Below are 55,635 nucleotides of genomic sequence, written 5' to 3' on the forward strand. Positions count from 1 at the left end.
ATAGCCAATTCACTAAAATATTCATGGGCTATCACACATAAAAAAAAAGACAAAAGTCGCCTAATTCTGCTTGTGCGGCCTCTAAATATTACGAATGCACTGTATATCATATCGATGCCTCACGTACTATTCCCCCGGGTACCTATGGAGGGTCATATAACGGTTTTGAAGAAAAATTAACTGAAAGCCAATTCACCAAAATATTAATGGGCTAACACACACGAAAAAATGACAAAATAGCCTAATTTCATTTGTGAGACCTCTAAATGCTATGAATGTGCTGTGGATCATGCTGATGCACCACGTAACAAACCTCGAGTACCTACGGAGGGTCCTATAATGGTTTCGAAGCAAAATTGACCTGAAGCCAGTTCACCAAAATATTAATGGGCTAACACACACGTAAAGATAACAAAAGAATCGTCTAATTTCACTTGTGTGACCCCTAAATGCTATGAATGTATCATAGATTATATCGATGCCGTCTGTACCGAACCCCTGAGTACCTTTTGAGGTTCACATAGTGATAACCGAAAGCCAGTTCACCAAAATATTAATGGGTTAACACACGCGAAAATATTTTGGTGAACTGGCTTTCGATTGATTTTTCTCCAAAACCATTATGGAATCCTCCGTAGGTACCAGAGAGATCAGTGCGTGCGGCGTCGGCATGATCTATGACGCATTCATAGCATTTTGGAGCCGCATATGCAGAATTAAGTAATTTTGTTATTTTTTACTGTGTGTTAGCCCATGAATACTTTGGTAAACTGACTCTTGGTATATTTTTCTCCAAAACCATTATGGGACCCTCCGTAGGTACCCGGGGATCAGTACGTGCGGCTTCGGTATGATTCACGATGCATTCATAGCATTTAGGTACCACACAAATGGAATTAGGCAATTTTGTTATTTTTTCGTATGTGTTAGTTAGCATATGAATATTTTGGTGAGATGACTTTCAGTCGATTTGGCTTCAAAACCATTATGGGACCCTCCGTAGTTACCCGATGGATCAATATGTTCGGCGTCGGCATGATCCATAACGCGTTCATAACATTTAGGGGCCGCAAAAGTGGAATTAGGCAATTTTTTTAATTTTTTTAGTCCATAAATATTTTAGTGAACTGGCTTCCGATCAATTTTTCTTTGAAGCCATTATGATACCCTCTATAGGTACCCAAGAAATCAGTACATGTTGCATCGGTATGATTCACGATGCATTCACAGCATTTAGGGGTCGCACAAGCGCAATTAGATAATTGTCATTTTTTTCTTGTGTTTTAGCCGATGAATATTTTGGTGAACCGGATTCGGATCCATTTACTTCAAACTGTTATGGACCCTCTATAAGTACCCAAGAAATCAGTACGTGCGGTCTCGACACAATATACGATGCATTTATAGAATTTAGGGCCGCATAAATAGAATTAGGTGATTTTATCATTTTTTTCGTGTGTTAGCCCATGAATTTTTTGTTGAATTGACTTTCGGTTAATTTTTGTATGAAACTTTTATGGGATCCTCCAAAAGTACCCCGAGGTATTAGTACATGCGGCCTCGATACGATCCATAGCGCATTCATAATATTTAGGAACCGCACAAGCTTGTAAGGTAAAATAGATGTAAATACAAACTTATTATATACACACTATACATAAAGAGTGTGCTTGGAATGAAGAAAAAAAAATCATGTCAAGAAAATTTATATGTAATCTAGCAAAATAATGCGAATTTTCATAGATATAGAGCCCGTTTGGATGGATTTAAAAAAAAATAACTTTTATGTATGAAGTGCTTTTAGAACTTTGAAGTGCTGAAAGTTATTTTTATAAATAAGCAGTTGAGTGTTTGGATAAAAGTGCTTAAATGAGAAAAATGATGTGAATTTTAGGCTTAAAAGAATAAAAAGGATAGTTTGAAAATTTAGTTAAAATATAAGGAATATAAAAGTAATTTCTATTGTCAAAGAAAATGACTTTAAGCACTTAGAAAAAAAAAGTTAGGAATCCTAACTTTTCATTTTTGACTGACTTTAAGTACTTTATGACTTAAAGTTAACATTAGGCAAACACGTTCAAAAGCTAAAAAAGGGCTTTAAGTTGGTTTTGACCAACTTAAAGCCCATCCAAACGGGCTCATAATCTTATATAGTACTATATACTAAGATACATATCATAATATTATGTTGGACTGTATATTTTAGAAAACAACAAAATTTGTTCATAAATCGCATTTACTGAATGCGATTTGTTCCTTATCATACATATCTTTATTTTTTCTTCCCTTTTTTGATATTTGAGTCGAGGTTAAAGTAGAGTTTCGAATATTGGATCAAAAGTCTTCACGACTAAGCTAAAAAAAAAACTTCGTAAGCATTTAGGGGGCCGCACAAGAGGAATTTGACAATTTTGTCATTTTTTCGTGTGTCTTAGATCATGAATTTTTGGTGAACTGACTTTCGGTTGATTTTTTTCTTTGAAGCCATTATGGTACCTTTTGTAGTTACCGAGGGGATCAGTACATCTGGATAGGCACGATCCACAGTGCTTTCATAGTATTTATAGGCCGTACAATCAAAATTAGGCGATTTTGTCATTTTTTTGTGTGTATTAGGCCATTAATATTTTGGTGAACTGACTTTTAGTTGATTTAGCTTCAAAACCAATATGATACCCTCCGTAGGTAGACGAGGGATTAGTTGGTGTGGCGTCATCAAGATCCATGATGTATTAATAGCATTTATGAGCCACATAAGCAGAATTAAACGATTTTGTCATTTTTCGTGTATGTTAGCCAGTGAATATTTTGGTGAATTGGCTTCTGGTCAATTTTTCTTTAAAACCTTTATTGGACCCTTTTAGGTACCTGGAAGATCAGTACGTCCGGCGTCTTCATGATCCACGGTGCATTCATAGCATTTAGGGGTCGTACAATCGAAAGTAGGTCATTTTATTATTTTTTTTCGTGTGTGTTAGTCCATTAATATTTTGGTGAGCTGGATTTTGATTGATTTTTCTTTGAAACTATTATGGGACCCCTCGTAGTTATCCAAGGAATCAATACGCATGACGTCAGCATGATCCACGATGTATTCAAAGTATTTAGAGGCTGTACTAACGGAATTATGCGATTTTATCATTTTTACGTGTGTTAGCTCATTAATATTTTAGTGAATTGGTTTCGATCGATTTAGCTTTGAAACCATTATATGACCCTCAGTCGGTAGATGGGGGATCAGTACGTGCAGCGTCAGCATGATTTACGACGCGTTCATACCATTTTGGACTGCAATAGCTGAATTAGGTGATTTTGTCATTTTTTCGTGTGTGTTATCCATGAATAATTTGGTGAACTGACTTCCGATTAATTTTTGTTTAAAACTATTACGAGACCCTCTGTATATACCCATGGGATCAGTATGTGCGGCATCATCATGATCCATGACACATTCATAGCATTTAGATGTCGCACAATCAAAATTAGGAGATTTTATCATTTTTTTCGTGTGTGTTAGCCCATCAATATTTTGGTGAACTAGCATCCAGTTGATTTAGCTTTGAAACTGATATGGGACCCTTCGCAGGTAAACGGGGAATTAGTACGTGTGACATCAGCATGATCCACGGTGCATTCATAGCATTTATGGTTTGCACTATCTGAATTAGGAAATTTTATCATTTTTCGTATTTGTTATCCCATAAATATTTTCGTGTACTGACTTTCGATTGATTTTTCTTAAAAATCTTTATGGGAACCTTACGTAGGTAACCGAGGGATCAGTAAGTGCGGAGTTGTCATAATCCACGGCGTGTTCATATTATTTTGGGTCCGCACATGCAGAATTAGGCATTTTTGTCAAAAAATTTTTGTGTGCATTAGCCCATGATTATTTTGGTGAACTGACTTTCGATCGATTTTTTTCGAAGACATTATGGATCCTTTGTAGGTACCCGAGGTATCATTACATTCGGCATCAACACGATCCATGGCGTGGCCCCTAATAGGAATTAGACAATTTCATTATTTTTTTCGTTTGTGTTAGACCATAAATATTGTGGTGAGCAGGCCTTCGATCGATTTTTATTTGAAAAATTTATGATATCCTTTATAGGTACCTGAGGAATTAGTATGTGCGGCGTCGGCATGATCCAAGGTGTGTTCATATAATTTAGGTCCTGCACAAGCGAAATTAGGTGGTTTTGTTATTTTTTTCGTGTGTGTTAGCCCATGAATATCTTGGTGAACTTACTCACGATCAATTTTTATCCCAAACCGTTATAGGACCCTTCATAGGTACCCGGGAGATAAGTACATACGGAGTCGGCACGATCAACAGTGAATTCATAGCATTTAGAGGTCGCACTATCAAAATTAGGCAATTTTATCATTTTTTGTATGTGTTAGCCCATGAATATTTTAATGAACTGAATTTCAGTCTATTTAGCTTCGAAACCAATATAAGACCCTCCTTAGGTTGATGGGGGATTAGTACATGCGGCTTCGTCAATATCCACGAAGTATTCATAGCATTTATGGGCCGCACAAGCAGAATTAGGCAATTTTATCATTTTTCATATGTGTTAACCCATGAATATTTTGATGAACTGTCGCACAAGTCGAATTAAGTAATTTTGTCTTTTTTTTCGTGTATGATAGTCAATGAATATTTTAGTGAACTGGATTCTGGTCGATTTTTGTCTGAAACCATTATGAGACCCTCAATAGGTAACTGAGGGATTCGTACATGCGACATTGGTATGATTCACAATGTATTCAGGGTCACGCACAAGACGAATTAGGCGATTTTCTCATTTTTTTCGTTTGTGTTAGCCCATGAATATTTTGTGAACTGGCTTCCTATCGAGTTTAGTCCAAAACTTTTATGTGACCATCTGTAGTTACCCAGGGTATCAGTACATGCATCATGGACACGAGCTACGGTGCATTCATAAAATTTAGAGGCTGCATAAACGAAATTAGGCAATTTTGTCATTTTTTCGTGTGTGTTAACCCATGAATATTTTTGTGAACTGGATTTCAGTCGATTTTGTCCAAAACTATTATGGGACCCTCCATAGATTCCTAGGGTATCAGTATGTACGATGTCGGCACGATACACGATGCATTTATAGCATTTAGATGCCACACAATCATAATTAGGCGATTTAGTCATTTTTTCATGTGTGTTAGCACATGAATATTTTAATGAACTGCTCTTATTCAATTTAGCTTCGAACCTGATATGGGTCCCTCCGTAGGTAAATGGGGGATTAGTAAGTGTGGCGTCGACATGATCCACTGTGCATTCATATAACTTATGGTCCGCACAAGCGGAATTAGGCGATTTTATCTTTTTCGTGTGTAACGACCATGAGTATTTTGGTAAACTGGCTTCTGGTCGATTTTTCTTTGAAAACTTTATGAGAACCTCCATAGGTACCTGGGATCAGTACGTGCGTCGTCGTCATGATCTATGGCGTGTTCATAACATTTCGGGGCCACACAAGCGAAATTAGACGATTTTGTCATTTCTTTCATGTGTGTTAGCTCATGAATATTTTGGTGAATTGACTTTTGGTCGATTTTTGTCTCAAACCATTACGAGACCCTTCGTAGGTAATCGAGGGATCAGTACGTGCGGCATCGGTATGATCCACAATGCATTCATAGCATTTGGGGTCCCGCTTAAGTAGAAAAGGCGATTTTCTCATATTTTATCATGTGTGTTAGACCATGAATATTTTGTGAACTGGCTTCCGATTAATTTTGTTCAAAACCATTATGGTATCGTTCGTAGGTACCCGAGGGATCACTACTTGCGGACTTGGGATGATATACGGTATATTCATAGCATTTAGGGGTCGCACAAGTGAAATTAGGTGATTTTGTTATATTTTCGTGTGTGTTAGCCCATGAATATTTTGGTGAATTGGATTTTGGTCGATATTTCTCAAAACGGTAATGGGACCCTTCGTAGGTACCTGAGGGAAAGTACGTGCGGCGTCTTCTCGATCCTCGATGTATTATTAACATTTGGAGTCGCACAATCGAAATTGGGCAATTTTGTAATTTTTCATGTGTTTTAGCCTATTAATATATTGGTGAACTGGATTTTGATCGATTTAGCATCGAAACCATTATGGGAACCTTAGTAGGTATTTGGGGGATCAGTACGTGCGGCGTCGGCATGATCCATGACGCGTGCATAGCATTAAGCCGCCGCACAAATGGAATTAGGCGATTTTCTCATTTTATCTTGTGTATTAGCTTATGAATATTTTGGTGAACTGGCTTTCCAATCGATTTTTGTCCAAAACCAATATGGAAACCTTCGTAGATACCCGAGGGATCAGTACGTGCGGCATTGGTACAATCCACAGTATAATCATAGCATTTAGGAGTCGCATAATCGAAATGACACGATTTTATCATTTTCTTTCGTTTGTGTTAGCCATAAATATTTTAGTAAACTGGCTTTTGGTCATTTTAGCTTCGAAACTGATATGGGACCCTATGTAGGTAGATGGGGAATTAGTACGTGTGGCATTGGCATGATCCATGGAGCATTCATAGCATATATGGGCCACATAAGCGAAATTAGGAGATTTTGTCATTTTTTTGTGTGTGATAGCCCATGAATATTTCGATGAATTAGATTTCGATCGATTTTTGTCCAAAACAATTATGGGACTCTCTGTAGGTACCTGGGGGATTGGATCGTGCGGTGTTGGCATGATTCAAGGCTCATTCATAGAATTTGGCGATTTTATCATTATTTTGTGTGTGTTAGGCCTTGAATATTTTGGTAAAATTGACTTTTGATTGATTTTTCTTCAAAACCAATTTGGGAACTTCCGTAGGTAATCGAGGGATCAGCATGTGTTGCGGCATCGTTATGATCCACAACACATTCCTAGCATTTAGGAGCTCCACAAGCGAAATTAGACGATTTTTCCTTTTTCTTGTGTATTAGCACATGAATTTTGGTGAACTGACAACCAATCGATTTTTCTTCAAAACCATTATTTGACCATCTGTAGGTACCCAGGTAATCAACACGTGCGGCATCGGTATGAACAACGATACATTTATTGTATTTAGGGCCGCACATTTTGTCATTTTTAGTGTGTATTAGCCAATGAATATTTTGGTGAACAGACTTTTGGTTGATTTTTCTTCAAAACCATTATGGGACCTTCCGTAGCTACTCGAGGGATTTATACGTGCGGCGTCATAATGATCATAGCGTGTTTGATAGAATTTAGGGGACACACAAGCAGAATTAGGCAATTTTATTATTTTTTCGTGTGTGTTAGCGCATAAATATTTTTGTGAATTGACATTTGGTCGATTATTGTTCAAAACCATTATGTGACCCTCTGTAGGTGCCGGAGGGATCAGAACATCAGCGGCAGCACGATTCACGATGCATTCATAGCATTTAGGGGCCGCACAATCGGAATTAATTGATTTTATCATTTTTTTTCGTGTACTAACCCATAAAAAATTTGGTGATCTAGATTTCGATCGATTTTTTTTAAAACCGATATGGGACCTTCCGTAGGTACTCATGGGATCAGTACGTGCAACATCAACATGCTCCATGGCGCATTCATATCATTTAGAGGCCGCACACGCGGAATTAGGCGATTTTGTCATTTTTGTGTATGTTAGTCCATGGATATTTTGATGAACTGAATTCCGATCGATTTTGCTTCGAAATTTATATGGGACCATCTGTAAGTACTCACGGGATGAGTACGTGTGGCGTCGGTATGATCAATGGTGCATTCATAGCATTTAGAGGCCGCACAAGTAAAATTATGTGATATTTTTATTTTTCGTGTGTGTTAGCCCATAAATTTTGGTGAACTGGCTTCCAATTGATTTTTCTTTGAAACCATTATAAAATCCACCGTTGGTATGCAGGGGATGAGTACGTGCAGAGTCGGTATGATCCACGATGCATTCATAGCATTTAGGTGCCGCACAAGCGAAATTCGAAGATTTTGTCATTGTTAGTGTGTGTTAGCCCATGAATATTTTGGTGAACGGACCCGATCAATTTTACTTCAAAACGATTATGGAACCCTCAATAGATACCCAGGTATCAGTACGTATGGTGTCGTCATGATCCACAGATGTTCATAGTATTTAGGGATCGCACAAGCAAAATTAGGCGATTTTGTCATTTTTTCGCGTGTGTTAGCCCATTAATATTTTGGTAAACTGGCTTCCAATCGATTTTTATTCAAAAAAATTATGGGATCCTCTGTAGTTATCCGAGGGATTAGTATATGCGTCGTTGTCACGATACACGGCACATTCATATCATTTAGGGGCTGCACAATAGGAATTAGGTGCTTTTGTCATTTTTTCATGTGTGCTAGCCTATGAATATTTTGGTGAACTGACTTCCGATAATTTTTTCTTCAAAATCAGTATGGAACCTTTTATAGGTACTCAGGGGATCATTATGTGCAGTGTCAGCATGATCCATTTAGGAGTCGCACAAGCGAAATTAGGTGATTTTGTCAGTTTTCGTGTGTGTTAGCCAATGAATATTTTGGTGAAATAACTTTTGGTCGATTTTTCTTTGAAACCATTATGGGACCCTCCATAGGTGCCCAAGGGATCAGTAAGTGTGGTGTCGGCATGATCCACGATGCGTTCATAGCATTTAGGGGTCGCATAAGCGGAATTATGCATATTTGTCATTTTTTCATGTGTATTAGCCCATGAATATTTTGGTGAGCTAGATTCTGCTCGATTTTTTCTTTGAAACCATTATAGGACCCTCCATAGGTACCCGAGAGATCAGTAGGTGTGGCATCGGTATGATCCACGATGCATTCATAGCATTTAGGAGTCACACTATTTGAATTAGGCAATTTTGTCATTTTTCGTGTATGTTAGCCCATTAATATTTTGGTGAACTAGCTTGCGGTCTATTTTTGTTAGAAATCATTATGGGGCCCTCCATAGCTACCCGAGGGATCAGTATATTCGGCGTCAACACGATCCATGGTGCATTTGTAGCATTTAGTAGCCGCACAATCATAATTAGGCAATTTTGTCATTTTGTATGTATATTAGCCTATGAATATTTTGGTGAACCAACTTTCGATGATTTTCTTTTGAAACCATTATGGGATCCCCGGTAGGTACCCGAGAGATCAGTAGGTATAAGTAGAATTTTCTTTGATTTTTCTTTAGTAGCGTCCGTAAAGATCTGGGGAACGACTCCAGTAGTCCCGGCGGGGATTCTACGACGTTTAGGAGCATTTTTTGGTAACGCAACAGCAATTAGGCGATTTTGTCAGTTTTTCGTATGTGTACCCACAGATATTTTAGGTGTCAGGGCTCTGAGTCGAATTTTCTTGGATTATTCTTTAGTAGCATCCGTAACGACCTGGTAAACGACTCCAGTAGCCCCAACGGGGCTTCTACAGGATTTTGAAGCATTTAAGGGGCGACATAAGTAGAATTAGGTGATTTACCCACATTTTCGTATGTGTTTATTTGACCACGATTTTTTTAGGTGTCGGGGGTTTGGGTCGAATTTTCATGAATTCTTTTTTGGTAGCATCTGTAATGACCAGGAAAACGACTCCAGTAGCCCCGACAGGGTTTCTATAGTGTTTAGGAGTATTTAGGGGACACACAAGCTTAATTAGGCGATTTTGTTATTTTTTTCGTATGTGTTAGCCCACGAATTTTTTGGTGATATGACTTTTGGTCAATTTTTTTCTAAAAGCTTGATTGGACTCTTAGTAAGCACCCGGGGGAGCAGTACATGTAACCTTGGCACGAACCATGACATAATTATTGCATTTAGGGGCCGCACAAGTGAAATTAGACGATTTTCTCATTTTTTATGTGTATTAGCCCATTAATATTTTTGTGATATGTCTTTCGGTCAATATTTTCAAAATCTTTATGGGACCCTCCGTAAGTACATGGGGGAGTAGTACGTGTAGGCTCGGCATGATCCACGACATATTCACAGCATTTAGGGGTCGCACAAGTGAAATTAAACGATTTTTTATATTTCGTGTGTGTTAGCCAATGAATATTTTGGTGATATGACTTTCGGTCAATTTTTTTCCGAAACCTTTATGAGACCCTCTGTAAGTACCCGAAGGAGCAGTACATGTAGCCTCGGCACGATCTTATTCATAGCATTTAGGGACCGCACAAATGAAATTAGGAGAATTTTTCATTTTTCATGTGTTGCCATGAATATTTTGGTGATATAACTTTCGGTCAATTTTTTTCCGTTTCGTGACCCATAAACGCTAAAACAAAAGGTGGCGTGAAACCTATATTAGCTATGAATATCATTCGCTAGGTAATTACAGATGATACTACAAAATTTAGAGTCAAAAAGTTTCAAACAGACATATTTACAAAATATTCATAGGTTAGCTCACGAAAAGCTGGAAAAAAAAAATACTAAATTCATGTGTTTTGTGATCCTTAAAATGTTTTTTTTTTAAAAAAAGTGACGTGGATCCTATATTAGCTATGAATATCATTCACTAGGTAATTACGGATGGTCCTACAAAATTTGAAGTCAAAATGTTTTGGACAAGCATATTTACAAAATATTCATATGCTAATTAATACACACAGAAATCTTCGATAATCATGAATTTGCCTTTTAAGACCTCGAAATTCAAAAAAATAAAAGTGACGTCCATCACGGGGAAGCCCACGGCATTTAGGATGGACTATCCGGATTTCAAGAAATATATAGTTCGATGAAAATTACTTAAAAAATATTAATACGCTAATACACACTGAAATTTCTCATAATCATTAATTCGAGTTCTTTGAAACTTGAAAATAAAAAAGTAGTGTCAGTCATGGCGACGCCCCAACTAATTGGTATGGACCCTTTGGATTTGACAAACAGAATACAGGGACAATTTTTTGAAAAATATGTAAAGCTAATACACATGGAAAACTCTAATAATCATAAATTCACATTCTCGAACCCTGAAATGCAAAGAAAATCGAAGCAATGTCAATCATGGCAAAATTCAAGTCATTTAGGATGGACCCTCCGCATTTCAACACACCGAAATCTCCCCTAATCATATATTCATGCTTTAGGACTCCAATACTCTGAAAAAAATAAAAGGCGTCAGCAATGGTGGAACCTTGACTGCTTAGGATGGACCCTCCAAATTTCTGGACAAACAATACAGGTATTAATACACACCAAAAACTATGATATTTATAATTTTGCAATTTAGGACCCCCCAAATGCAAAAAATAGAAGCAACATCGATCTTTGCTTAGTCTAGGTCGTTACGTTTTGCAACAAATTTTCGAAGAAGTCATGTGCTAATAATACACACCGAAAGCTCCAATAATCATAAATTCGTGTTTTAAGACCCCAAAATGCAAAAAAATAAATAAATAAAAGCAGTGTCTGTCATTCAAAATCCAGGGATAGATCCTCTGGATTTCAAATAGAAGCAACGTTAGTCATTGCAAATTCGTCATGTGCTACTACATATCGAAAACTTCAATAATCTTGAGTATGCATTGTGCATGTCCTCAAAACGAAAATAAACAAATAAAAGCAACAACAATTTTGGCGAATTCCGGGATGTTTGAGGGCAAACAGAATCCGACGACAATTTTTCAAAAAATTTATGTGCTAATACACACGAAAAGCACCAATAATCATTGAATTTCGCATTCGCAAGATAACAAAACACACATAAAAAAAATCTTAACCATAGTTGTCTGCAGTTGCTGTTAATAACTTGATTGTTTATCTTATTCTTACATTACAGTTGCAGTACATTCAAATTAAAACCTAGAAATGAAACTTTTATATATATATATAGCAGTAACTACTTGCTTTGTCAACTGTTATTTTTATAAGAGAACCATTTTACTACCATTCAGCTCTCCAGTGTTCATAAAAATTGGCCAGCCTTTCTGTTTTTATGGATCAGAAATGCTGCAATTGTGTTTACAGTCCAGAATGCATATCTATATCATTCTTCTGCTTGCTTTGTATGAAACAGTCATCTCCAGCTTTCTTTTACAAGAGACTTATGGAAAATTTCCTCTTCTATCGAAAAGGCCAACCTTTAACCCCTTGCCATTACCTTCACCGAGTATTCTTTCAGGAAGAGAGTGTCGATCAAGATTCGAGCAGATTACTGGTCCGGTTTAAAGTGAAAGTAGAATAGGACATTTCACATCCAACAAAGGAATATATATTTATATACTAATTTACACTGGAATTGAAATGTCATATTCCCCGTCAAATTATACAGAAACGACTACAATGTTAGTGGCTGTAAATTAGAAATTTGACCAAACCTTGTGGCACCCAAGTAACTTCTATCATCTTGAAGAACAAGCACTTCAAGTGTGCCTGATTCTCTCAACCAGGCAGCTACTACAGCTCCAGTGGATATGAACCTCCCAATGTTGCACTTTGCTACCTGGAATGGTGCACCTATGCTGGTGAGCAGGCCTTCAATGGCTCGTTTCAAGGCGCCATCACCTGTTATCTTGCTGTGCTTGCCCCAGCCAGTCAAAATGCTGCAGAGGACAGTTGAACATTTCATTCATGTATATCACTCTTATAGTTTGCCCGACTCTGAAAAATATAAGAGCATTATAGGAAATACCTCAACATCTTTGGTAGCTCATGGCCTTCAAACACTATAGACCGTATACTAAGCAACCATGCGTGGACCATTGCACATGCAGCCCCTGAAGACATCAGATGCAGATCCAAGCAAGAAGTGGTCCATGTATTTTCCCACACTTCCGAACGTTTTCCTTCAAGTACAACCAATTGAGCACCTTGTTTCTGGAAAGAAGTTAGATAAGACACCAAATATGAGTCGGTGGTAATTTATGGCAATGCAAAGGCGATATTAGTCAGTTAACAATGATCAGAGCAAAGATTTTGGTTTCCTAGACAGTGTTGAACTATGCAGTAAGGTCAGGTAGGCCAGCTTAAGAGAGTGAGCAAGAAAAGGTGAGGAGATCCCGGACGGAGGAAGATCACAAGTACCACTTTGAAGGTTATGCCTTCACAGCAGTGAACGAGATGGTTCTATACAGTCATGACATGATAGATATGATATCATCTCTGTGTATGCTTGCTATATTATTTCAACTGCTTTTTCTTAAGAAAAATACATCTCCAGATACGGAAAGAACTGATTCACATATAATTAGTTTCTATTAGAATTTCCTTTAGCCCTCAATCATGCTCCTCAAAGCATTCCACGGTTAAATTCAAGAAAAGAGCAGCAGGACACATCAATTCAAATGTTGTTTAGTTAGAAGCATGAAAATTGGAATGGTGATATTGGTATGATGCACTCCTTGTACAACAATACTTTTTTAATAGTCTCAAAACAGTCTGACTGATGAACAGTTGGAGGATGACAGAATTGTTCACAGCCATCTCCCCATTAAACAAGGATGGTTGTGCCTATTGAAGCAAATATCTAGAGCTATACACCACATAAACTGAAAACCTATGTTGCTCGGACTCTTTAAAGATGTCAACGGGTGCGTGTTGGATACTCCAAAAGTAGTCTGTTTTTGGAAAATTCGATACGGGTGAGGCATCGAAAGTGAAGAGTCTGCGCAATTTGAAAACCACTATCTCTTCATCTATGAAAAGAAATTTCATTCTACCAGAACTAAAAAAAAATAGAGAGAAATTTACTCTACGTTTTCTTCTCTTTGATAGTTATGTAACTGCAGTTTTACCTGGTCAAAATGCCACAGCATGTCAGTCAAAGCATTGTAAAAGGCAGATGCAGTTGAAAAGTCCATCTGCTTCACTTCATTGAAAAGAGATAGAGCTTGTGTCCATACACCTTCCCGCTGACCCATGAGAAGTCCATGTGCCACCCCATAAACTTGATTATCAAATAGACGAAGTTCTTCGAGTAAGAGTGAAGCTTCATCAAATGAACTGCATCGGCTGCAATTGTATTTGAATCACACATCATATCTACTCAAATAGTCAAATCCATTCAGTTTTATAATAACATTTGAATCAATCAAGTGCATTGGGATTCCACAAAGATGTTAAATGCCTTAAGTAGCAATTTTTCTGAGTACTCCTTCAAAAGGCTCATTAAGACAAAACAAAAAGCTACTCACCAAAAAATCATATCTTATTTGTCCTCTGTCGCACTCTCATCCACTTCTAGTTCTACTAAGGAAATTTGTGCCGAATTGACAGTATAATTCTTTTGATGCAACATAATTCTTTGTTCATTCTCCACATTCATTCCAAAGGTGTTCCCCACTTTGAAGAAAATATTTGGGGTGTGTTTGGTATGAAGGAAATTATTTTCTGGGAAGAAGAAACTTCTCACTATCCAACAATCTCTAAGATTTAAAAACTATTTCAACCAGTCTATCAAGAAAAACATAAGCAAAGAAAGACATTTTTCCCTTGCAATAGAAAATATGTCCTGGTCTTTGGTGACCAAAGATATGACTTATTTTCTGGAAAAATATTTTTATTCTTACCAAACACACTTGATCCAAAGTAATTTTTGAAGTGGAAGAAAAACTCCTTAGATTGGGTGTGTTTTTTAAATGTGGAAATGGGTCCTCTTTAATGAGAGCTTAAACTACTCCCACGACCTGCTGCTGAAGTCCTCAAAGCACTTCAGGTAATAAAAGAAACTATAGTAAGTAGTTTCCGAGGCCAAAACTCTCTCTCTCTCACCTCTATCTCTCCCCGCCTCTCTTATGAACTTCCTTGCAAGGTCATATAAGATTTGGTCTATGGAGCTCTATACATGTTTGAATAATCCAGCTTAAAATAAAGTTTCATTCATTAGAGTGAGGAGTATTTCTGTCTCAGTGGAAAACACTCAGAAGTTTCTTCTGCTTTATTTATTTTTAAACGACAGTGGTGTCCAACCACCTTGTGCACACCTCGACTATTCCACTGGGAACCTGCTACTTTCCACCAGCGCAAGTACCCGGTAACTTTGTCCACTAAGGCTTAGAGAAAGTTTATTCTGCTTTATTGTTTTCATACATACAACACAATCTTAAAAGTCTGTAATGCATTTCACCTGAAAACAAGAAGCATATTGAATATTGACAGCACACAAATACTAAACAATCAGCATCCAAGATAGAGACAGAAAGTCAGACTAGTGCATGCGCATTTCATATCCTCAAACAGATTCCAGTAGCACTAACTTTCATGTCCAAGATCAAATGCGTCAAGAAATTCCTTACAAAGAAAATGAACATATCGACCACCCAAAGGATATCATAGCCAAACTGCCTTCTAAAAATTGAAATAGATCATACTAAACCTCACATAATGAAAACGTGACGCATTGAATAAAGCACAATTCAATGTAAAGCGTAGAACCGGTAGGAAAGAAAACTATACCTGCAAGCATTCAAGATTGCTGAAAATGTGACTACATTAGGCTTTATTTGTAATTCATGCATCTTATGGAAAACACCTAGAATGCAGAGCAAGTCCTGTCTTTCACCATTAGTTTTCTTCCCACTAGCTGACTTTTGAGTAGCTAATTGCTCAAAAATCTTAACGATATTATCCTCTTCGGTGTATTCCCACTTACTCTGAGAAATAGTGGATACAATCGGTGTGACATTATCTGATCCACATTCATTGCCTGCTGATTCACCAAAAGCATTGATTATAGAGTTATATGTAACAACATTTGGTTGTATCCCTTCCTTCGTCATCTCGTTAAGCAACAACGAAGAATACTCCACAAGGCCTTTTTTACACAAGGCATCAATAAGTTTGCTATAGAAAACAACATCTGCCTTCAGACCTTGCTTCTTGAACTCCTTATAGACCTCTGCCGCATCGTGATATAAACCTCCTTTCAAGTACACACTGATCAATGTGGAGTACGTCAATAAGTTAGGTGAAAGGTTTTCAACTTTCATCTCTGCAAACAACTGCTTAACCGTGGTATACATTCCCTGTTTGCCAAACCCATCCAGAAGAGCATTGTAAGTGACAACATCTTTCTTAATTCCCATACTCTCCATCTCCTTGCTAACATTAAGAGCCTCTTCAAATTTTCCCAGGCTTGCATATATAGCAAGTAAAGTATTGTATGAAACCCTGTCTAATTTTATGCCTGCACACTTCATCTCATTAAATAAACTCAATGCTCTGTCCAATCTCCCTGCTTTTGCACACCCACGAATCACAGTACTGTAGGTGACTTGATTGGGCAAAATATTCTTTGCATGCATCTCAGACATAATATCAAAAGCAACATCTATCTGCCCCCCATTACATGCTGCATCCAAAAATGTATTATACGTGTATATATCCTGATCAATTCCTCTATAAATCATCTCATTAAACAAACCCCTAGCAGTCTCCCACAATCCTGCACCGCTACAAACAGCAAGCAATGAATTGAATGTAATCCTATCCGGTTGTACCCCATTTCTCAGCATTTCATCAAAAATCTCCGACGCCCTCTTAAAATCAGCACCCCCTTTTCCACAAGCATCAATCAACGCATTATAAGTCACTAAATTAGGCTTCAAGCCCGAATCTTTCATGGTCTCAAAGACTCTAATCGCTTCATTACAATACCCACTCTTCGCATAAGCACTAATCAACGCAGAATAAGCATAAACAGTATTACCATATCCATCATTCACCGCATTATCAAACACTTTCTCAGCTAAATCAACCTTCCCTGATCTACCAAGTATACTTATCATTGAACTAGCTAATTTACCTTGCTCATTACGCTTCCTTTCACGACCAACAGCGAATTCAAAACAACGCATAACAGCTACCCATTCCCCTCGATTCCCAAGCTCACGGAACATAAAAGTAAAATCATCAGACCCAGAAAGCTTAGACCCAAAATTCAACAACACTTGATCTAAACCATCGTCGTTCTTACAGCAACGAATAGCTTCTTCAAGAGCCTCCTCAGCAAATGAAGAATGACGTCCGTTACCCGAAATCTTTGTCCGTCCGAAATGCATCTTGGAAACGAATCGGGTCGAACGACGACCCGAGAAATCGGCTGAAAAGTCCGATTTTGATGAAGATAGAGAGAGAAAGTTAGGGGTTTGGGAAGGTGGGGGGTGGGTAGCATTGCGAGGTGGGTTGGGTCGATTCAAGGAGACTTTCTGGGAAGACCAGTAGCGGTGATGATTGTTACGGGGGGTGGGGTGGGGATGGGGGTGAGGGTGGGGATGATAAGGTTTAGAGGTAGTGAGTGCACAGTGGGGTGGGGGAGTGGAGGAGGCCATTGTTGATTGAAAAAAAAAAAGAGAAAGCTTTTAGTAAGGATAGGGTTTTAGGAGAGAGAGAGAGAGAGAGTGTTTTCAGCTGAGGTATTTGACTGTTGCAGATTTTCGGACACTGTAATCTTTACTTTCTTTTGACCAATACGGATTCTGGCCACCTGTCATCCTACGTGGCATTAAGTATAACGACATGTAAATTACACATGTTATTTTAGTTTTTAGTATAAATTCAAGGATGAAATTTTATAATTAAAGTTATTTTGGAAATTTACGTCAAAATATTGGTTGACTCTAAAATATATTAGATGAAAAAAATTCACGAATATTAATAGTTAACCATGATATTTGTTTGTATTTTCAGGATTTATAGTTATTAAGAAAATGGAACATAAGTTTTGTGGCACAAAAAATTAATTAGAAGTAAATAAAAACGTTTTAAAGTCCACATTTTTAAAAAAACGAAAGAAACTTTCCCCCGTCCAAGAATTCTTCATTTTTATTTTGGTATCATTTTTCCTCTTCTTCAACACTCTTACAAGTAACAAAACAAAATACTAAAAGAAAGAGATAAGAAAACTATGAGTTGGTTAGTTACAAAAGCTAAATATGGATGGAATCAAAAATATATAATTACTGAAACCATCCCAAAAATTGGCATAGGAATAAATATTTTGAGGTTAAAATGGTCAAAATTTGAAGCGCTAACAACTAACAAGTGATAACAACCTTGGAAAACTCAGTATCGGTTTCTATCGTAGTTAGAGGTTGTTGTGAGGCGAGGAGATCCTTGTGCCATCGAAGATTTGCTTCAATCGATCGAGAAATAACTATATCTGCTCTTATAGATCATGTCACCTACCTATAAAAATGGTGCAAGTACATCCTCAGTATGTTTTCTTTCTCACTACTGGTCTCTTCACTTCTTTCTTTGCTGACACTGATGAAGACATTCCCATCATGACTTGGTATAAATCCTTCAATCTGAAAGAAAGAAATCGAAACAGACATTTTTCTAACTTCGTTTAACGTCCATTAGAAATGAAACTAGAAAGATAAAAGAAATAGATCAAAGAAAGTTTCCCAGATACCTTGGCATCCCAATGAAAAGCGCAATTACAGAAACTCCAACAAACAGAGGGTACACAGGAGCCGGAGTTAAATCCTGGAATCATGGGAGATGGGAGACAGGACAGACGGGGCGAACAACATCAGTATCATCACCATAAACAATAAATAGAATATTGGCTTCCAATAATTCACCAAAGTGAAGATACATTTGATACACAAAGTAAAGAATTACCTGTTTCTGGTGATTGAAATCGATCTTGTACTTGAGCGGACCCACATGAATTTGAGAATTTTTCTCTAAATCAACCTCAATAACATCTGATTCAAATTTGTGGGTGCTTGAAGGCAGAGATGATCGGAGCTGCACAAGGTGCTTACCCTTAGGCAAGTCCTTCACCTGGAAAAAGTTTGAGAGGGGAAGTGGGAAGTTGTACTCAATCTTCGACGGATCAGCAGCAGATCTGATCTCCACATGGACATGTGAGTTAAACTCTTTGATTCTATGCCCTTCAACATGGCCACTTAAAATTGTCCTCTCTGGCTGTTCAAATACTATGAAATCCAATCCCCTAGAGTCCTCAGCTCTAACCTGCAAATTATATGAAGTTAGCACAAGCAAAAAAAATAAGTCAAACAACTGTACCTTCAAAGGGAGAGATTAGATAAAATTTGCTATCTCGTATTTATAACTACTCCCTCCGTCCCATTTTATGTTGTACCCTTTCCTTTTTAGTCAGTCAGGAAACAATTTAATTTTAAAATTCCTCTTTTACCCTTAATGAAATGATTTACAGTCACACAAATATTCGAGGATTGTTTCTTCCTTTTTCTCTTAAACTCCATGCCAAGTCAAACGGTGCCACATAAAATGGGATGGAGGGAGTATAACTAAACAAAATAAATACGGGATGAACTTTGTTATCTCACATATAATATCTAGACAGACATAGATGTGATGCAGAAGTCCACAAAACTAGAATCTTGGCAAGAGCATGAAATAAAAGTTGCAATGTACATATTCTTAAAAAAGGGCAGCCCGGTGCACTAAAGCTCCCGCTATGCGCAGGGTTCGGGGAACCCGTTGTCGGTGGAGTGTTTCCCCACAGTTCAAGCCTTTGGACTATGTACCAATTTCATCAATTGATTCAATATCTTTGGCAAGTAGCAAGTATCATGGGACCTCATATTGGTCAGTTCATCTATAAGTAGACTAAAGAAGTACAAGCAATACTGGGCGGATTAAAAAAAAAGCTATTCCTGGTGTAAACCAACAATTATAAGATACTCCATATTTACCCCACTGTTCTTACACTTCTAACTGATTCCTCTTGCATATCCTTTACGGAATGAATATATTTAATTTAAATTCCTTTCAGTTCAAGATCAACATATAAGAACAATCTAAAAAGGATAACCAAGTTTATGATTTCCTATTCACTCATGAAGAATGAAGATGAAAGGAAAAATGGCAATATGAAGTGTACCAACCTGAACGGTCAGAGACTCGGGAGATGCACGCTCAATCGTAGCTCCACCAGATGCAACTTTCCTTGCTACTTTAATCACATAAGTAGTATCAGGTAGGAGTCCTCTCAATCGGTAAAATCCTGTTGAATCTGTTACTGTCTCCTCATACAAGCCTTTTGACTTGGATCGAGCTTCTACTGAAACACCTTCTTTTGGCTGACCAGACAAGAGTGTAACAACTCCCATGGCACTGTAAAGAAGTTAAACCATCTGAGTCCAACAAAAAATGGTAAAGATACTGCAAATGACACGTCATAATTGACAAATCTCAGGTAATCCACCTAAGAGAGAACTGCTATTAAATGTGAACTCATGGTAGATATCAGCAAGAACTCAAATTTCTCTTCTTGCTTGTAGAGACTCCAGAAGAGTTCTCATGGGTCTTGAGCTTTCCAGATGTGTACTTAAATCTTACATTCTATGTCTTATATTTCAATTTAATCGGAAACGATATAAAGGCAATAGTCAAAATTTTATTGAACCTTACATGCCAATGTTGTTTTTTTCTTGTTAGTTCTTCATATATACTCAGTGCGTCTCCAGCACGTCCACTCCATCGATGGACATTTTAAAGGATAGACAAATTGAGAAAAGAGACAGATAAGATATGAAGGACTAATATATACTACTATATTATAATGTCGAATAACCATTTATTATTGCTAACGTATAATGCAAATATTTCCTAGTGTTTATTAGGTAAATTGGATGAGTTCAAAATACACTAGACCATCAAATGAAAAAACAGTACATATTTCTTGTGTCATTGCATGCCTGTCAATTGTCATATATTCTTTAACAAATGCTATCATTTTTTTAATTTTATTTTTTGATAACTGAGGAATTCCCAAGGGCCAGTGACGCATGGTTTAAAACTCGATGGACAAAGGGTTCGCTTATCTACCCTTCTCCACTAAAATACCAGGCTTTCATCTGTGAAAAAATTCAAATTCATAACATGCACCTAACCCACACCCACTAAGCTCTCACCATTAGACCAAAGCCTTGGGGGCACAATGCTTTGATTTTTAAAGGTAATTGATTGGATGAAAGCACCAAACTGGAGTGCTCATCTTTTAGAATAATCAAAGACCTCACACAACTCACTGACGTTAAAAGCTATGACGTTTGCACAACAGCACATTCCACTTATACATAAATATGTGTGTGTGTATATATATATATACCTGTATGCAACACGCGTTGCATGAAAGACGACTTCCTTTGACTCTCCAGAACCAAGTTCGATTGCCTCTGCTGGAGGGGAGAAAGCATATTCCTAGGCAAAAATTAGCAAGCATTCCCTCATTAGACAAACTATTACAATTGTAATATGTCTGTTGTAAAAGATTGTAAGCATCAACAAATAAATTACACGTCACTTGCGCTGGTTCATGGAAAGGGAATGAGAAGATTCATCTATCTAACCTAGCTTGCATTTTGCTAGGGTTACATCTGTACACTTGAAAAGGAATAACAAAATATTAACTTTAAATTGATTATATTTACCGAAGAGATGCATAACAGATTAACTGCTGTTCTCTGAGTAATAATTAACAGATCATTTAACATATATCTTTAGTACAGATCATTTAAAATTATTTGTTCTCTTAACACTTAGCAAGAACTATTAGTAAAGCGAAATTTGGATTCTAAATTTGAAAACATAGGAAAGCGAAATTTCCCACTTTGTGGGATTTCATTGGGTATGTTGTGTTGTTGTAAATTTGAAAACAATCAAACATATCTTGTTCAAGATAACAATACAAATTCACAGTTTGCTACAGGTTACTGTTCCATAATGACAATAATATGTTCACGGTAAAAAAGGGTAGCCTGATGCACTAAGCTTCCGCTATGCGCAGGATCTGGGGAAGGCCCAGAGCACAAGGGTATGTTGTACACAGCCTTACCTTGCATTTCTGTAAGAGGCTTCCACACCTCAAACTTGTGACCAGTTACATCAAGGCTCCCCTTCGACAATAATATGTTCACGGTATCATAAAATAACATTTAATAAAACTAGGCAAATTAGTTTGTAATAGAAACAACTACATATATGCTGTAAAGCAATAGCTGCTACTTGATGGTTAAGCAAGTTTCGTAATGTACAGATCTTAAAAGCCAAAGATCACTGTTTAGATCCCCAAGGAATCCATATCTCAAATGCAGACTCATAGAAACTATCAAGATAAGGGATAAACCAACATCTATATCCTACGATGATCAGAATAGCCTAAAATTAGAAGGAAAAATAAATACCTTAAGCAAGGGTCGGAGATAGAAACTCCCTGGAAATAAGTCTCCAAATACAAAAATCCCACCAACACCTGATACTGTATTGTTCCTGTAACCATCTTCTCCACTTAATGATAAGAGAACTGACGGAAAAGGCTCATTGGCATCTTCTCTAGAATATAAACGCACTGAAATTTGGCCCAGTTTCTGACAAGAAAAGGAATGAGGTCCAGCTTGCTTTACATGGTAGCCAGGCTGTGAATAAAGAAAGAAATATTAGGCAGCTCCACTAGAAAGAGAAAAGAAAGCTTATATTCTAGTCTAGTCCACACAACCTAAGTAGCAAATAAGCTCCAATAAAAATAGCTGACAACTTAAGTTTGAATGAAATCAAGGACAACTATAGCAACAAGAAAGAACAAATTTGCTAGCATTTTCATAATAATCCCCCAAATTCATACTTCTGGTCTTATTTGGCAGCAATGCATATATATCAAAGACATCCATACCATCAGTACAAATGCACCATATCTCATCCAAAAACAATAACATAACTCAAAAGGGATGAAGAGCCTGTTAATGATCTGGAGATACTATTGATCTGCTCAACAAAGCATTATGGAGAAACACGAATCGCTCAGGCAGTTATTATAAAATTTGTCAAGAGCATTCAAACCTTTGAAGCTTCAACACTATAACTTATATCATCATATAGAGGCCCTGCGACATATAACCCATCTGTCCCTGTGGTAGTTTCAAGTGCTAAATCGCCTTGCTTAAGTGGAGCACTTTGGCTGTCTCCTCCAGCAATTATTTTGACAACAACATCATTGAGAGGGGGAGAAACTGATCCTTCTATATACATCCCAAGTCGACCAGTAAAAGGAGGAATTGAAGATTGGCAGCCATCTTGCATCACGGCAACCTAGAGAAAGCAAGGAAAGACTTCAAAACTAAGAGTAGATACAAAAAAACTACTCCGATTGAAACTTGCAATTCCACATACATGCTGCTGTGTGGGATAAAATAATATTTTTTTCCTTCCATCATCCCTGAAACATGAAACAACAGTTAGAAATGCATGAATGGCTGAAGAATTACTACACTCGGCCATTTAAAATTCATCTATTCTTTATTGTGTGCAAGGCAATGTTTCAAAGCATTTGAGCATGTCAGGAAAACATTTCCCCAGATTTCCAAATTCTAAACATTCTGCCATCTAACTACCATATGTATCACACTGCAAAGTGCATGAAACAAGCTTGAAAAATACAGCTGAAAAAGTGAGCATATATTTTGGATAGTCAGAAACAGGCAGATGAAGATGCTTTATCATGTCAAGTCTGTCTGAAGGTTTTATTGTCTATACAACTCGTTCAAACTAGGACACTTACTTGACTCTCAGGGATACAAGGAATCCATAAAATAGATACATAGCTAAACAAAAGCAGATTTGTATTACAACAAAAGGTTACTTTGTCTCCCTTAAGGTATAAAAACAATCATGCGAGAACAATCAATACATGAACCTCTATCATAGGCAAAAGGTCATATTCTTAAAGTTCCTTATCAATCTATGTATTTTTGTTTTGAACAAAAGAAAAAAATGAGAGACGGAGAGAGAACGAGCTGCAGAGACCACAAAAAGAATAAAATCAAAATATAATTCACACACCGTGCATCTCGAGGAACAAAAGTAAATTTTCCTCCAGGACTAGCCCACATGGAAAATTCGTAGATGGCTGCACTCGATTGATCAACTCCGTAAGGCACACGTCTTGCCATTAGACTATCAACAACAGAACCTTCACTGTCCAAAATGTCGAGCGGTATATTCTCAGGCAAGCCCTCAACGCTACTAAATGAGCTTGATTCAACATGGACGTGACCCTTCAAAAGATAACTCTCGCCTTTCAAATAGATAGGCTACAAACAGAAGAAAGTAAATGAGAAGACATGCATGCTAAATGAAATAGTAGAATAGAAAAAATTCAACTCTAAAAGGATCTTACAGAAAGGTTAGGTGTGTCAATAATCACAGATGAACTCCCAAAAGAAATACATGAATTAGGAAAGCTCAGTTCATGCACTCCCGGAGATTCTACACACACGTGTTGAGAACCCTTCTGCAATTCAAGAGCCAGAAAAAGAAAATGAGCTTCTCGTGTTAGTTAGAAGATTTTAAGAGTTAACCTTTTGAGGTGGACTAAACCAACCTTGATGTTCAAGTTCATTCTAGAATCATCTGGTTGAGTCAGTAAACCATCCACATCATGGCTTGAGATTATGTTGACCCAGAAACCTTTTTGAACAAAATCTACCCCTTTAACATCCTCAGCGCCAACTTCTAAATCGATAAAACTCTGCTCCCAGCACCATTTATCTTGTCCTGATGATGCTGTTGGATAATTGTTTTTTACCTGAAAATAAGAACATCATCAAATGAAACTTCATAATGCATTGCAAACTAATTGAAGGAATAGATTAACAGATGCAATAGAGACTGTAATTTCAGCTAGACTACTTCTGGATAGAAATACTTCTTTAGAAAACTATACATGAATAGTATACATGCACTCCTTAATGCAGAAATAGGTAAGAATGTAAGGCTTGCAATGGTCAAATGCGATATTGTTACTTCAAAGCAGGAAAACAGAGGTTTGGTCATTAAGAGCTTAAAAATACAAATGGGATATTAGTTTTCCACATGGTTCGGTCTGGATTCCTAAGGTGCCGAGGAAGGTGTGCTTCTTCGTGTGATTAGCTACTAAAGGGGTAATTTTGAAGACGGAGAATCTTAGGAAACGAAAGGTTATTTGCATGAGCTGGTATTTACTTTGTAAGGAGACAAGGGAGGATGTGAACCATATTCTGTTAAATTAAAAAATTTATTCTTTTTTGAACAGGTAACATTTTTGTGTATTAATAACAAACAACACAAAGGGTGTATAGTCCCCCCTATTTACATCCTGATGAGCAAAAAATAAAATAAGCTCTTAGTCCTTAATCTTCGCATAAGGAATCTAGTACATCATAAATTGATTCTAACTCTTCCATTAAGCATTTCATCTTTAGTTTTTGTATATAATGGCTTTGTCATCAAAACAAACTTGGTTTCTTTCTCCCCACAGTCCACCAAATGCAAGCTGAGACAATTTTCCATCTCTCTTTCTGATTGGAGGGATTGGTATCACTGTTCCAGCATTTCAGTACCTCAGATACTCTTCCCGGCATAGTCCAGCTAATGCCCCTCAAGTTAATGAAAATCTTCCACAACTGGTCAGTCCAGCTGCAGTGAAGAAAGAGATGAGAGATTGTCTCTGCTTCCTTACCACAGAGAAAACACCTTGAGCAAAGATTGAAACCTCTCCTCATGAGTTTATCTTGTGAGAGTACAACTTCTCTAGCTAGCAACCAAGAGAAGCATGCAACTTTGTGGGGGATCTTAACCCTCCAGATCATCTTCCAAGGCCAAGTCCCACTCTGATTGTTTGAGGTTGTGAATTCTTTGTATGCTGCTTTCACTATAAATTTGTTCTGCTTATTCCTTAACCATATCAAGCAATCTGCCTCAGTTGATGTTCCTTTGAACTGTTCTATAGTTCCAAAATAGCTTGCTAGTCTATCAATTTCCCAATCATTTAGAGCTCTTGTGAAACTCAAGTTCCACCCCAGTTCACCCCAAACCATTTCAATTGTTGAGTTTTGTTATTGATCGAGGGAGCATATGTCTGGATAGAGCTGCTTTAGGGGGCCTTGCTCTATCCATTTATCATTCCGTAGATTTACTTTCCTACCATTACCAATGCTGAACATGGTTTTTGTTAGCAATATGGGCCACAAGTTCCTTATGGATTTCTCTAGACCAACTCCATAAGGACTATTGCTCGTTTTGGTAGTCCATCTTCCGTCCATACCATATTTCTCCCTGATTACCTTCTTCCATAATGGCTGGTCATCTGAGTTGAAGTTCCATATCCATTTCATCATTAAACTCTGATTCTGGATCTTCAAATTCTTAATTCCAGCACCTCCATTCTTCTTGCTGGTTAGACAAGACCCCCAATTGACAAGATGTATTTAATTCTTCTCACTGTTCCCCTCCCAAAATAAGTTCCTTCTCAAGGAGTCCAACCTTTTCATAACACTGGTAGGGACAGGAAACAGAGACATCATGTAGGTAGGCATTGCACCCAATACAGAGTTTATCAAGGTCAGCCTTCCTCCCATGGCTAAGTATTGGTTTTTCCAATTGCAAACTTTTTTTCACATTTCTCCAACACTTGAGTCCATATATTTATTGAATTGCTTTTTGCCCCCAGAGGTAATCCAAGATATGTTGTTGGAAGTTCCCCAATTCTACCTCCAAGGATGTTGGACAGGCTCTGAAGATCCCCCACTTCATTAACTGGATAAATAAAACTTTTATTCCAGTTGATAGCCACGAGTTTATGGAAGACATCTTTAGATGGTTTGGTGTTTCTTGGGTAATGCCAGGATCTGTGGAAAAGTTGGCGTTCAGCTGGAAGAGCGGAGCTAGGAGAAGACGGCACAACGCTTGGAATGTCACTCCTCTTGCTTTAATGTGGGTACTTAGAAAGAGAGAAATACATGCCTAGGCAACAGAAAGGACCCGCTTGAACACCCTTGTATATTAAATTAAATACAACCAATTTTCTTGGATAAAGGGAAAACACAAAAAAAAGCTATATGTAAACACAAAGTGTGAAGAAAAATTCATTCCATATACATCATCGACAAACAAATTAATAAAATGTATAAGTAAAACTTGTACTAGCTGTGTGTATGATGCTAACACAGTACTGAGAAGTAAAACCTATACTCATATGGAAAAGAAGATCTAAGTGGAGAATGCATCAAGAAAAATAAAAACCCAGGGAACATCTTAGAGGACTACTAAGTAAAGTATATTTCGAACAAGCGAATGTTATAATCACAAAACACAGCTTATTCTTAAAAAGAAAATAAAAACACAAACCTTTCGTCACCAGATATAGTTAGCTAATAACAAGGGGGATAAAAGCAAAGGAAAGACATTGGGAATACAGAAACACAAAGGGGGTAAAAGGCAAAGGAAAAGAAATTGGGATATAAATACACAGAAAGAAATGCAAAGGGTCCTAAACAGGAAGAACAAGGACATAGGTGGGGGTGTTACCTCAACCCTGTATTTACCAGGGAGAACATTTGAGAAGAAAAATTCATTACTCTCATTTGCCAAACCAATTGTCTTCTTATCGTCTTTATTTCTCCCATCCAGGCGCAGAAGAGTCAAAGAAACTGAAGAACCACATTTCTCCTTACATACAACGGAGCCATGTATACTTACTTGTGCCTTCAAAAAAAAAGGAGTGATCGACAAGCATTTCATCTAAACTTAGATGGACTGACTTTCTACTACCATATCCACAACTTAGATAATTAGTTTGACACGACATGAGAAGAATTAGCATATCTGCAAAGCAGTACTTAGTTGGCTTTGAAATTCTAATAACATAACTCAAATACCTGATAGAATTTGACATCCAATATCGGACTCCTGACTGAAACATCAATATGAGAAGGAGAAAATAGAAGCTCTTTAGCGTTCTCAAGTTTTGCAGGGATTGCAGATAAGCGATAATCACCAGGAGGAACCTGTGGTAAGTTGAGATAAAACATTAACTTGTTTCGAACAGAAAATATTGACAAAGTTTTTAAGTTCCATTACATCTGAGGATGATGGTAGAAATATCCACTCTACACAAAGCTACAAGTTCCTCCTTTGTTCTTCATTTTACCATCTAGACCCATAACATCTTCCCCATTTTAAACATCAGTTTTTACAGCTGCTTATCAAAAACCCACTTACAGAACTTCAAAAAAATTGAAAATCTGCTGGCCCCAACATATCTCTAGTTTCCTCATCTCTATATTCTGACCACTTTCGTATGCCACCACCTTTCCAGTGGCTACCTAGAGTTATTTTATCATATCTGCTGTCTTTTGCTGTTCCAAATCACCATCAAAACTAACCTAGGAAACAATAGAATAAACAACAAAACCTACAATAATCAATCATCAAATTTTCTCATCACTTATGCCGCCGAAGAGGTATGGGGTCCTGCTTGTTGACCAACTGGTCATTCTAAGGAACTTTTGAAAACTTTATCAACATTCCTCTTGAAAAAAAAAACTCTGACCACGATCTTTTTGTTGTCTTTTAACTACCTTCTATTGAGAAATTGGTGGTTGGCAGGCAAACTAAGGCAAGCTAAGTCCATAATTTAAGAGGAGAAGGGTAGAGGGGTGGGTCTCACTCCCGAGTTTGGAGGGCTGCGGTTGGCCCAAAGGGCTGGCTCCATAATGATTTCTCGGTCACCACTGCAGGACAACTATAAATCTGTGGCACATGTTCTTTTGTATTTTGGGAATAACTTGGGTAATACCTAGTTCTACTTTGGCACTGTTGAACAATTGGTGGAGTATTGGGAATAGAGGTGGGGAGGAGGACTGGTGGAAGATCATTCCTGCTTGCATTTGGTGGACAGTGTGGAAAGAAAGGAATGGTAGACATTTTGAAGGCACTAGCAGTTCTATCGAGAAAATTAGGATGAATTGTCTTCGCTTGTTCTTTTTTTGGTGTAAACAGAATATGTGGGGGGAAGTAGGAGAGTTAGTATATTGAATTGGCAATGTATAATTGTATAGGGTTCTAGGCAGGGGTTTAAGCACCCTTTCGATGCTTGTAAAGTTTCCAACTTGCACCTTTTTCTAGGGTAGCTAGGTTTTTATTGAATAAACTGTTACTTGTTTCTCGGTCACCAAACATAAAATAGAATTGGTGAATGGCAGTACTTTCATGTAATTACTAAGAATAAAAAAACAAAAATTGATGTTTGATGATAGACCAAAAATTGGAAAAACAATGTCTTCTATACAAAAACATCAGAACACAAAGTTGAGCAATGAAGTTGAGTTGTGTCCTCTTTCACCAAAAAGCTTAAGCCTAAGATACTAGATATGGAGAACCTAAAGCCTCATCATTCCCTAACATAAAAAATTAGCAATGGAGAATGCAACAATCTTATCTCATCCTTCTCTAACCCAAAAATCGTTCTCCACGTGCCAAAGGATACTTTTTTCACACGCACAAAGACGAACAGAAATATGGTTAAGCAACTCTCTTATGTATTAAAAAAAAAGCAGAATATATACTAGATTTGACGCAAAATTAGAAGATTCAGCTTTTTCCTTCAAGCTAATTATCCTATTACTCATCGGTTACTGACCAGTTGGTTCTTCTAGATCACTATTGATCAAATTGACTTCTGAAGACAGCATACCGAGCTCCCTCCAACAATACCCAACCCACCCAAATAAAGAAATGACAAGTCTTAATAAACAAGCACCAATAAATAATAGATTTCTTGTTGTGCACCCTCCCACCCCCTCCTGGGAGTCTGAAAAAGTATGTTATTGATGGACCCTACAGATCATGCTTTCCCCTAACGGGGCTACTGTGACAGATACATGCCATTATATATTTGATTATCCAATTTCACCTGAACAGCATCCTATAACAGTGACGGAAAGTATTCAAGAAGCAGAAAAAAGTAAAAATAATATTCACTTTGCCATACCTCAAAGCAAAAATGGCCACTCTCATCAGTAAGTTTCACTTGAGGTTTGACGTTTTGTGGGCCATGAGTCAGAGCTACCTGCATGAACATAACCATTTGCAAGAAGATAATGGAAATATCAAAAAAAAAAAAAGGGTGCAAATTTTATCTAAGTTCTGACCGTGAAACTGAACAATTAACAACTTGGGATAGGTGCATGATACTGACTAGTAAGGAAGTAAAAAACAAGTATCAACAATCAAGCCACTAAAACACACCAACCAAACTCATTTGACATAAAATTATACGTGCATAATTGCTAACAGTCTATCCCACAAAGTGAACTCACCACTCGTAAAGCAAAAGGATTACACAGAAATGTCCAACCAGCATAACAAACTAATTTCAGATTTGAACTATGTTTCATGTGCAAAACACCAATACCCTCAGAAAGTTGCAAGTTTGATAGAAGAACAGAAGAGAACATGATACCTTGGCTTTGAATTCGGAACTAACTGTTTGTGCAACACCACATACATCATATGATGCAGCTTTGATGTCAGAGATAGAAGCCATATTAGGCAATACCTATAAAATCATAAGGATGGTAGAGGTGGAACCACCAAAAAAAGGGGGCAGTTAGTAACAATTTGGAATAAATGACCATATAACAAACTATCTGCACTAAAAGGAGATAGATCTTGCAAATCATCATTCTAAAATTCTTAAACGACGAAGTTATAAGCTTACCAAAAAGTCAACGAGCCTGTCAAATCTGTAGTGCGCCTTCTTTGCTTCTATTGTGTATCGTTTAGACGTGACCTGGAGATGTTTTGCAAGTCAATCAAATGCAAAAAATAAAAAGAAATATGGGCTATGAAGCATGCACATTAGAGAAGCACAAACGTGAGATTTCTATTGATGGTGAAGCAACTATCCTTACAATGAAAGCAACGCCCTTGAGCTGATCAATAACTATTGCTTCTCCCTTTCTTTGTGATTGAACCAATATTTCTCTACTTGGTCCTTTTTGGACTTTCAGGCTTAGACTTGCCTTGACTTCTATTGTTAGTTTCTTAGTGACAGCTACATGTGGATGTGGGGGTTCTTTATTTTGTATTGGGGCATCACCTGAGTCAGCAAGTCATCTATATAGAGTGGCATCCATAACTTTCAGCAACCTGATATCTTCGATCAGCATTTCAGCAACCTAAGTTTTCTGAGTGTCAAATCAGATACTTCCCGTTGTAACCCCTTAATCAGTCCTATTTGGCCTTAATTACTAGTAATGTCATAACTTCTGTTACTTCAAGGTGGAAACTTTTTATAGGAGCAGATTAACACTTTTAGGCAAATTACTGCAACCTATGTCATCTATGAAATCCGGACAGATGATTGTACCATCTTTACAGTGAATCATGGCAAACGATGTGATAATAGAGGCAAGTCAATGTCAGAGAGCTGAAAGAGAAAAAGGTTGACATATATTCCACAAGCATCTGCTATACTGTTCATATACAGGGAGTGAACTTCATATGGCCTTTATGAAGTAGGTTGTGAGTACACATCATTGAATGCTCAACTTTTTCAAAATATAAATTGTCAATTCAAAGGAAACTTAATGATTTTAATTGCAATAAAATATTTTTTATTATCACATAAATATATTCAAAAGTTGCAATAAAATCTTTATTCAAATAAATCGAATGAAAATAAAGATTACTTCAAAAGCAACAAACATATTAAATGTTTGCAAGAAGTGAAAATTGCAGACAGAAATATACAAAAGGAAAATATTTGAATATCCCCGAGGTTTTAGAATATTGTGCCCCCTACCGTAACCCTCGTAAAATCATTATTTTCATATATTCTAGCAAAACCCTGCATCTTACACCATTTCAGTCAACTCAATCAAGCATTTGAGGAAGTGAAAGGCAACAACAACATCATAACCAATGTAATCCCACAAGTGGGGTCAACAAGGAAGTGAAAGGCAAGGTATTGAAAACAAGGAATAATGATACTACTTCTAACCACACCGGATAGCAGACATAGCTTAAAGGCACAATCAGATATTCTTACTTTTACCAAATAGACAACCACAGAAAAGACTGATGCTAAAGACAATCTGGTAGTATTTACAACAAATTGTCAATTCTTCAATGTACAAAACTTTGAAGCTATAACATAGCTGCAAATAGAATTACCTGGTCAAGCTTGTAATACCCTTCTTTATCAGTGATAGATTTTTTTTGTCTATCAACTAAAATTTCAACACCCTCAATGCCATTATCATCTCCATCAACCACACGACCCCCAACAGAAAATCCAGTGACCTATGAAAAAATAAAATGCAACAACTTTTTGACCCATTCTTTTGCTCACAGAATTACAGGGAGAAACTGATGTATCAATGATTCTAAAGGACAAATACTCGGAACATGTGATAATGCATAACACTTGATCCAACCAATTTGTCAAGCAGAAAGAGTACAGTTACTGAATAAAGCATCCGATCCTCTACCTTAGGTTTTACAGGAGAAACAATCAAGGAAAAGATTAGAGAAGAGTACATTATGGCACTAGAAGAAGAAAATATAACCATCCGGGTATAATAAACTAGCTTGGAGTGTAAAGAACATATAAATATAGATTGGTCCTTTAACAGGGTGTCAAAAATGGAGGTGAAAAGGGCTCTGCATGCTCTTGTGTGCAGTAACCAATAATTTATTAAAGCAATTTCATTTTTCATTGGCTGATCATACTTTCTATAGAAAATGGCTGATTAACTCAAATAGTATTTCTCATATAAATATGTAGCTTTCTTGATATGAAAGAGAAATAAAAAGATTGATGTTCATATCAAACAACTACTCACCACAAAAATACTTTTCATTTTCATAGTATCTTTTTATTAGTGCTTGAAAGATCTTTAATGAGCTCTCTGCAATATAATCTTCATCAATTCAACTTTCAAAAAAAATCCTCTAACTAAATGGATGTGTGCAATTATATAGTGCACAATGAATAATTTCTCCAAGTGTGATTAACAGAGTTTGAGTCTTTGAAATGGCAGTTGCAATTGAAAGATTTAAACAGAAGCAGTCAAACTGGTTCTAATACCTTGTTATTAAGACATTTTCTCACCAACAAAAGTAGCAGCAAAGTGAAGTTCTTACATACTTTTCAGCAGATACTTGACCAAAAGGACAATCTATAATTCCAACATAATAGAATAGAGGCCCATTTAAACCTTGGTAAGAAGGAAACAACGTGCAATACTATACCTGAAACTTTTCCGGCACTACTACATGGTCATGCTGAACAGATATCGACATCGAAGAAGGTGAAACATCAAAAACTGTGTTTTCACCCTTGTAGAAGGGTATAAGCTTGTAAACCCCTGCAATTAGTTCAACAGATCAATCCTTATAATCGAGAAGAGGGGGTAAAGGTGATGATAAATGGTATCTTACCCAATTAGAGAAGGTAGATACTCATACCAAAACACAGTTAAAATGTTGAACAAACCATCTACTACTCGAACAGCAATAACATATTCTTGATTTTTTACTTTTTCTTCATCAGTTTCTTCTTTTAGTTGACCACACGGCACGGAAAAAATAATAGAGAAGAAGCATTCTGAACTTCGTTTTCCGGCAGAAATCATTGTTAATATCCTATTGAAAGAAATGCAGAGGTAACTGGCTACGCAACACTCTTGAATGACCTCGCCAAACCCACAGCAGGCGTCCACTACTCCACTAAAAGTCGCTTTGCGAACTGTGTGAAAGAATATGAAAGACCAGAAAAGGAGGACAACCAATCATCTCTTGCATGAACAGAATGAGTGAAGAGCTTAAGGCGAAAGGGTGACAGCTCAAAATGTCAGATAAAATGGAGAAACTAGTGACAAAGTAGACCCTATAAACAACCCAGCTTTACCTAAATCCTTGTCATTTAGTTCTAGTGAATCAAAGGGGATATGATCGAAGGTACCAGAAGTGTGAGTATAGAGAGCCCTCTTTGGAAAACTTTTAGAAAGAAGATCATATGCATCCAACCAAGGGAAAACCTTCAATTTGGTCGCTTGAATCTTTTACTTCTACACTGCTTCAGAATTAGCAACATCTTTTGCATCAACTTGTAGCATTCCCAGTCACTTGCCTCTAGGATAACTTCGTTTATAGCCAGAAGTAGAAAGAAGAAAGGTGACATTGACAGGCTAATACTCGAGGGAAATTGGGCTGAGAAAGGTATCTCAATAGCGAGCATTAATTGGAAAGCCTACTACAGAAGGTCTTTAATTAAATTTATTTCTGTGAATTAAAATGGCCACACTCCTTTTCAGGTTATGCATTGTTCAAGAGAAGAGATCTCACTGATATGGTGTGAGAGGAAATTAGTAAAGATGAAAACAGAAATATTGTGCATGTTGCTATTAATAAGACTCTACTTCTTTAAATCTGGTCATATCCTAGAGGCCGGGAAAAAGGTCCTAGAGACACTATACCCCAAGCCTTTTGTGGACTCCTGCATGGTTCACTTATTGAACTTTGCTCAGGAACATTTGATCGACTAGTAATTTAGAGGAGGGAAATATTCTATAACGAATGCCACTGCAATAGTGAGGGCATGGGGAATGCCTTAATGATAAAGATACATCATGAATCACTCTATAGAAGGCAAATGCAATGATGAACTTTTTCCTTTGAAATTGCTCCACTTCTTCCATTGTCATTGATAAAATTCAACACAAATTTTCATTTTTGGGGACTGATACAAATTCTTCAAATTTCAAACTTGGTGACATTGTCTCCTATTATATTGAAAAACCTCCCTATTTCTACTTTTCTCTTGTCAAAATGGTAGTAGTGGGATTGGCAAATCATTGCACTTAAGGCTCAAGTTGTATCCTCAGAGTAAAATTCCCAAATAACCATAGCTACAATTCAAGAATCTCTCTCTCTCAATAAAGATTTAGGTGTACTCACTTCAATCTGTAAAAAAGTTGACTTATAAGAGACTTAACCAAACAGGTAATTAAGTGCAATTTTCTTACTCTCTCATTCAAAATTTAAATTGCGTGAATTGTGACTTAGCTTAGAGGTTTGAGTCCTGCGTCATGCGAACTAAGCATGATATTTAAGTGGAGAAGGGTAGAGGGGTGGTGTAACACCTCGGAAGTTGGAAAGTTGAGTTGGAAAGGAAAAGCCCAGAAAATGTTACTGGTGCCAGTTTCCAGGAAGCCACCTACGGACTGTACAAGGTCCAATGGTTCGCAGAAGGCAGTTATAGGAAGGGGTCCTGAAAAGTTGAAAAATGTTAAGTCTCAGAAAGTGTTCTACGAGCCCACCTAAGGACCGTACAAGGTCCTACGGTCAGTAGAAGGCTCCCGTAGAAGAGATTCAGAGAGTTGGGTTCTGAACTTCAACAGGACGAGAGGGTCTACGGCCCATAAAAGAGGACTACGGACCGTAGGAATGGTTCGTGGAATTTGATGGGATTATTGATTTTCTGAAGTTGACCTACGGACCAACAGGACAGTCCGTAGGAGGACCTACGGGCCGTAGGTGGGTCCGTCCGTACATTCCCTCCGGCAGTTATTTCTCAGGGTTATTTCAGTCTTTTCCTACCCATTTAATGCCTATTCTATGTCATTTCTAGACTATTCCTAAGTCTTATAACTACCCTTACCTTTCAAATTATTCCCATTCCCTCTCATTCACTCGAAACCCCAAAAGATCTCAAGTCTTCTTCTCCAAGGAATCTCTCAAGTTGGATTAGGGTTCTCAAGCTTCAAGTCTCCTCTTCCAATTCCAAAGCTAGAATTTATAGAGGTATGTGGGAATTTCATCCATGGAGTCCCAAAGAATCTTCAAATTTCTTTATAATTTCTTTCAAAAATCTAGGATTTCTATGATTATGCTATGGGTTCAACCAATTATCATTTTATTTATTCATATTGATCTTCATGATTTGATCTTAATTACATGTTTTCAAGGATTTTTACATGAACCCATGCTATATGAATATGTTGATTTTGAAATCAAGTTTTGAGACTTTAAGCATGCATCATGAATTGAAGAAACTATGATTTTAGGATGCTTTTGAATGAAGTATCAATATGATTCTTATGAAAACAATGTTGCTTCGGATTGAAGTATTCTCATTATGAAAGACTTCCATGATTTAGCCACTTCCGATTGAAGTGTGATTTTCTATGAAAAGTTTATCATGATCTAGATGCTTTCGATTAAGTATCTCTTATGACTTGATTATGTTAAGGTTCATGATATGTTGAAAGGAACTATTCTTATGATTTAAGTATTTTATGATGAACTTGGTATTACTAGAATCTTACCATTTCAAAGACTATGATATGTTTATGTATGATATTTCGCTGAGAGTTTACCTAGCACCAAGTTGGACTAGTGGTGATTATCCAGGTCTCAGAACTGTGTGTCCCCGTAGGATGTCCCAATTGAACAATCAGCTTAAGCTTAGTGGATCCACAATAGCTTATGTTCATGATCCTTACCTTGGCAAGTAGGACAATCTCTTTTCGGTGTGGGAGCAAGACATCGTGCTCCATGTTATAGCTCGCATGATTTATGTTGATTAACGGTATCTCTCACTCATGTTATGATGATGATTTTCTTACGTTATTGCATTGACCATGTATCATGTTTTAAAAGATGTTTTGAGGAATTTATGTCATGCTTTAGCTTGGTCATTGCATTATCATGCTTCACCTTATGCATTGCATATTCTCCATACTCAGTACATTCCATAGTAATGACCACATACTTTTGCCGATATTGTTTCATAATATAGGTTCCGACACTCCATCTCACGCCCGCGGTTAGTATTGGATCTATCAGCCTTGCACTACTTGGTAAGTCCTCATGGTTCGCAGACATGCTACTGATGAGTTCCTATGTTCATTTCAGACTATACTTTCAGTTTCAAATTTTAGAGTTAGCTAGAGACATGTCCTAGCAACTCACCTATGTTAGTAGAGGCTTATGTCAGACTTAGATTCCGCTTTATTGTCTTCTGTTCAGATTTTCTATGTTATAATGAGACTGTCATTTGAGATTTATCTTCCTCTTTTCGATTCATTTGATTATGTTGTTTATCTTAGTGTCATGCTTATGTCAAGTGGCTTGTTTAGGGTCTTTCGGAATCCTATTCGCCATGCCACGCCTAGGGGTAGTTTGGGTCATGACAGGTGGGTCCACAGTCCCTCGAGTTTCAAAGGTTGTGGTTAGACAATCCAAAATGTGCTTAAAACCCAATTTGACCGGCTTACAAGCTTTACCCAATCACCATCTAAAATATCTGACAAAGCTAAATGATATGTTTTAAGTTATGGATGCAATGACCGGAATTTATTATAATCTCTTATTTCATCTCGCATGTCTTATTTTTTATATGATTTTCAAGAATACAAACCCATGCACTTAAAACTTCCAAATATTTATATAATGCTAGGAAGCAACTTACACTTAAACAATTATAATTACATATAGCCAAATCAAAAGAATTACACCAACAAAAATAAAAGTTTTACCACAAGGAATGGATTTCAACGAGAAGATTCCATTAGCATCTGTCACATTGTGGCAAAGTGCTTCTCCTAATCCTGGATCACCAGGTGAATTTTTGGAGCCCTTAGGGCAATCAACCTTTGTGACATCATCTGAGTATAAGTAGATGTGAACTCCCAATATGGGATTTCCCTGAAATACAGCTTTAAGATTAGAAAACATAAAAGAATCTCAACATACTATTATTTGGAACAAGAGAAGCTACGTCGGAGAGTCAATAAAGTGTTGGTTTCATAATTGCTTGGTATCACAAAAAGGGAATTGGGAAACAAATAGCAATTGTTCGCTAATTCATGTCAATAACACTAGTATGATCCCAAAACAGATATATGTTTGTTGCCTTTGCTTCATAGTTTGTGCACTTTCATTTGAATAAGAAAACAGTCGCCAGAGTAAAACTATAAGATATCAGAAGGCAACATCAAAAGAATAAAAGTAACATCCAAAAGAAAAGAAAACCCTATATCTATTTGCCCTTACATTTATAGGTATATCACATTGATGCAGTACCAGAAAGGGAAACCAACATATCAAGAACGCTGTAATCATCCTTTTTTCCCTTGACATGGAAGAACTTTATATCCATCTCAATCAATTATCTGGATAGTCATCTTGAGAAAGCAAAGCTTATCTTAAGATTAACAGAACTTATTCCGCAAGATTACTAGATTTTCAAGTTCTTCGTCTCCATAAAATTGGTTAGCCTACTAGGAAATTAGGGTTACTTCAACTATCTAGAATTATTTTTGCAATGTTTAACAAGAAGGTAATAAGAGGTATAAATCCAAGCAAGCTTTAAAGTTTATTTTAATTCCTAAGTTGCATGTATTAAAGAACAGGCTGGAAATATCTATCTCACGCAAAATTAACTATCTTTTAATAAAACACTTCCTTCGCCTATTAAACCGGTGCAAGGAAGTAACTTTTCATTTCCTTTACTTTTTCTTTACAACATCACTCTTTTTTTCTTTGAAATGGTAAGTATTCCTCTTTACCACATCACTTAGGAATCACTAACCACATAACTTGCTTGAAATAGAATAGGACCATTTTATACCAAGATAGCCATACAACATGGTCTCATAAAGAAGTTGGGATTTCATCTCTCACAGCTCACTAGAGGTAGAAACAACCTTGGCTATTAAGATCTCCACCTCCTTCCCACATTTTCATCACTTTTAACTATGTGAGAGAAGACATAAGTAGATACAATTTTTTACGATCGAAATATTCCAAATACCTCTAGTCAGTTTTAGCAATGGTCTTGTCTTGAATTGTGTGTAAATATAGTTCAAAGTGAAATGACTATGAAATACAGAGTGTGCAGAACTAAAAGGTATCCTTGACCCATCAATTTCTTAGAAGAAATACATGGAATCTGTAACAAGTCGCAGCAGCAAACTGTAATATAAAACTTAAAACAGAAACACAGATCAAGTAATTACTAGAGAAACTCACCTGAGCAACCACAGATCCACGAATATCATAACCAGGTACAAAGAAGAAGTCGTCCAATATTCTATTTTCGAAACCCAACTCAATCTGCAATGAGAACCAACATGGCAGATTCAAGTAATTATTCAATCAGTGTTACTTATTCCAAATGGATGTACAGTAATTTAGGAAGTAAGATATAGTAAACGAAGTCGATGGGATTACACAGAAAGAAGAAATAGTAATCAAACGAACATGAGGGACTCAAAACACACCTCGGCCGATCCTCTAACTTGAACATTCAAGTCATGACGTGATGCACGTAATTTGTACTTCCCTGATGAAGATCAATTGGTACATTGAGATTTGTAACAGAATAATTGCATGTTAAGCACACATGGAAACTATCTATTCATAAACTAAGCGTCATAATCATACCCATCTAAAAAGTAGCATCAGAATCATGCAGTTGTTTTTTTATGACAAGGGAAACCCGCAACCGCTACCCTTTGGGTGTGCCCAGGGTAAAACCCCGCTCATGCAATTGTTCAATCTAAATATATAGATTATTTGTATTTTCTCATCTAAATATATGCACACTATAAAAAACAACCAAACAACTTTTAGGTTAACATACCGGGTATAGCGTTTGTGAAGGAGTATGTTCCTCTGGGTGTTGAGGATGCAGAGGACACAACATCACCTGTGGGAGACAATAGCTCAACATTCACATTTGATGGGCCTCCATCTTTCAGAGAGCAGCTCTCCCCACCAACATTTCCCACGATTCGTCCAGATACAGTGAACCTGCAAAAACAGTGACTCAAGAAAAATTAGCATGTAGAAAAGTGGGTAGTCCATAGTGCACATTCTATGGAATGTATTGATAAATAGCTGCGTGAGAAACAAGATAAATAATGTAAAAGATTAAAGTTCCCCCTCCTTTGTTCTTTGTTTATGGAACAAAGGATCCAAAGACTAATTTCAATGTTAAAAGAATAAGGACAAACCCCGTGAACCGAAAATTTATATCTTCGTTGCCATTGCAGCCAGTATGATCAATTGCAACAGGTACCTACAGAAAGATCCTCCCTTGGTCAGATACACCAGCCAGAAAAAGAAAACTATGAAGGGGGGGAGACCAAATTCAGCTGCTAGTAAATCAAGGAAAAGTGTAAATGCTAACAAAATTATCATCATTATACGATTTAAGACACTCAACTTGTTCAGGATCCCATGACCATCCCTCCGGTCCATTGACTTTGATCAAGAAAGAACCCTGCAAAATGATTTCAATACGATGTGAGAAATTCTTTCATTTCACAGAAAAAAAGTGAAGTGAGAGCACCGATGGCAATGAAAGGAAGTAAATATAAACCAAGAAGACGGGCTGTGAATGGACTAATAAAATAGTTGTTAGAATCTTGTATATCTAGGATATTCTAGGATCTTATAAATATAGTATAGCTTGAAATTATGTTTTTGATTCTCTTTGCTTCCTAAGAATATGTACATCTAGTTATTTAAACCCAATGGTTTGAGGGAATAATCAAGTTGAGTTGCTCTCACTTCTCTTTTCCTTTGTCTTTTTTTGACGAAGTAAAAGTTTCATTGTCGGCGTCAAGTGGATGCATAATAGTTACAAAAGTAGAGTAGCAAAAACAACTTATCAACTCCAGTACATATCTATTTAAGAGCTAGGGAGCTGACAAAATTCAAGAAGGTATAAATTTATTGGAGACAAATAAACCCAACTATACAAAAACATAAGACATCTAGCTTTTAAAGATTGGTAGGTAGTTGATATTCCACCAAAGCATTTCATATTCCTTTCATTCCAAATATTCCAAAAAATGGTAGCAAGTATCATCTTCCAGATTCTCTTGATGGTGCTATCCACTTTCCAGCAACTCCAGCTCTCAAAAACATCCTGATATTCTGTGGCATGACCCAATTTAGTCCAAAAAGTGTTATAAACATACTCCATAAATCTGTTGTCACTGGACAGTGTATAAAGAGGTGGTTGTGTGACTATGCTTCCTTCATGCGCATATAGCATCTGTTTTCCATTTGAAACTTCCTTTTGGCTAGGTTATCTTGAGTCAGACAACATTTGCTTTAATGTGGATAGTTTGGAAAGAGAAAAATAGTAGAGCTTTTGAAGGTGTAGAGTAGAGTTTCTATCCGTTGAGGAGTAGTCTCTGCTCCCTTATTTTCTTTTGGTGTACAACAAAAGTTCCTTGTTGTATAGATGATTGGGCAGAGTTTGTAGAGAATCATATCTTGCAGATTTTTTACCTGTTGGTATACCCCTATATACGGTCAATTTGGAGTAGAAATAAGTGGTTCACTATCTTAGCTTCATTCCCACGTATATAGCATCTTGAACAAAGGATGATTCCTCTTTTTATCAAGTTTTCATGTGTCAAAACAGCCTTTTGTGCTAACAGTCATGTGAAGCAGGCGACTTTGTAAGGTATCTTGACCTTCCAAATGTGTTTCCATGGTCAGTTAGTATTTTGTGGCTGTCTGATTCAGCATCTTGTATCCTGTACTGACCTTGTATAGCCCTCTACAATGTCCATTCCACCACAAACGATCCACCCCTTCTTGCATTCTAGAAAAGTTTCCAGAAGTTTGTACAATTCAGCCAGTGTTGGTATCTCCCAATCATTTATCATTCTTCTAAAGCTCAAGTCCTAGCCAGTGTTATCAAAGGTGCACTTACGCCCTAAAGTGAGGCTCAAAACGCATTGAGCGCTTCGCCTCGCTTAATGTGCGCTTCAGTATCGTCATCAAGGCTCTAAGACATACTTTTCCTTGTGAATGAACATTTCCTGAAGAGACGACGCTAAACCATTGATATTTCACTTTATCGTAAAAACAATCAATTTCTTTGTCCATATATTTGTTATTCATGCTTATAATTTCTTTTTTGATAAGCATAAATCATAACAGCCAAACACATGTTATATTATACCCATATGATGTGTTACATTTCATCAAAAACATGTGTTATATTATACCCCATACATCCAATTTTAGTTCAGTGAATCAAAGATCTACCAATAAAAGTATATCCACCAAATAATTTTGTCATTATTTGACCCTCTTATTATAATCCTGACATAAGAATCTTCATACAACTTGTTCACCAACCAATCTACCTCTAAATATCTTGGGCTAAATAACTTATTCCTCAAGAGATTTCAGTTGCCTTCTGTATATAGGCCCTAGGAAATCTGGTTGTCTTGAGGCATAAACCAATCTTCTAATTTAAGGACGATTAAAGTGCACCACTAGCCTCAAAACACAAGTGACAACATAAGTTCGTCGACTTACCAAGAAAGAAGAAAAAAAAACATAAGCTTTTCCAATAAAATGTGCAACTCAGTACCATCGGGAAGAAGTACCTTATCATACACTGGAATGAAGTAATAACCATTAGGGGCACAATGCGTTCTTTCCTTCACCAAGCCATCCAATGTGCGAAGCTCAACCTGCATTAGAAAAAACATATGATTGGAAGCTCTAGTGTGTTGTCCTTATAGGATTTAATTACACTGTGATGTGTAAATTGGCAAAGGCAGACTGAAAATATAAGGTATAGTGGCATACTACAGCACCCATCAGCACGGTGTATAAATAACTGTTCAACACCTGTTGAACTTATGAAGATAAATTGGAAAACCCCAACACCAATCACTGTGCAGAAAATGCCAACCCTTTTTAACCTAGGGATGCAATGCATAGGCCCTGGTGCACGGTGCTAATATCCCATGGGAAAAAAAATTCACACATAAGCAAAATGTAGCATATAATAGAACCAAACAATGGTAAAAATAAAAACAACACTTAATCATTTAAGGAAAGGGCCGTGGGTTAACTGTCAAGAATTTATGATTTATGCTTATCAAAAAAGAGGAACAAACTTATGGTTTATGATGATAAAAATTGACCTCCTTTTCCCTCAGCACTAATTTTTCAATACATGAATAATAGTATGATCATACTCTCTATCAATTATGAATTTGTAGCATTGATGAACTTCTTGGAATGTAGTCTCTGACTTTAATTTCTTAACTGTCATCATCCAATGTAAGATGAAACATGTATACAAAATAAACAATTCATCATTATGAGATATTATACAAAAAAATTCCTTTATTGATTTATATGTGTCTAATGTTAAATTGAAAATACATGAAAAATGCTCAAGCTCCTAGGCTTAGTTTCAGTGATTACATAACAGGATTTGCTTTCCCTAAAAGAACCCCACCTCAAGGAGGAACATAAGTATTAGCAGACTTGAATAGTTCTTTGTTTGAATGAACTATAATGAAATTCAATCAGAATAGCAACTTGAAAGGGGAAATCACTCCTCAGTTATAGAATATGAAAAGCAAAACCGAGCTTTAAAGGCTACTCATCCAACAAGGAGGATAAAGCTCCCTTTTTTATGTCAGTACCAAGTACCAACAAAGTGAATATATATGATTCATCTAGCAGACGTCATCTAGTCTGGGATTGATGTTCAGTTGATTGATACTACTAGGTGCTCATAAGGTGAAAGAGTAAAATACAGGAGAACAAAAAATGCTTATCAATTAATCAGTAGTTGCCACATACAATGATATTAGAATAATCCAATTTCGGATCACTTGACTTCCTTGACTTGATCAGTTCCGAATTCGCCTACAGCAAAAAAAACGAAAAATAGAAACAACCCAGATCAGTGTCAAACTCTTCACCTACTAAAATCAATGGACATTAACGAAATACTAGAAGACCACTCAGAATCTTTAGAACCCAAAAAACGTTTTTGCATTCTCTTATTCGAAATCAACTAATATCCAATACCCAGAATACGATGTAAGTGTCAATCTCTTCACCTACTAAAATCAAATTGACATTAACGAAATACTAGAAAACCATTCAGAATCTTTAAAACCTATAAAAAAATTGATTTTGCATTCTCTTATTCGAAATCAACTAATATCCAATACCCAGTATACGATATAAGTGTCAATCTCTTCACCTACTAAAATCAAATTGACATTAACGAAATACTAGAAAACCACTCAGAATCTTTAAAACCTATAAAAAAAATGATTTTGCATTCTCTTATTCGAAACCAACTAATATCCAATACCCAGTATACGATATAAGTGACAATCTCTTCACCTACTAAAATCAATCGACATTAACGAAATACAAGAAAACCACTCAGAATCTTTAAACCTAAAAACAATTTTGCATTCTCTGATTCGAAATCAACTAATATCCGATACCCAATATAGGAAATAATCAACCCATTAACCCCTTTACAAAAACTAGCTCAACAAGCTTCAAAGACAGAATTTTTTTTCATTCCAAAATCAAAAGAAGTTAATCAAGAATCGAGCAAAAGAAGGGAACTTTGCTGAAATCACCTCGACAAATCCCCCACATCCTTGAATTGAATCAGCAGCGGCAGTAGCGGAAACGTATAGAAAAATCAATATGATTGTGCATAAATAGTAGTAGCTGGATGCCATTGCCGGCAAGAGAGGGTATCGAAGTCCCTTAGTGATTAGCACAAACAGATCTTGCGCTGCTCAGTTGAGCTTTGGGGGATTGGTTCTCTCTGCTGTGATGCACAAGGGTTTTGCCTTTTGTACAGAAGACCATTGAGGTAGGGACTCAAAGGACCAATATTTTATACTACTAGCCTATAGTTGAGTGTAGCCTATAGTTGAGTGTCAAATAAAGGTGTCCATCAAAAATTAGATTAAATGGGATAGACAAAGATAATTTTGGAATTAAATCCTCTGCCTTTTACTTACATATATTAAGTAAGAGTTGTATTTATTGAATATCTCTATCACGTTAAATTTAAATCACTTGAACATTTTTTGCCCTCATGGCACTTTATTTGTGATTTGGGAATAAATAAGTGCGTGAAAAACATTTAATTAGCTATTTAAAATTTAAAAAAAATATATCTTTCGTCTTCCTTTGCTTTGTTCCTATCACTTTCTCCACCTCACAACTAGGAGCGATCACTACCTCTGTCTTTAATGTCGCGGCTTGATCTTTTTTTCTAGTACCGATTATGCCTATGAATGACAAACTTGCTAGCCAAAGAAGGCCACAGGGGATGAATTTTTTGTGGAGTGAGCAGCTCCACTTTTGTTTGTTTTGAAAGCTTTGAAAGTAAATAAGGAAAGAATTCTTTTTGTTACGCATAGAAAGGTTTTATGTAATTTGGTTTGTAACTATCTTATTAGGTGAGAACAATCTTACGCTAGCAATAGTGTAGCCAATGCTATTTGTCCTTAATAAATTAGATAAAATGTTCTCTTATTAACTGACAATTGCAATCGATTATTAAAGTTTAATTAGTCTATAATTAGTTTGATTGATATTTAATGACTGTTACTCGATCTGTAAGGTGATGAAAGAGACAAGTAATGGTCTAAAATCTAGTAAATTTAACATCTTTGAGAATCTAATTTCGAATCTCATATAATATATACAACTCCAAAGATTTAAGAATAAGTGGAATGAATACCAACATTTATTCATGTTTCATTTAAAAAGTAGAGATAAATTTATGTTAACTTAAATATAAGAATGGATCATTCAGATAAAACTTAACGATAAAATAATAAAAAAATTCTTTAAATTTTTTAGGGGTGTGGAAAATTAATGGAATGACGACATGACGGAATATAAAGTTAACCTTATTAACGTTAAAGTGAAGAAAGATTATAAACAACCCTTCCTATTTTAGCACATATCATCTTATATACTTCAACTAAGTCCTCACTTCGCGCAATCATTACTCACTTCGCGCAATCATTAAAGAATGAAGTAAATTTTCAAATTATTTTTTTAAGAAAATCTCAATAATAAAAATAAATTGTTAGTCATTCACGTATTTACAGGCATATTCAACTCATTTCTCTCAATAAATATTTGAATAACCAATTGATGAGCCCATCACAAAATAAACACGAAGTAAATTAATTTATTATTTTAGCAAAAAAAATTAAAGGACAATAATGGAAGTGTCCAAAATTTCATGTTACTGTGTATGCAATGCGATACCCCAATGCGAACCTTTAAGGCAATATGTTATAAAATAAACTAACTTTGTAAATTAATTAGAAAGAAAGATAATGAGATAAAATGAGAAAGAGATGAAATTGCCTTGTATATATATGTGTGTGTATTTCAATGACAAAACACGGGCATTTTATAGACAGAAAAAACTAGAAAGTAAGAAAAATAGTGGGCAAATTGCCCACTTTAAGTGGCCCCACACAAGAAAAAGGAAAGCAATTGCAAGTGGATATCCAATTCATTGTCCCACTTGTTCTTTAACACCCCCTTGGATGTCCACGTGAAATGTGTCTCATTAAAACCTTACTAGGAAAAATTCAATGGAAAAAAGCCTAGTGAAGAAAAAAGAGTACACACATCTGGTAATACGTCTTGAATGCTGCCTCATTAAAAACCTTACCAGAAAAACTCAGTGGGATAAAACTTTGGCTAAGGAAAAAAGAGTACAACGCTTATTTTGTTTCCCCTAATGAAAACATCACTTAATATCTCAAAAATGACGCATTCCAATTTTGTATCTCATTTTCTCAAAGGTTGAAGTTGGCAATGCTTTGGTGAACATATCTACCAAATTGTCATTTAAATGAACTTTGTTGAACATCTATTTCACCCTTCTTTTGAAGATCATGATTGAATTTTTTTTTTTGGTGAAATATGTTTTGTTCTGTCTCATTTGATGTATCCTCCCTTCAGTTAAACTATACATGCAGCATTGTCTTCATACAATATTGTTGGAACGTCTCTTTCAAAGGAAAAACCGCATGTTTCTTGAATGTGTTGAGTTATATATCTTAACCAAAGACATTCTCGACTTGCTTCATGAATGGCTATTATCTCTGCATGATTTGAAGAAGTGGCAACCATAGTTTGCTTTGTTGAACGCCATAATATAGTTGTACCAACACAAGTAAATAAATAGCATGTCTGCGACCGACCTTTTTGGGGATCAGATAAATATTCCGCATTTGCGTAACAAATCAATTGTGACGTGAATTTATTTGAATAAAATAATTCCATATCAATGGCTCCTCGGAGGTATCTGAATATATGCTTAATTCCATTCCAGTGTCTGCGCGTTGGGGAAGAACTAAATCTTGCTAGCAAGTTTATTGAGAAAACTATATTTGATCTAGAATTGTTGACAAGATACATTAATGCACCAATTGCACTAAGGAGTGGTATTTTAGCACCAACAAGTTCTTCATCATTTTCATGAGGTCGAAATAGACCTGTATTAATATCAAGAGATCTCACAATCATTGGGGTACTCAATGGATGTGTTTTATCCATATAAAACCTCTTTAAAATATTTTCAGTATATGTTGACTGATGGACAAATATCCCATTTGTAAAATGTTTAATTTGTAGACCAAGACAAAATTTTGTCTTTCCGAGGTCTTTCATTTCAAACTCATTTTTTAGACATTTTACTGCCTTTGAAAGTTCTTCCGGAGTTTCAATAATATTCAAATCATCAAATATACTGCTATTATGACAAATTCAGATCCAGACCTTTTCATAAAGACACAAAGACAAATTGGATCAGTTTTATATCCTTCGTTTAGCAAATATTTGCTAAGACGATTGTACCACATTCGCCCTGATTGTTTCAACCCGTATAAGGATTTCTGAAGCTTTATTGAGCAAGTTTCTCGAGAATCCTTATATGCTTCAGACACTTTGAATCCTTCGGGAATTTTCATAAAAATATCGTGATCCAACGAGCCATATAAATAGGTAGTGATCACGTCCATTAGGTGTATTTCAAGCTTTTCATGAACATTCAAATTCATTAGATATCTGAAGGTAATTGCATTCACCACAGGAGAATATGTTTCCATATAGTCAATGTCAGGCCTCTACGAAAAACCTTGGGTTACAAGTCGTGTTTTATATCTTACGACTTCATCCTTTTCATTTCGTTTACGCACATAAACCCATTTGTATCCTACTGGCTTGACACCTTCAGGTGTTTGGATTATTGATCCAAAAACTTCACGTTTTTCAAGTGAAGTTAACTCTGCTTGAATTGCATCCTTCCATTTTGGCCAATCATTTCTCTGTCTGCATTCATCGATAGATATTGGTTCAAGATCCTTATCTTGTTACATTATTTCAATGGCAACATTATAAGCAAAAATATTATCGACCACAATATCATTTCGGTTCCACCGTTTTTCTTTCGAGACATAACTTATTGGAATTTCTTCATTCTCATTATTTTCAGGTACTTGGACCTCCTTGGTGGTATCACCATTTGTTGTGTCTCTGGGCTTTTCTTGAGCACTTGCCTCCAAACTATGATCATCTTGATCATTTATTCCTTTTCTTTTTTGAGGATTTTTATTTTTAGAACCAATTGGTCTTCCACGTTTTAAGTGTGGCCTAGACTCATTTGCCTGAATAAGTTGTCCTACTGGGACATCAATTCGAACTTGAGCATTAGCAACTGTGATATGCGATTTAGTAACCCGTGGAAGGTTAGTAAATGCATCTGGTAGTTGATTTGCAATATTCTGCAAATAAATCATCTTTTAAACTTTTTGCTCACATTGATTTGTTCGAGGATCTAAATGAGATAGTGATAATGAGTTCCAATCTATCTCATTTTCCAATTGCTTATGTGCTCCCCCTAATGTTGGGTATACTGATTCATCAAAATGACAATCAGCGAATCTTGCCGTAAATAAATCTCCAGTCATAGGTTTCAAATATTTTATAATTGAAGGAGATTCATACCAACATATATTCCCAATCTTCTTTGGGAATCTATCTTTGTGCGGTGTGATGGAGCAATTGAGACATATACCACACACCCAAATATTCTAAGATGGGATATATTTGGCTACCTTCCAAACGCCAACTGTAATGGAAAAAAAATCATAAAAATTTATTGGCCTTATGTGCACAAGTGTTGCTACATGCAAAATAGCATGCCCCCATACTGAAAGAGGAAGTTTTGTCCTCATTAGTAATGGTCTAGCTATCAATTGGAGGTGTTTAATCAATGATTCTGCTAGATCATTTTGAGTATGAACATGAGCGATCGGATGCTCAACTTTTATTTCAACCGACATACAATAATCATTAAAGGATTGAGATGTAAATTCACCAGCATTATCAAGACGAATTGTCTTTATTGCATAATCTGAAAATTATGCTCTTAACCTTATAATTTGAGCTGACAGTCTCGCAAAAGCCATGTTACGAGTTGATAACAATCACACACGTGACCATCTTGTAGATGCATTTATCAAGACCATATAATATTTAAATGGTCCACATGAAGGGTGAATTGACCCACATATATCACCCTGTATACTTTCGAAAAATGCAGGGGATTCAATCCCCACCTTAGTTACTGATGGTTTAATAATCAGTTTTCCTTGAAATAAGTAACACAAGATAATTCCTTAGATTGAAGAATTTTCTGATTCTTCAAAGTGTGTCCATGTGAATTCTCAATAATTCTGCGCATCATATTATAACCGGGATGGCCCAACCGGTCATGCCAAATGATAAAATCATTAAAATCAGGAAACCTTTTGTTTACTATGGCATGTGATTCAACAGTACCAATATTTGTATGGTACAATCTAGAAGAAAGTGTAGGTAATTTTTCGTGCATAATTTTCTTCTCCATATTTATTGTAGTAATATAAAGGTATTCAACCTTTCCTTCATTCGCAGTCTCAATATGATAGTCATTTTGACGAATAACTGTCACGCCCCGGGAGGGTACCCTAGACGTAACCGGCACCCGAAGGCCATTTCTGACCTCCGAGCAAACCACCTGGTCCAGTCACTCATTCATTCAATCACATTCTCTTAGCGGGAACTCAATTAATGAAATACTATTCACAATATGAGGGCCGAAGGCCAAACATTCATCAACTCAACAACAAAAATAATAAGACTCCTCGAATTAACCGTTCAACCTCCCCACACTCCAGTCTATGAAGCCTCTATCCAAGTCTAAAAGGTGCCAATGACAAGTCCATGGCTACCAACAATCAAAATAAAAGAAATGACAACAAAACTGTACAAGAAGGCTCAATATCCTCCGGGAACTAGGAGGACTCACCAACTAGCTGGGAGTGTAAGTGGATCTTCAACGGAGCGCCGGTTGATGATCTCTGGTACCTGTCGCTGCGTCATAAAACGATGCAGGCCAAATGACGTCAGCACATGGAATGTACGAGTATGTAAAATGGCCGGAGGAAACAACATCAAGAAAGCATCAATATCAACTCAGGATCTTAACTCATATATATATACATAACAACTCACTCAAATGTCCTAAGTCCAACAAGAATAGTTTAGACAGGACTAACTCATAAGCCACTTAACTCAACTGACTCGGAGCATTATCAAGGCCTAAATGGGAGTTTTTCTTAACCGACAATCATCACCTATGAGCCGGTGATAGTACAACAATCAGACGTTGTTGCCACGTTCGTCCATACCTTGCCAGGGCATGAACGCCTCCCTAATCATGGATACCATCGATTAGTCAAGTCCTATCATTTCAGGACAGTAAAATGGGAAACATCCGACTTTAACGGTTCGATCCCATGGAAAGCATCCGACTTTAACGGTTCCATCCCTACCTACGTTGGCGGTGTAGTTTCTGGGGTTCGAGTATGGACTATACTCTTACCCGCTTCGATGCTCGATACTCCTCCCATGACTCTATGCTCATAAGACTCCCTCTAATCATCTCAAACAAGCCCTCACAACTAGTCTCATGTGGAACATTTCCCACTCATCAACTTTATCCTCATTCTTAACTCAATTTGAGTCATAATGGCAAGTCTCATTTAGGACCTTGTCCACTCGTCAATTCTATCCTCCAATTAACTCAATCAACTCATATCGACAAGTCTCATTACAACCTTGTCAACTCATCACTCTACCATGATCAAATCTCTCTCAATCATACTATCCGACCAATCTCAATCATATCTTTCAAGAGAAATTTAAAAGTACATTTATAACAACATATAGATATAACTAATCATTTACTCTATCCGTTTGAGAAATCTTTGAGATTATCACAACTCAAGACTTTAAAATCAACACTTTATAATAAGCAACACTTCTTAAGAAATTAACATCTTTTATCATGATCCACATAATTAGAATGATCAATAACACATATTTAACAACTCATCTTCATCAACCCATACTCACATAAAGGCTCATTTTAGGAACTTCTTAGCTCAACAACATCGACACACATAGAATCAAATAAGTAGGGGACGAAGTTCATACAAGCATAAACCATACCAAGAAGCTCTATTTTTATGAACATCTAACCTCAAAGCAAGAGTAGGGCACATGGGTGGACTCAACCCATATTTTAGATAGCCTTACATACCTTAGTGAAGACTTGAAGAAAACCTTGTGGTTGGGTCTTCAATGGAAAACTCAAACCTTGAAGCTCTTGGAACTCTTCTTGTTGGAGAAGGATTTGGAGAGGAAGAAGAAGAGAGGGAGAGAGAAGAGGTTTCTAGGGCTTTTAGAGAGAGAGTGGGGGCTGAAGAAATGATCCCAAAATAGTCTAGGGTGATACATATATAATTTGGGGCAATTCCCAAATTGCCCCTTCTCAAAAGTTCTGAACATAGGCTAAAAATGCACCTGGCACGATAGTGGCGCGTCGCGCCATTGCAGTGCCATGCTGAATACGCCTAAAACCTGCACACCTCGTAGTGGCGCGCCGCGCTAGAGACCAAACTACTGAGGCATGTTTCTGGCGCGATAGTGGCGCGTCGCGCCCTTACAACGCCAAGGCCAAATTTTCTAGGTTCTGGAAATTTGGCCTGAAAAACCCTGCACGGACCAAACTACTGAGGCATGTTTCTGGCGCGATAGTGGCGCATCGCGCCCTTACAGCGCCAAGGCCATTTCCCCAGCAGTTCCAACCCAGGCCAAAAAATGAAATTCCTACAGTGCTAGTTCATCTTAGGATCGTCATATCTTTTGACTCCGAACTCCAAAATTTACGTTCTTGGTGGCGTTGGAAAGAAGACTCGACGACCTTTAATTTGATAGGTCGTGGGACACCCAGATTGACGTCCTTCGAAAGATAGGGTCATTAAAAGTCGACCCTTATACGAACTCATCCTAAACTTAGCCACGACGGATCTTTTGGACTTAGCTCGGTCCTAAGGGTCCTTGGTGACCCCACATCACCTCTAACACTGCTCAGTCCCTCAGAGACTCATCTTAACTCACGAATATACTTCAAGATACTCGGGTTCGACCCCTCCCGAACACAAGAAGGGTCCGAATCTTTGGAAAAATTTTGAGGGGTGTTACAATAACCTTGAAACTTAACAAGTTTCTTTGAGACTTACTGCAATATAATGCATTATCAATTATCAATATCGTTCATCCAGGTAGTAATAAGGCCGCTTTTTCAGATCTTTCAATTAATTTTGTACTACCAGATATTGTATTGACATATGCCTTTTTCATAATTAAATGACAAAAATATTTCTTTTTTTTAATATCGAATGAGTTGTGGCACTATCAAAAAGGCACATATCTCCATTACTCATTTTGGATCCAATTGAAGATTGAGAAATTTATTTATCTGATATAGAAGTTAATTTTTTGGAAAAATTAGAGTTTCGTGCTGATAATGTGTTTTAAAATAAACTAACTTTGTAAATTAATTGAAAAGAGAGATAGTGAAATAAAACGAGAAAAAGAGGAAATTGCCTTGTATATATCTGTGTGTGTGTATTTCAATGCCAAAACACAGACATTTTATAGACAGAAAAAGCTAGAAAGTAAGAAAAATAGTGGCAAATTGCCCACTTTAAGTGGGCCCCACACAAGAAAAAGGAAAGCAACTGTAAGTGGATATCCAATTCATTGTCCCACTTGCTCTTTAACAGAATAATAATACAATGAGTAATATTAATTGGGGAAATAATTTCGTAGTCATGTTTTTCATACAAATATTAGTAAATGATAAAATAATACATAAACGTGTCATTTAGCTTAGATTCAGCTGATATCTATACCCAATTGAATATGTATAAGTAGACATTTAAACTTGAATATAATTGAACAAGTAGACGCACGCATCCTGCATGGCAATTTGTGTCCTACATGATGTTCTACACGTATCATGTCACATAGGACGTGTGATATCTCGAAAGATACCGTCAAAGATTGTGGTGAAGAGGTAAATACTCTTCCATCCTTAACCATAAGTCTCAAGTTCGAGCTTTGGGTATGAAGTCGCATTTGATAGAGAGCACTATACCTCAAAGTGGGACTTTCCGACGTGGATTCGGATTGGTCAGGCCCTAAAGTGCGTACAGGAGAATGGAAAACCAAAACAATACTTTTACCCAAATCCTCCTTGTTCATATTATGTTTGCAAGTGGTGAAGAAACAAAAAACGATTAACTTTAGTAATTCTTGTTATTGTTCTACTTTCTTATGCATGGTAGAGTTATGGAAATCTACGAGACGTGACTAGACTAATTATATGGTCAATTGTCATTTAGTTAATAAGTACTCAGAGATTGAGGTTCCACAACCGATACTTTTAGATATCGTATTTAAGCCAATTGTTCAAATCCCTTATCAGCACTATGCTTGATGAACTTTTGGCCTAGTTCATATTAAGCATTTAGTTCAGTTAGAAATAGAAATAACATGTAAACTGAATCTAAAGATCAATAGTTTGTCCAAAGTCCAAACACACTACCACAAGTACAATATATTTTTGTTATTTTTTATTATATTATATGCTTAAATATACATATACAACTTTACAAATGCATAAATGTGACACAAAGGAATCAACCGCGCTCTAGCTATACTCCTTGTATATATAGTTGATACATAATATATTTAGTGAAATGTACAGTTTTGTATACTTATCATAACCATTCATAAGAAACAACTACTTATATATAAATAAGTTTTCTATTACCTTCCTGTTGGATTCACAATTTGAGAAAAGACATCATCTGTATTACCATCAGCATTTTCACTTTCAAGGCTCAAAGTGCTTCTGTGCATAGCTATCAGACTGTGTTGATCAGCATTGTCATGATCCACGTGTTTCGTTGCCTCGGAAGTTGATAAAATCCCATCTGGATTTTCCTGTAATTGAAGGGCATATTCAAGATTCCATAGCACATCACCCATGGACGGACGATTTATACCATTATCAGCTAAGCATTTCTCTGCTGTTTCAGCAAATTTTTTCAAGCATTCAGGATTGATCTTTCCTTTCAAATGTGGATCAATAATATCTTCTAAGTGTCCTTTCCTTTGACAAGCTAATGCCCAATCTGCAAGACTAACTTGTTCCTTCGAAAGATTTGAGTTAAGTGCTGGCCTTGCACACAATACTTCAAACAGGACAACACCATATGAGTACACATCTGATTTTTCAGTCAATTGTTGTCTTCTAAAGTATTCGGGATCCAAATACCCAAAGCTACCCTTAACGACTGTTGAAACATGTCCTTGGTTCATGTTTGGACCTGTTTTGGAAAGTCCAAAATCTGAAACCTTAGCAACCCATTTGTCATTTAACAAAATGTTTGTACTCTTCACATCCCTATGAATAATGGTGTATTTAGCTCCTGTGTGAAGGTAATGAAGTCCTCTGGCTGCTCCAATACAAATCTCCAACCTTTGCTTCCAAGATAGTATAGTTTTGTTACCTTTATAAAGATGTTCCCTTAATGTTCCATGTGCCATGTGGTCATAAACAAGGACCATTTCATTATTCTCTTCACAAAACCCGATCAAGGACACTAAATGTCGATGTCTTAGCTTTGAAAGCATCTCGATTTCAGTCTGGAATTCATTGACACCTTGTTCTGAAGACGGATTTGATCTTTTGATTGCAACTTTCGTGTCTCCATCGATAACTCCTTTGTACACTTTTCCAAATCCACCAACTCCAATGACATATGATTCATCGAAGTTTTTAGTAGCTTGTTTGATCTCAGCAAGTGAAAAGTATCGACAGTTACTAGCAGCATCTGATGAAATGGTCATGCTACCATTACCACTTCTTCCGGAAGCTGATTTGGTAGCGGAAGAATGAGAGTTGCCATAAATTGGTAGCCAACTAGTCGTACCAGATTCAGATCCCGGGGATCTTTTTTTCCTCTTCAAAGCAACAAAGACCAAAACAGCAGCTAGACCAAACGCAGCAGCAACTCCACCAGCAGCACCACTGATTATAGCAGTTTTACTATGTGATTTGTCCTGATCAGTGAATTCTCGCGGAGCTTCTTCTTTACTATGTTCTTCCTGATACTTCATCATTAAATCTGACATTGTAGGATTCTGACCTGCCAAGCTTGTGTGTGCACCGTTGATCTTAAATATCTCTAATCCATTTACAATAGCATTAGCTAACTCAGCATTATCTCCTGATGGATGCACTGCTATCCAAAGCTGATCATCTCCTTTTTTATCATCAACATGAGTAACATAATCTTTTACTAAAGGAATTGCCTTTTCCCCATGTTTCATTGCAACTAAATCGACTCCACTTTCTGCGATTTGTCCGTTGATATATACATTAAAGACCAACGAATTGACCTTCGTGGAATCCACAATGAAATCGCACCAGTGAAACCTCACGAGATATGAAAAGTTTGCATCAACACTGAAAACCCAAGTAAGGTTATAATTCATGTTGATATTCGACTCAAAACCCATCGATCTACAACTAT

General features: G+C 36.7%; 3 protein-coding genes across 3 annotated transcripts in view; all 3 read right to left on the reverse strand.

Moving 5' to 3' along the window:
* Window positions 1-12,222: 12,222 nt before the first annotated feature.
* Window positions 12,223-17,387, reverse strand: LOC129899036 (pentatricopeptide repeat-containing protein GUN1, chloroplastic). The gene is made up of 4 exons (XM_055973791.1): window positions 15,428-17,387; window positions 13,768-13,984; window positions 12,666-12,850; window positions 12,223-12,576 (listed from the first exon to the last, which is right to left on the reverse strand). Exons 1-4 carry the CDS (start codon window positions 17,299-17,301, stop codon window positions 12,312-12,314), a joined length of 2,541 nt encoding a protein of 846 aa, XP_055829766.1. The 5' UTR covers window positions 17,302-17,387; the 3' UTR covers window positions 12,223-12,311.
* Window positions 17,388-17,767: 380 nt separating this feature from the next.
* LOC129901646 (uncharacterized) lies at window positions 17,768-44,524 on the reverse strand. Its single transcript, XM_055976895.1, has 27 exons — window positions 44,233-44,524; window positions 43,430-43,495; window positions 42,214-42,300; window positions 40,023-40,079; window positions 39,811-39,875; window positions 39,438-39,607; window positions 39,076-39,137; window positions 38,825-38,908; window positions 37,330-37,498; window positions 33,041-33,156; window positions 31,961-32,089; window positions 30,504-30,575; window positions 30,246-30,341; window positions 29,775-29,852; window positions 27,661-27,789; window positions 27,311-27,487; window positions 24,348-24,551; window positions 24,144-24,257; window positions 23,807-24,057; window positions 23,138-23,183; window positions 22,808-23,056; window positions 22,156-22,386; window positions 21,081-21,172; window positions 19,855-20,083; window positions 18,599-18,955; window positions 18,387-18,460; window positions 17,768-18,279 (listed from the first exon to the last, which is right to left on the reverse strand). Exons 1-27 carry the CDS (start codon window positions 44,335-44,337, stop codon window positions 18,183-18,185), a joined length of 3,606 nt encoding a protein of 1,201 aa, XP_055832870.1. The 5' UTR covers window positions 44,338-44,524; the 3' UTR covers window positions 17,768-18,182.
* A 9,339-nt stretch (window positions 44,525-53,863) lies between these two features.
* Window positions 53,864-55,635, reverse strand: part of LOC129900625 (receptor-like protein kinase ANXUR1) — a 2,652-nt gene continuing 880 nt past the window's right edge. The window contains exon 1 of the mRNA XM_055975637.1: window positions 53,864-55,635. This exon is cut by the window's right edge and continues 880 nt beyond it. Within this exon, the coding sequence (XP_055831612.1) occupies window positions 53,864-55,635 (1,772 nt within the window).

The sequence above is a fragment of the Solanum dulcamara genome, chromosome 8 (assembly GCF_947179165.1).
Source record: "Solanum dulcamara chromosome 8, daSolDulc1.2, whole genome shotgun sequence".
Classification (NCBI taxonomy): Eukaryota; Viridiplantae; Streptophyta; class Magnoliopsida; order Solanales; family Solanaceae; genus Solanum; species Solanum dulcamara.

Excerpts from the sequence above, each read along its gene's own strand:
- LOC129899036 (XM_055973791.1), bottom strand. The coding sequence starts at position 17,301 with ATGGCCTCCTCCACTCCCCCACCCCACTGTGCACTCACTACCTCTAAA. Across the intron at positions 13,985-15,427 it reads GCAATCTTGAATGCTTGCAG|CCGATGCAGTTCATTTGATG; the intron begins GTATAGTTTTCT and ends ATACAATTGCAG. Across the intron at positions 12,577-12,665 it reads GAGCTACCAAAGATGTTGAG|CATTTTGACTGGCTGGGGCA; the intron begins GTATTTCCTATA and ends TGTCCTCTGCAG.
- LOC129901646 (XM_055976895.1), bottom strand. The coding sequence starts at position 44,337 with ATGGCATCCAGCTACTACTATTTATGCACAATCATATTGATTTTTCTA. Across the intron at positions 30,576-31,960 it reads GGTATTACAAGCTTGACCAG|GTCACGTCTAAACGATACAC; the intron begins GTAATTCTATTT and ends AAACATCTCCAG. Across the intron at positions 21,173-22,155 it reads ATCTCCGACCCTTGCTTAAG|GAATATGCTTTCTCCCCTCC; the intron begins GTATTTATTTTT and ends ATTTTTGCCTAG.